The sequence below is a fragment of the Dermacentor silvarum genome, chromosome 6 (assembly GCF_013339745.2).
Source record: "Dermacentor silvarum isolate Dsil-2018 chromosome 6, BIME_Dsil_1.4, whole genome shotgun sequence".
NCBI lineage: Eukaryota > Metazoa > Arthropoda > Arachnida > Ixodida > Ixodidae > Dermacentor > Dermacentor silvarum.
Genome location: NC_051159.1, coordinates 150798935 through 150871023, shown reverse-complemented (window position 1 = coordinate 150871023; position 72089 = coordinate 150798935). Strand labels below are relative to the sequence as shown.

Genomic DNA, 72089 nt, shown 5'->3' with positions numbered 1-72089 from the left:
AATCACAGTAGTGCTAATCTTTCCGCAAGTTGGCGTAACAATCGCGGGCGTAAGCGCGCCAACGGACAACGCGAACGACAACGGCCAAGAAAGTGCGAGGGATGTGTTTCGTATCCATTTGTGCGTGTTTTACCTGGTTACATTGAGTTAACAGTTTGCAAACGAATATCAACTTCGTCCGGAAAACTATTCTACCGTTCAGATTTCCGCAGTGACTCAAGATGGATGTGACATCAATGACAACGCTGCGTGACGTTTTAACCGTCTGCCAGGACAGGCCGAACGCATTTGAAAGAGGACTGGAAGTTGCCCGAAAAGTGTACAGTGACACACCTTTCGACGAATTCTTCAAGGAACTCGTATTGTGTCTGCAGGTCATTATTCCTAACACCGACAGTGGCGAGTACGTTGAACGTCTTCTAGACTTCACTGCCCGTTTCGTCGCCTCGCCGACTGCTCCAAGAGAAGCCGATGACACTCTTGTGAAAAATGAACTTTTGGAGCCTATCCTCCGTAATGTGCTGGAGTGGAGCGGAAGCGGCAAAAAAGTTATCCGCGAGAGATGCTGCCTTTTCGTCGAGTTGTTGCTCGGCTACGTTACGGACGACAGCGTTATTGAAGACAAACTATTCGAGGAAATTGAAAGCGCGATGCTGACAAGGCTCCGCGACCGCATCGGAAGCGTTCGCAGTCGCGCTGTTGGCGCCTTGTCAAGGCTTCAGGACCCCAGTGACCACAAGTGCAAAATTGTGGAGAACTTCCTGTTCCACGTCGAAGCTGACCCCTCCTGCAGACGTCCGAATGGCTGTCGTTAGCCACATGGTTCCGTCTTCACGTACACTGGCGGCACTGGTCGAGCGGTCGAGGGACACGAGAGAAGCAGTCCGGAAGCGTGCATACGAGCGCATCGCAGAGAAGGTGCCGGTGAGGTATCTAAAGATAAAACAGAGGACGGAGCTTCTAGACAGTGGCCTCAATGATCCGTCGAATGGAGTCAGACAGGTTGTCGTAGCAAACTTAATCCCTGCTTGGCTCAAGCATTGTCAGGACAGCGTTGCGGACCTGATAAAGCTTCTCGATGTCCATGGATCAGAGAAAGTCGTCGAAGCACTTCTGAATGCATTACTCAAGACACATGGCATTGAAATGTTCATCAAGGACATCAAGCAGCGCTTACTTGGCCAGGACAAGCTCATTCCAGAGGACAAACTTAGCTGTGAAGGCACACTGTACTGGCGGATTCTTGTGCAGACTCTTCGAGCTCAGGGGTCGTCTGAATCAGAGTCACGCTTAGATGAAATCTTCCCAGACCTGACGGTGTACTGCGGGTTTGTTTCAAAGTATGTGCTGTCCTTTAGTACGGAGTGGGAAGCACTCCGTCAGCTTGACCATCAGTTTGTTTCACAGCAGCTCATACTACTGTTGAAGTCTGCTGACCTTGGTGACACTGCTGGGAGAGAGCGCCTTCTTGAGACTGTTCGGAGATTGCTGCTCTCAACGAAGGTAGGTTCACTGCAGATACCTCACTTGATGAAGCTGATCCGGTACATTCACCCAGAGCCACATGATACACTGCAAGAAGTTGAAGCGTTGCTACCTGAAATCCAGGCACCTCTAGCAGCCACTCAAGGCTTCCAAATGCAAGAAGCAACACAGAAGGAGCCTGCATTAGACATGCTGATTGCCAAGATTAAAGTGCAGTTGAACATACTGAGAGAGGACCTCTCAACTTGTATTGAAGAGGAAAACTTTGATGCGGCTAAAGAGACTAAAAAGAAGATTACCAAACTGGAGGGTGAACTCTCCAGCCACCAGTCTAAATTGGCAGAGCTGTCGGCTGAGCCAAAGGAAATTGAGTGTGAAAAGAGTGAAGCCATCATTCTAAAGTGCCTGATACTGATTGCTGAAATGATGGCAGTTACACCTCTCACATCACTGACTCCGTTCCTTCAAACGTGCCTTGAGGACATTATTCTCCCCGGGATTGTCAGGATGGACATGGCCATCCGCAAGCAGGCAGTAAGAGCACTGTCCTACTGCTGCGTGCTGAACAAAGATGTTGCAATGCGAAACCTCAAGCTTCTCTTTGAGGTTGCTCTTGTGGACCAACCACAAATTCAAAGTGTTGCCTTGGCTGGGGCTCTCGATGTTCTTCTAACCTATGGTCTAGAGACATTCGACAGCATGCTCATAAGTGTGTTTGAAGGGGAGGATGACGATGAAAGTCCAATACCATGTAAAATATCATCAAACCTACTGGTGGACTTCCTGACCAAGTGTACAGACATGGAAGAGGAAAATATCAGGGCAGTGGCAGCAGAAGGTATGGCCAAACTACAGCTCTATGGTCATATATGTTCTCCAACACTGATGTCCGCATTGATATTGCACTGGATTAATCCAGATGCCGACAAGAACAGTCGATTTCACCAAGTATTGAGTGCCTTTATGAAGACATACTCACTAGGTGGGCCAAAAAATACCCAGTGCTTTGAAGAAGCATTTATGCCCACATTAGATGCCATATTGACAGCACGCTCGCAAGACCCTCTAACTCATCTTGACCCTGCTGATGTCCTGAACTTCCTTGTTGAAGTAACTCTGCTGAGGTCACCAGAAAATCCATTTGAGTATGCCTCTGACGATGAAATAACTGAACCGACACCACATGATCGTCTTGCTGAGCTACTTTGCCGAGAAGTGCTGAAGGACCCAGACTCGCCTGATTCCTTCGTCTTTGTTAAAGCGCTGACCCTCCTGAGGCTTACCCATAGGTGTGCCATCTCAGACCTAATGTCAGCGGTGCATAAGATAGAAAAGAGAGTGACAGCAAAGCGCACTATTGTACTTGTGAAGAGGTTCAAGGAGAAGCTGCTGGCACTTTCACCTCCTGCGACATTGAGTGAAACAGATGAGATGTCATCCATGAGTGTAGTCATCGAGAGCACAACCTCAAACGAAAGTACCATGCTTTCGGCTGCGAAGAAAAAACGTGCCCTTACTAGAAGGACAATCCATCAAGGTAGTGTCCTGGCAAGCCCTCCAAATACAGAGTCATCAGTGCAGCAAATTTCTCAGGAACTCTTTTCATCTAGCATCAGCTCATAAAACAGCATTCTCATTCTTTATGTATTTACATTTTGTTTGTGTGTATCTCATATTAAGAGCACTGCAGTTTGCATGTGTGCTGAAGTTTACCATCAAGTATTTTTTAACCATCTAGGATTGCCCCTAAATATAGCTGCCCTTTTCATATGCACAAAGTTATTGTGGCCACTAAGCTGGACTAAGTGCAAAAAATACACTGTTCAGTGCACAAGACAAGGCATCATGTGCTCCATGCTTGTATTTGAAATACCTTGTTTACCTATGTGTGTTATGTTAATGCAGTGCTGTAATTTTTTTTTTTTATCGGTATCCGGTAGGTTTACTGCTTGCTTTTGAATAACTAAAGCTAGTTTCTTGCACTTTGCTTGTGCATTCACTGTTTCTAAAGCTGTACACTATAATAAACTTGAACAGACAGCCTGCTACATATGGCAGAATGTGGCATGTGTGACCAAGTTATTTCATGATGCATCTTAGGTATGCATTTGATAATACCAATTTGATTATCTGAAACTTGCCATACCCATTTCTTTATGTTCAAGATGGCTGTAAAGATGACATTTACATTTTGCCATTGAATATACTATCACTGAACATTTAATTATGAACGGCAAAATGTGTGCCCGAAGCATAAATGAAGGTACAGTGCGTGCTTTAAGTCTGTCATCATCAGACAGACGTGCACAACCGGTTTGACCGTCAAATGGGAGGATGCTCACCCAGATGCGATAGATTTGCTTCCATCTTCTTTGATTTTAATTTTCTCTGTTTTAAATAAAATAAAACGAAAACGAGCAAAACTATCGCAGTAGAGCAAACATCCTAGCATTCAGCGGCAAACTCGATGTCCGTACACTGTACCTTCATTTACGCTTCAGGCACGCGCTCCGCTGCTCACATTTAGTTTTTTGCTTATAGTACCAGCACTTCATATATGTTAAGCTGGATAAGTTGTACTTGGAATAATTGAACTTTGTCCCTTTTTTTGCATGAAATATATAGCAACATTTGCATACACTTGAGGCTGGTTCATTCCTCGAAGGCAAGGAAGTGGCCCTCTGTTGTTCAATTATAAACAAGTTGGCTCGTGGCATTATGCTAAAGAAAATCGATTCTGACTAGTCACTTATGCCCATCACAATGAAATCTTGCTCTAGAAAACTGCCGATAATAGGGCATTGTTCCCTTCCATGTTATTTACCGCTTTCTCTCAAAGCTTAGTTCAATTTAAATGAAACAGCATATTCTGGGTACAACATTAGCAAGCGTGTTCAATCAACTATACTCTGTACTCTGTTTCTTGTTAGGCAGGCGGTGCTTCAGAAGCTATGCAAGTAGTGTGGTCACAGAAGTCTCGCTCCGCACATTTTGCAGAGGAATTATTTTTGACCTGCGATGCTTTAATAGAAAATCAAAACTTCATCCATTACAACTACAACTTGTGAACATTAGGTAAATGAAATGACATATTTTTGTACCTTTGTGCTTCCAGTATGCAAGAGTTTGTCTTGGTTGTGAGCACAAGCAGTACACTGCGGCTGATGGTCGCAGAAACAGTGTCGCTCCACTCATTCGGTTGTAAAGAGAGTCGGATCTGTGATGCGTTCCATACAACAATTATGTCACATTTTTCTATGTACGAGTATGGGATTTAATGTTGGATTGAATTATGCGACACATCTATATGCGATATATAATTATTTGGTCACAAGTGCGAGCAGTGAGAGAAGTCCCTCTAAACTATGTAGCGTTGCCTGCTATGTAGGAAACGGAGTAGACTTTACTAGGGATGCTTGTGTGCAGCCTTCTGCGGCGAGTGCAGGAGCTCATTGATGAGTATATCTTTTGTTAAACAATTGTAGCCAATGAAAACACTGACGAGCTGTGCCTGGCACATTGACACCACTGTACAAAGCCAGTGCTGCTTTGGAAACGTTTGTAAACATTTAGCTACATCTGCATAATTCAGACATGCATGCAGACCTGTCCAGTTAAATTGGGGCTCTCCAACATTTTTTGTACATGGCAAGGAAATGTTCACAATCTGTAGACAATGCTGCCCATGAACATGCGAGCCAAATATTATTGCGCTGCATGTAGCAATCCCGTAATAGGTTGCTCACTCTCCCCTGTGCTCGCCCTCTTGCCACTGTCAATAATGTCACATACCTGCACAACAGCCCATATATGCCAGCCATTGGCCAACTGTTCATGGCCATGAATTTTTTTCGTGAAGCTTACCCTGCGGCATGAATCAGTGAATCACTCCAGAGCAAAAGCTCACATGCACACCCCTTCACTCTTCTTGCCGATAGGAAAGTGGTGGTTGTTAAGACATTGTGCCCGTCGTCACTCTTAGGCGCCTTTGTCAGATGCCAACCTTGAAGGGTTGTCATATGTGCACTGCGATAAAAAAAAAAAAAGCAATAGGCAGGGCATTGCTATCGGTGCTACTCCAGCCGAGAGGAAAGCCATCTGTTCAGGCAGAATGGAAAAGTAAGCATTATCTTCTTCATATGTCTGTTCTTATTCGGTCCTCAAAAATTTCTTGAATATATTCATTGAAAGACACTACACTTATTCAGGTGTGTTTGACAGGTTTGAATAAAGGCTGTTGCAAGGCTCTTCCACATTACAATGTGGAACTGGGCACCCAAAGTAGCTACAAATACAGTAGTGATAAAATAATGCAGACCCTACACACTGCAGGAATTTGTTATGCAAAGCATGTTGCAGGTAGCTGGCTATCCAGCATTGTTTGGGGTTCTGCAAAGCATTTCCAAGTGTCATCCATAGGTTTATTCAATTCAGTGAAGTTTCTCTGCACCTATTAACGGTGCACTGCACTTAGGCCTTCAATTCCCCGAGGTACAGCGCTGCACCTGCACCTCCGTGCTCGATTGCACGGGTGCAAGGCAAGGTACTGCCATGGTGCAGTATACCCTTGAACCTTGCAGTGATTGGGTGCAGCCTGGCACGCCATAACTGGCACCTGCCTGCACCTTTTCATTTGTGCCGTGCACCTTTTCTGAATCAAACAAACCTCATCTCGCACGTCATGCATATTCTCATATATATCAAGTTGACAATTACAAGCACATGTCTAGTGGCCCAAATCTCATGCCTTGTCATTCATGTCATGCATACCCTGCTATATATCCAGTTACCACGACAGCATCACTCCACGAGCACATACCTAGTGGCCCAAGCTAGTAAACAACTTGGGTTCACTGGATCGGCTTAAGAGGCTAGAAAGATAGAGTTGTGGATACGGTGAGGTCGGTCATACCTTCTTCAATTTATTCATGTGTTCTGTGGCAGGGCAAGGCGTCCGAGGAGAAATGAAGAGAAAACTGTGCCTAAGTTGCGGCCACATCGTTCAGGAGCTGGCTTGGTTCACTATGCATGGCTCGCATTCCCCACGATATTATGGTAGTGGGGCTGCCACGTCCCCCATCCAGAGTGAACTCGGAAGCAGGAGGACAAAGAATGTGCGAACAAAAAGGAAATAAAAGAATGTGGTAAAGGTGCAGGGAAGTAAATGGAGAAAGAAAAATCAACAGAAAATAAATGCTGAGCTAACAAGAGTGCCTATGTACAGAGTTTGTGCCATGTGTACAGTTATGCACTCTGACTATTTAAAGTCTATATGTACAGGCACAGAGGCACGAAACTGGCCGATGTCCATAACCAACAAGGGCTGTTATAGAGCATCTGGTTAGGAAGGCAAGGTGTCAGGCTGATACAGCAGGCTGCTTTGCAGCGATCGAAGTAGAGGTGAACTGCTGTTGTGTGTGGGCAGTCTGGTTGATGTATGGAAAGCAGATACATGACTGCAGGAACACTGTGGAGTGCATGTAGAATCGGGCGGTAGTAGTCTCGAAAAAATGGGTGTCACATGCACAACTGAAGGTTCAGGTAATTGACAATGGCTGCTCTGCTTAGGACGATGTCTTGGGTCACGTTTTGTGAAGGGCGTCCAACAAGTATTCAGTCTCAAAGGTGGTCAGGACTGACTGTCGCGTGTTGGCCTATTCACACATACTTTGAGTGAGGTCTGACAAGGCAGAGTTGGAGGGATGTCAGATCCAGGGTTTGGTGGTGGCAGTGCAGCTGTTTTGATGACACAAGAAGAGAGCCTGAATGTGTGGACACTGCATGTGATCTCCGCTCAAGGGCATGTAGCGTCGCTACCAACCACTGCAGCGATGGAAGTGTCGGCGCAGTTGATATTGCTGGCATGGACACGAGGCTAGTAGGCACTGTCGCTTTTGAGACGCTGGAGCTTACATGACCACTAGTGTCATCCAGCGTGAGGATGAAACTAGTGGTCATTCCCATGGCTGGCGCTGTGGTGGATGAAACTTTCTGGAGTCTTTATGGCACTTTACAGCAGCAAGTATGTGACGTGGCGCTGCTGGTTCTGGTAGTTTCATCACGAAAGTCCGGAGGGCAGTATAAGCCTGTGGCCCTGGAGGTGGGACATCATGGTGCAAAGCAGGAGGAAGCATAGCTACCATGATGTGACACTTGTCCTGCTGCGACGTGATGCCACGTAGGTAGAAACCCGCCTCCAGTTTGAGTAGTCGGATGGTTGGGCTTCCCGGCCAGAACTCCGGGAACCGCGATAGCTTGAGGGTGCTGCTCTCGGCTGTGCGTTCAGGCAAGGATGCCATGCTGCCAACGTCCATGGTCACAATTATGTGGAGACAGCGAGGTCGGTCATACCATCTCCAATTTATTTATGCATTCCGTGGCAGGGCATGACGCCCGAGGAGAAATGAAGAGAAGACGGTGTCTTGGCTGCGGCCACACCATTCATGGAGCTAGCTTGGTTCTCTGCACGTGGCTCGCATTCCTCATGGGCTGATAGCATGGTGGGCTGCTATGGAGTCAAAGTGCCTAAAATAGGCTAAGAATGCTTCATATTAAAAGCGATACAGAAAGAGTAGCAATAAGGAAGTCTGGCACAAGCATTTCTAACATGTTCACTGTGGCGACCCTTTTCTAGATCACAATTCCAGTGCACCATGACCCACTGGTTGGTCACATGTAATATCCCTTAGGTGCCACCAGTCAGTCATGCTCCTTTGTAAGTTTCTCGAGCTTCAGAAAGATGGTGGCAGAGTGCATCTAGTTAGAAGCAACAAGAATTTTTCCCATACATTTATGTTTCATTTCTTGCACACTGCAGGAAAACCCTGCACACGACTAATAACCATCCCGACTACTACTGTGCATTCTACGGAATTTGAAGCTGATTAATTCAAACAAACAGAACAAGAGGTTCTAGTTTCTGTCCAAGAGCACACAAATAGGTAGCATCAATAAACATGGTTGATAAGAAAAGCAAAAAAAAGAAAATGCATACATTTCCTAATGATGCTGATGTTTACGTTGACAGCCACTAATGACATTGTCAGTGTGAAAGCAACTGAGTCATGTTCATATACCTTTCTTACTTGTTTACCAGTTCAAATGCAATTGTCATATATTTTATGTCATAAATCATAATTGCTTTTGGCCACATTTTATATAACATTGCACCATTCAAATGCCCGACAGATCAAGCAAAAGCCTCTGATCTCTCTATGTCCGATTCAAGAGTAATACCATTTAATACACACCTCACATGCTAAACGTATATTACATACCAGAGATTTCTAAGGTCCATTCATGTTCCTATTAAAGAGAGCCTGCATACAAAAAGGCAAAACAAAGTATGTCATTAAGTATACAAACAAATGCACCCAATAATGTCAAACTTTTAAGTCAAACGAATTCTCTCGTAAGGTGAACAGTTTGAAGATATCTTTTGAGCTTCCCATTGATTCAGTGCACTTCTAATAAACAGTTTTACCTTGAGTGCTCCCATTCAACCAGTAGCATGTTCCCTTGTTTCATTACTATCATTATATGGTGATCCAGATAATTGAAAGCAGTTTATAATTTACAGGCTCATCAATTGTCCACATGTGTAATTGTAAATGGTATTACATGCATGTGCCACTGTATACAAACCTGATTTCTTTTTAAAGCAAATAAACTTCTTTGGCTCACTTGCCTGTTTTCATGGTAGTGGGATAATGGTCCAACTTCCATTGCCAATACAAAAAGCACCGATGCAAAGGATGTGTGCTCTTGTGCAACTGTGTTGCAGGGCGTGCTGAACGCTGCCATTATGTACATAGCTCTTCGACATGCACATGCTGTCGTGCAAGAGCTTTGCAGTACTTCATACAGACAGCCCTTCTCTTCTTCTGCCACCCCCTTTCCCTGTAGCGGCTGCGGATGAGGAGGATGGTAGTGCCTTCCATGCCGGTGCTCACACCGCTGGACACAACACTAATGACAAATCGGCTTATATGCATAGCCACCTAATACTAGAGCTACAGATGTCCTGATTAATGGCTCTGTTCCCTCTGGGATTATGCAATGAAACAACAAACCCTACCTGAAGATCCTTGCTGTAACAAATATACGCCTTCAGGTGCATCATTCACTTAATAAAGGAAACAGCTTTCCAGAAGCATTTGGCTATTCGCTGCATCATCATTGATGTTCATGTGCCATATATTACCAAACTAACTCCACGTAAACTTCATATATGACATTGCTCTAGAAAGGAGAAAATATCCTACATTCGATTCGATATTCGGTGGGAACTTTTCTAGAATATTTGTATTGAATTTGATTATGAAATTTCATTATTTGAACACCCTTAGACACAATGTTCCAGTTTAGACATTATAATGAATACAGTTCACAGAATTTCCATTTTCGATGCTACAGAGTTGTAAACTTGATCCATCAATCTTTTTTTTTTTTTCAATATTTAGCGATCTCTTGGCAATCTCTGCTGAAAACTTTGGCCCCTAAATTTAAACAATGCGATGGAACAGAAGGTGATAGGCGTAACCTTGAGAGACAGGAAGACATGCAGCAGTGTGGATTACGGAGCAAACGGGGGTGGCCAGCATTCCAGTTAAGATAATGAGGAATTGATGGAGTTGGGCAGGTCATGCTATGCATAAAGCAAATAATTGCTGGTCTATTAAAGTAACAGAATAAGTGCCAAAGGAAGGAAAACACAGCCGAGGATTAGGTGTCAGCACTGGTGGATCCAGAGGGCAGCACTTTTCAAAGCAAAGCTTTCTCTGCCTCTTCCTTCGACTTTTCCACTGCTGCTGGTGTCGGGGGGGGGGGGGTTGAGAGCTTACAGCAGGGGTGCGGGAGACGAGATAAGTGACGTCACTGACGTTTCGGTAGAGCAGGGCCACAATGCCCTCTGGACGCCGTAATTAGGCCGTGACCCCAACAAAACCTTTGCAGGAGCTGCCACACTTGCCTCCGTGCTATCGTGCAACAGCAATGACAGTCTATGAAGGAGGTAGGGAAAATGTTAGGGAGGGAGTAGAGAGAAAGGAGGTAGGGAATGGATACAGCCAGATCCCATACCGATGCAGTCAGGAAACAGGTGATAAACCTTACCTCTCTGTGCTCGTGGCAGTTCACCTAACATGACATGGGAGAAAGCAAGTGCGTCATCGGAAAGCATTGCTCATTTGGGCTCTCTTCAGTAAAGGAATGAATGAATGAATGAAATGTCTCTCTGTGTTCTGTGTACTATGTGGACAAACACACGTGGTGCAGGCAAGGTAACATTTAACAACACATCACGACTGCCATATGCCGTCAACATCACTGCCAAATACCGTCAATGAACACAAACAGCACAGAAAGCTTCGCTCACATTGATTCCCACAGTGCATGGGATCTGCATATATTTTTTTCAGTTCAATTTCATGATCATCAATAAAATGGGATGATTAGTAGATTACACAGACTTGTTAACTTCCTGTTATTTTTCTGCTATGTTCTGTGGTTTATATTGCCTTTTTCAAGGCCACCACGGCGACTGCCACGGCACTCGGCACAGTAGCACATTACCCTGCCGAGCTTAAGGTCACAAGTTCGATCCCAAACGCGGCGGCTGCATTTCGTGGTGGCGAACTGTACAGATACTCCTGTACTTAGATTTAGGTGCACGTTAAAGAACCCCAGGTGGTCCAAATTAATCAGGAGTCCCCCACTATGGTGCGACTCATAATAATGTATTGTGGTTTGGCACATAAAATCGCAGCATTTTTTTAAAGCCATCACGGCAATCAAAGTAACGCATTGTCTTTAAAGGCATTCCAAAAAGCATGTTCTCTGAGAATTTTCCTGACACTAGGCAGACCTGAAAGATGATGCTAGTCTGAAGGGTGAGCCATGAGGAGGTAGAAGAGGGCAATGAGGATACATGCACCCTGCTTGATGAAAATGGCCTACGTGGATAGTGATGAATATATCTTCCTGCTTTTTTCTCTTCTACAATATGTTTCTCAGATTTGAGAATGGACTTTTTGTGAACCATGCTTAATCAAGAACACATTCATTATGCCTTAGAAACAATGTGATTTGTTGTCTTGCTGTGTCAATGCAAGCGTTAAGGTGAACTGCTAAGGTGAAAAGATTTCCATGATTATTTATTGTTCAGTTTAAATGGTGTCAGCTGCAGTGCTTCACTATTAGTGTTGAGCGTAACAATTAGCTTCAATGTGCTCGTTAACACCAAGTTTACTACCTACATTGAACTCTTTCCAAACCGATCCAGCATTTTCCAGGCACACAAGATATAAATGTTTTAATTCCTAAACAACATTTGTGCTCAAGTGCATACTACGACTTCATAGATCCTTTTATTCTGATGGGAGAACCATAAATGCATTTTGCAAGAGTACATGGATGACATAACTGGCATAGTACATGAAAACAAAATTAGGCAAGGTATTATAATAGACTTAAGTGGAGGAGATGTGCACAGTACGATGGAAACCATAAATGAACTGCCTGCACAATACTGGTGAAGGCGTTATACCATGTGCACAAGTGAAATAAGAACAGTGCAATGAAATAAATACATTTCAAAAGTTCTTAGAGGCACGGACACCTTGAAGTAAACTGTCCTGCTAAATGTTCTTCTATCATAGAAGATGAGTAACACGAGAACAAGGTGAGAGCAGGAGCCAACGTTTCGACAAGTGGACTTGTCTTCTTCAAGGCGACATGCTCTCCTCGGCACAGTATATATAGGTAGGGTTCTTCTAAAGGGGAGAGAAGGTAAGGCGGGTGGGTGAGGTAACGAGCGAGAGTGTGTTAGCGGCGAGGGTGTAGAATTGAAAAGAAATATAATGCACCACTGATAGTCTGTGGAGGAGTTTGAGGCAGCGCCGTGTGTTAGCAGGTTGATGTGTCATGGCAGGTTCCTCTTTTCATGCAAGGGGTCTGGACAAGGGGGTCTGCTCGGCTGCAGGTCAGTGAACTATCGTGCCTGACAGGGAGAATAAAAGTAGCATATGTCGCCTTGAAGAAGACAAGTCCACTTGTTGAAACGTTGGCTCCTGCTCTCGCCTTGTTCTCGTGTTACTCATCGTCTTGAATTGCCATCTCCCACATTCCCCTTGTTTTTCCTGGACTTCTATCATAGAAGGATCTTCAAAAACATATTAAAATGCAATGAGTCTTAGAACAAAGGGGAAGAAAATACAAAAATGTGGAGCAATGCCTTTTTTCGAGGCTGCAGAACTTAACAGGTGAACTGTTGTTACTCATGACTTTTAAACAAAGGACAAAGAACAAGATCATGATGCTAACTTAACATAACTATTTGTTGTCATGATAGCAGTATTGCATTGTGCACTACTATTCCTTAATGCACACATCGCTTAACTTCGTGCCAGCATCTCACATGTTTGTGTATACAAGCAAAAACTGAGCTCAAGAAAATGGTGCGAGACATCATGGAAGAAGAAAAAAAAGTTACTGATGAATTAATATGTACATAAACATCAGTCACAATGAGACTGGGCAAAAAAACAGCCAGAGGGTGGCACATATATATATACAAAAGTAGTGAAGAGAGTGCAAACAGAAACATGTACCTACCACGCTTATATATAAAATCAACTGCCTATTTTCTTGCACAAAAGTTCTTCAAAAGACAATTAACTACAAAAAGATGTGAATAGATGCTCACTATTCGGTCAGTTACCCTAAATTAAGACACAAAAATAATGCCTCATATTTGGACAGCAATTCAGCTAGCAAATTTCAAGATTTCACAGTAAACTTCCGAGGTAAAATAAATCAGGCACTTCCAAAAAGCAAAAAACAGCAAGGATCAATTAAATTCACTGCAACCTATGAACAAAGACTAATGATAACGATGAAAGCATGTCAGGTCTAATGCAAGAATTACAATATTACACTTTTGAGGCTTCCACAATAGACACAGGTGAAAAAAACAACAAATTGCACGACAGTAAACCTCTTCGAAAAATACAGTGTGGGAAACTATTTAAAACAGTGCTACATTCACTCAAATGTGGAATCTCCCTGCACACTATCAAACATTCCCATCTTGACAAGCACAGGCATTCAAGCAATGGCAGTTTTGGTGGAGACCACTAAACAAGATGTAAAAGGAGCACTGCACTGCAGCCATTTAAGTGCAGCTCAATGCAAATCAGCAGCTGTGTCCCACTGACTTTTGTGGTTGACAGTGGCATCACAACATAGAGCCTAGAGGGCGCGGAAAACACTTTTACGTAGTGCCGAGTCCTGTGATAAACATTTTTTTTCAGCCCCCAAAACCTCTACCTAGAAAGCTGACTATGTCGTACAGAGTAACCACGTGGCGCAGCGTCACTTGGAGAGCACCAGCTGTGGACTAACTTGAACACCTATTCGAGCGAGCTGCGTAACCATTCCTATTGCAGTGTTAGCAGATGAAACCAAAGAAGCAATGCGTTAGTGAAGACTACTAAGTGCACAATTCTTTAAATACACAAACTACCAGAAGCATACTGAATCCAGATGTTTTAATTCACTTACTAGTAATAATAACCATTGCATCAGTGTTAGTGAGTCTGTCAAGGAACAGCTCAAAGTGTGCATGTGTTTGGTCACTGTTTATAGTAATTGGACTGCAATGTCTACATTTAGTATGCGCAGTTTTAGATGTTAAAGGAATTATGCTCTGCGTGGTCTTCACTTGCATGCCCCACTTCTTGTGCTTCCTCCTTAACACTGCAGCAGGGAAGGTTGCACAGATCGCTAGAATATATGCATGCAAAATAGTCTCCTCTGCCGACAGCTAGTGTCTTCCAAATGACCCTTCACCACATGGTGGCTACTTTGGGCAGCATAGCAAGTTTCGTGACCAGAATGAGTTATCAAACGACTCTGGTAACACACAGTTTTGAGACATTACCGATCACTTTTGAGATACGAGTGTCCAACGTTTGGGCATGCTTATGCTTGTGTGTTCTGATGCAGCCAAGGAATGGCCAATGTTAGGTGCGTTAAGCTCAAGAAAGTGACTAAAAGAGATGCATGTCTCTTGTCTTAAGCTAGTGGGATAGATAATGCTCCTTGAACTGCGATTAGGCAAGCATTAGCATGTGCAGAAGCTTTCTTAGCCAGAAAAGAAATGAAAATGAAGGATAGGTGATGCTATCTTGAAATTGCTACACTAGTTCTCTGTGACATCATAAGTATTAACTTTTGTTGGGTGCTAATCACTTTCTTATAATAATAATAATAATGAAAAAGGAGCACAGCGTGTTTCAAAAGTAAGCAACAACAGCCTGGCAACATATGTGAAAATTTTCTGCTTGCAGTGTGTGTAGATTAACGAAAATGGCTTGAAATTCACGACATCTTACTGACATCACTGGTCCGACATTTATGAATTCTTTACGCTAAGGAAATGGGCTAGACAAAATATAGCTTGAAATTCATGGTCCGAGTGACATCAGCTCTGGTATTTGAGCTGATGACGACTTTTTAAGTCAAAGTGCAAGTTTGGCTGCCATTTTTTCCACTGATAATCAACTATATTGCATGCACACTAAAAATGCAGCAAGAGTTTCGAAAAACTCATCCACCCGGCTAGACTTGTTTTGTTTCTCTCTTATGTACCCATTTAAGACATCATCTTATTTCCAATTTCAGCAAAGTGGTAGCTGCCAGACGCAGCGAGTATGACACTGAGACAGTGCGTCCCGAGTTGGTACAGGCCTCATGTACTAGTGCCACTGTCTGGCACAACTCGCAATATTTTAGTGATTTCTGCAATTAAGATGTACTGCAGTTACTGTGCTCCATTTACCTTTGTTTTGCCACTGCCTAGCACAACTAAATGCATGCTATCACACTGCACCAGCTCACAGTGAAGCTAAGGCATCATGTCAAAGCCCTTGGCACAGCTCAGACTGCCAGTATCCCGTGGCGTGAGGTAGCCGGCACCACTAAACACCTTCATTTTAGTTCCCCACAAGGTGAGATTTCCACAGTGCAAGACATCGTCAACAAAGTGTGCACAACACCCATACAAAGCACAGTTGGATTGGCTAGACCAGAAGCAGATTATTTCTACTTTTGACTTTGTCTTTCAGTGTTGCATATTAAGTATCACGCACACTGCGCCATAAGCCTTTGAGCCATGTAGCTGCAATCCTTCAGTATACACTCTTGTGAATGTCTACAGTCTTCATGGTGCTGCAAACCAACAAAAATCTCTTGTGTGAAGCTGCACTGATCTCCGAAATGGATGCAGAAAAAATCGGGGGCTGTGTCCTGGAACAATAATTTTGGGTGACACGAATTCACTGTGCACCAAAATCCGTTGAGACAAAGGCAGACACTGCGAAAAACATTATTCATGCCTTGCTTAGTGATGAATGTTGTTTGTCACTGCTTCATGCCAGTGCAATATTTGTCACATCGTCGCAAAGTGCACTGACAACAGATGCAGCATGGCACACTCAACCTTTTCTCTTCAAAGAGTTGAATGGCCAAGCTTATTGAAGTGTCAGAATGCACGGATGATGCTGCTAGCTAAGAAAAAGAGCACTTACAGCTAGCGCAGGCCCACCTAATGCACCAAAAGAATTTGGTGCCACTTTCAAGGCGAAAACCAAGAACTCTACATGTTCAGTTTGACCTGCCATTGATACTGAACACAATTGAGAGCTGCAAAAGAAGCATGGTGATGCCAACAGATGGACCTTTGCTGCAGTGAGTAACACTACATCCATTGTTGTATCGCTTGAAGCCCTGCACACACAAATTGTTCCAGCACACAGCCACTTAACCATTGCCTCAAAGAGTGGTAATGTAATATAAAACACAAACTACACATGGCACCTCCAATGACTGTGATGATTTGAGCCACAGCTATCTCACAGACGGCACAACTAAATTAGCAACATTCTTTTACTGAGCAGGCAAATAATATATACAAGCTATTTAAGAAATACAACACATATTTCTAACAGCCTTTGGTAGAGCTACCACCCCAATACAAGTCTGATATGTCTTAGTACTGATGGTATTTCACAGCAAATGGCATATGGCATTCTTATCACTAGGGCATAGAAAAATATGTCATAGATACCGTATAGGCCTGTGCAATAGCTGAGTTATTAGCTCAAGAAAACTTGGAAAAAAAGTAAACGTTAATATTTTACTGGGGCAAGTACTGTGCCCTAAGTTACTAGGTGAAAGGTGCAACATTCTTGTGAAGGAGGTTACAAAACCAGCTAAGCTGCACTGAGCTGTAGCCATAGTAGGTCAGTGCATGTTGTACTTGACGGTGTGATTGCCCTCAGGAGCCAAATTTTCAATTCATCACTTCCGTAAATACCTTCACATTTCCATTTCCATATTTTCATGACACCAGAGTGATAGACAGCTATCAGATAGCTTATCAGACAGGTAGCTTTAGCCAATCAGTGTTCACTGAAAATATCCTCAAATGGGATTGACTCTAAGTAGGGCCTCAGCTTTATGCCAGCCCACACTGATAGCTTCAAATTTAAGTGAAAAAAAAAAAAAAATGTATATATAGCAAATTAAAAACAATGTTTTTATCCATGTAGAGTGCAGCCCATTTATACTGATACCACACATAACAAGATATCAGTCATAGTAATAGGCCAGAGCAACAAAACCAGGTTTTGCATGACCCCTTGGCAAGAAGGAACTGCACATATCGCAGGTGCAGCAGTTTGGGCAAGTTGGTACATCTTGACTTTCCTATGTAGTGCACGAAAAAACCAGGACAAAAAAGAGAGATGGAGGTACACGCAGAGCTGACTTTCAACTGATTGTTTATTGATGAGAAACCTTGCACATATATGGAATAAGCTGTGCATGGCCACTACATTTACATTTAATTTAAAAACTTGCAAGTCCCTTTTCGATAGCATGATTGATGGTTTCGAGACACAAAATTCACCAAGCCTAGCTCTCAGTTTCAATTCAATAATATCTCTGATTAGCTGGTTGTGGCTTTTTTGTCTTTTTATCATGCCGTACGTATTGAAGTCAAGATGCACGTATCAATGAGATTTAGGTCACCTATCAGATGTTACAATCAAATTATACTTAAGAATTATACTTTATTAAGAAGAGGGGCAGACGAGGGGCTCAATTTTTGTTAGTGACAACCATATGAAGTCAACAGATAATGAAGCCAATTAAACCATAGTGCAAATTATTTGTTGTTTTTAATTGAAATGTAGAAATAAGGTAAAGGAGGCAAATGAAAGTGGATGATAAAACCATGTGCCGCTGGTGTGAGCTGAACCCACATCATCTGCATTACGTGTGCGATGCTCTACCACTGAGCTGTTTTCAGAATGAATTTGGCAAAACGTCACCTGAATTCAACTTTTGAAACAGCTGTTATTATAGTGAATTGGGCACATTTAAGAGAAAACAATAAAATGGCCCCAGGCAGAACTGCTATGTTTGCAGATAGGCATGCTTAACTAAGCACACTTCGTGATCTGGATTTAAATTTTATGCAATCAAGATGATGCCGCTAGCTTACTGTGAGGTGAACGGATGTAATATGCATTTTTATTATGTAACAGTGGCCACAGAACTAAGCAAGAATTTTGGAGCTTTAGTAAAACCTCATGCGCATTTTCTTTTTGTTGTCTAAATGATAAAATTGCAAATTTTTCACCACACATGCTGGCAATGTGTCCGCAGAGCGGATAGCTGCAGGACTCGGCCTTCGTAAGGTTGTCACTCAATAGCCAAAAGAAGATAAAGAAAATAGTATGACCCTTACAGCACAGGAGCACTAAAACTTTTGCTGGACAGTTGTTACTTAAGCGCAGTTCAACAAAAACCAGTTACCGCAGTAAAAGTTTTAGGCTCAACATCTAAATGAACTGCACTGTAATAGCCTGACCCCAACTTGTAATGCAGAAGATGCAGCTCTTGCACAAGTCTACACAGTACATGCTTGCAAGAAACACCACATACCTAAGAGAAATAACAAATCTAGTCGCAGAGTGATCTAGTATCTTAAAAAAAAAAAGTAAATGTAAGATCTCCATACTAAGAGAAGCGACATAACTGCTTTACCAAAAATTTGCAGAGAGAATATGAGCCTATGCATAGAATGCAAGAAGTTTGACTGTGGTCAGGAGGTATGTATAGTCGGTGATGACCAAAGAGTACAGCGCCAACTCTGTGAATTCGTATATATGTGCCAGTCAATTACATTATCTCATTTTGACACTGTGGCCGAGATGTACTTCTTTCAATATCAATATTCCTCAAAAAGAATGTTTTGGAACACAAGAGGCACAGCGGCCAGATGCAGCGTGGGATTGTGGGCAGAGCTTGTACTGGGCAGTCACCAAGTATAGTACAGTATGCATTTTTCCTTTTTGCCATAATACCTATGGCTGTTTGGCAACATACTGAATATACACGAATATAACATGAGCTTTTGTGCGTTAATCAGATGTTTTGCAAACACCTTGCATTATACTGGCAACCATGTCATAAATGATATTTTTCAAGCCTCATTCAGGTGCCAATTCTGAGTGAGAAAATTCTATGGACAGGAGCACAGAAAAATTTGTGTCGTAGATCTTTTCAAAAGAACCGTCTGCAATGTGAGCTACAGACAGATGACTCGCACTAAAGTCTGTTTAAATAATATATTTGTCTGTGAGCTGCTTTTTCGGTCCTCACACCTGCCAATCTCAGCTGTTCGTGCAGGTGGTATACGGCCATGGTGGGCTCATTGTTGCTCAAGTGCTTAAGCACTTTCACTTTTGGGCCAGTGCGACCGCTGCAAGAAAACCATTTATTTAAGCACAGGTTATAAAAGGCAGGCACATCAACCTGTTTGAAGAACGTCTCCTGCGCTCTCAACTTGCCTCAGACTTTCATGAGAAGCCAAACATGGATCCAAGCATGGTCATCACCTTAGACTGCGAATAGGGCCTGCCAATCTAATCCAACAATGTTGCAGTCAGTTCTTGCGTGCCCATCTTACAGTAAAAGGTGCGAGGTTTGCTTATCTCGTGACATCTTCCAGACATACTGCTCTTGTCCATGTGTTTTTGCTTAAGAGAACCTCAGTTTGCCATAAAACTCCTTGAATAGCATGAATATTCTGGCTCACAGCCCATAAGGAGGATGTTACCAGTGACACCACATAAAATAACTTGCCTTTAAGCACATACAGGCTCTCATTAAGCCTTCAGCTATGGTTGCTTTTTTCAAAACTTTCCCATGGTCGCCAACTAACATATTTGTCAACTCAAAGGACATTGAGGTGACGCATGTGCTATCACGTAGGTGTCATTCTGTTTTTGGTGAAGGGAATTCAGCAAGTTGACAATTGAGGGGAGTTTTCTCGCACCCAGCGTGCCCCAGTGATAAGTGAACCAAGCACCTAATCTAATCTAACCTAACAAGTTCAATAACTCTTTCAACAATTTTGTGCTCACAACACTCTAAATCTGCACGTCACGAGCATGCCTGAAGTGCTTGGTTGCTGGCACCACTTTGGTTTGGCTATATGGACACCTGTATCCTATCCTCCCACTCTGGTTTGCCAAGAGCATTTATGTTTCTATTGAACCTTGATGGAGTTCTCTTTATTATAGTTTGACCTTTTTGATAAGCAATAAACCTTTCATTATTATAAATTTGTCCCCCAGCAGTACCATGTTCATGTACCACATACGCGATGATGATCGGTAACAGCCACTGTGACATAACGCAATGCTATTGTCATTTTGTTGAGTCATGATCACTAAAAAAAAAAGCACAGGCTGGCCACAACTGCTGATACCAGAAGTGACTGCATATTTTTAATAAGCTATTGTGATAATTCTTGCCACTGAAGTTTTAGGTTATTTTGTGAAAACACACAAAAAAAAAACAGGATCGCTTTTCTTACCTGAAAGTGATTTCTTTTATCTTGCACATATAAGCCAAACAGCACATAACAGCCCCCTGACGGCTTCCGTTAAAAGTAAGGGGTTGCGAGACTCAACTGCAACTGCCGTGATGTAGAACTCCGTTAGAAACTCTTCGTGCTCCATTATCTCAGAGGAGCTCACAGCTGCCCATGCAACAGGGGTATTAGTTCCTCTTTACCACATTTATTATCATTTTTATTTTTTGAACTCGTGAAAAGTTGTTCCTAACATTATAGTCATGCAAACACAGTATGTTAGCCAAACAATGAGTATGCAACTTCAGCTCAATGTTTCCCGGGACGAGTGATTGCTTGCGTGAAATCATCACGACTGATGACGATTTGATCAGCAGATGGTGACTGCCAGAGTCACCAATACCCTTGCCTCGTTTTACACGAACCTGCTCATTTTCTACATGAGCATGAGCAATAGGCCAGTCTACTGGGAAGGCTGGCCTATTTAAGTGCTGTCTACCACCAGTTAAAGTAAAAATGAAAAAAGAAAGGAAAACGTTCTGTGTAAGGCAGTATATTGCAAGACTGAAGAGCATGGCCATATGATCTTTTCCATAAGAATGTGCATTGCCATGCAAACTGCCGATTGCATGTGACAAGTGAAATTCACTCAAGACGCACTAATAATATTCATTTGGCTGAAAATGCCACAGTGGGGATGATAGGCTTCACATATATAAAACGCTTGAAATTATTGAACAATCAATACGATGGTATTATACAATCCATGCTGTGTCAGAGCCTTTCAATTCACTCTGCACAACAGTTGATGAATCGTCTCGAAGCAACAGCTATTTACTACATACAACACTTATTGCCAACACGATAGCTTTTGCCACAGTAATATAATAGAACTGGTGAACTTGAATATTGTAACAGCATTCTACAAAGATACAACCCTGCTAAAGCCTACATGTTAAATAAAGATTGCATTACTTATTCTCATTATCGTAGAAAATGCGCCTTCATGACCGTGAAAATTGTTAACGCTCAAAATATACGTACAACGTGATCGGTTAACAGCGTTGAGGAAACAACAGCAACACATATATACTACAGCGCCTCTCACAGCACACACACATATCCCACAGATTGACAGTCACTTTGTCATAAATAATTAATCGGCAGTGAAGTGGAACACAACAGGCAGCTCGGATGCCTGTTCCACGAGCACCAGGGAAAGGCGTGTCAGCAAGAGTCGTGCCACGGCTGATGCACCGCGTGGTGGCAACCAGTGCACGAGTTCGCCTTTTTCCTTTCCAGCAGTCATGTAGATGGCCCTGCGATGAAAAAGGAAAACCAAGGAATTATGTGTTGTGCTGTTTGTGCTATCTATAAGACGCGAGATGTGTAGCTAGTAGCACATATAAACAATTTAGTACTGCAGTTTTAGCAGAACATTGAGACAAATGCAAAGTCCTGTGCTGGTGAGGTCACCTGGTAATGCTGAGCTGAAATCAGAATGCTCTATGTTCTATAGCATAATGTTTCCTTGCGTTGCTGCAAAACCTTTATGTCAACAGATAATATGTAGCTACAGGATACAATAGCAACAGCAAGGTCTAGTTGGCTTCACATCTTAATGGAGATAATGTTTGAAGATGTACAAACGAGAAAAGAAAAATGAACGTTCTGGCTATCAACTGAAGGGAACAAAGAAACAAACGAAAAAGGATGACAGCAACAACACTGATGTGGTTAATTATCCAAGAAAGTGATTACTCTACTGAGCAGCATAGGCCCACGCTGTTTCGTTGAGCTTTACACCATACAACGTCGCTACCAGCACTGCTGCTCTTTTTTATGTTTATATTGTAATGCGAAAGCAGCTTTTCAGAAAGGCCCACACAGCGGATGGGTGATCAGAGAACACGGAGAAAAGTGCACATTGTGACGGTGGCAATCATAGAGGCATCTCTCATCTGTGAGGCCTCGAGACGGGTGCGAGCGAACTGCCGCGCATGGTCGGCGCGTGCGATCGCGTCGCAGGCGTGCTCACGTTGGTTTCGACGGGAATTCAGGGCGCAGGCTCCTTTCCCAAGCGTATCACCCCTGAAAGAAGCCGAACGCCAGGCCGGGGTACGCTTGTACCCTTTTGAACCAGTGGGTGCCCGGCGGCGGTGGGAATCCAACCCACAGCCTCCCGCAGCCGAGGCGGGCGTTCTCGGCCGTATAGGAGATAGAATGGTGAACAGCTGGCGGTGTCGTGATGCGATGAATTACACACGTCACATATGGTAAATGAAGATCCCAGTCGTGGTGGTCAGCCGTAACGTACTTCGAAAGCATGTCGGTGATGGTCTGCTTGAGCCGCTCCGTGAGGCCGTTGGTCTGTGGGTGGTAGGACGTGCTGAATTTGTGCTTTGTCGAGCAGGAGCGGAGGATGTCCTTGACGACTGCCGAAAGAAAGTACGGCCACGGTCAGTGAATAATTGGCGTGGAGCACCGTGCACTAAAATGATGGCGTAGAGTAGAAAGTCAGCGACGTCAGTAGTGCAACTTGTCTGGAGGGCTCTTGTAATTGCGTAGCATAAACATTAGCGACGGCAACTCCTTTATTTCCGGAGCCCGAGAAAGGAAACGGCCCAAGAGGGTCTAGACCAACGCCGAAAAAGGGTTCGGGCGGGACGTTGATTGGCTGGAGACATCCAGCTGGAAGCGCGGAGGGCTTCTTCCGGCGCTGACAGAGTTCACAAGAGGCAACATAACGCTGCACGGAGCGGGCGAGACCGGCCATAAGAAGCGACGGCGTACACGGTCGTATGTACGAGAGACGCCCAAGAGCCCAGTCAAATGCATGTGTGAAGGAACGACGAGCAGAAGGTCAGGGAAGTGGTGATCAAAATTGCGGCAGTATAATGTCCCCTCCTTGAGGCGAAACATCCAGAGAGAGGCATCACCAGGCGTTGACTCCAGCTAGTCGATTAGGGCCCATAATGAAGGATCGCGACGTTGCTCGTTGCCAATTTGAAGTAACTGGGACACAGAGAAAACAGAAGTGATGGCGTCCGCATCTGCCAGTTCGTCCGCGGGGTAGCGGGAAAAACACTCTGCATCGTGGTGCAAGCGTCCCTTCTTATATACCATGGAGAAGGTATATTCTTGCAGGCGTAAAGCCCAGTGAGCGAGTCATCCCGTGGGGCCCTTGAGTGAGGATAGCCAGCAGTGAGCGCGGTGATCAGTGATGACACAGAATGGGCATCTGCACAAATACAGACGAAACTTTGCAACTGCCCAAACTAGAGCGAGGCACTCGCGCTCTGTGATTGAATAATTGAGCTCGGGGAGAATGTGGGCGAGAAAACGACGTCATCCAGATAGCTTGAACAGGTGGACGACTTGAACCTCTGAAGCAAAGAGTCCATCATTCATTTGAAGGTCGCCGGCGCGTTACAGAGACCAAAAGGCATCACCTTGAACTGATAAAGACCATCAGGGGTAACAAAAACAGTCTTCTCTTGGTCCATGTTGTTAATGGTTATCTGCCAGTAGCTGGACCGTAAGTCGATAGAAGAAAAATAGGTGGCACCATACAGGCAGTCTAGAGCGTCATCAATACGTGGCAAAGGGCAAACGTCCTTTTTTTAAATTTTGCTCAGCTGGCAATAATCTACATAAAAGCGCCACATTCCATTCTTCTTTTTCACAAGTACGATGGGAGAAGCCTAGGGACTACAGGAAGGCTCTATGCTAATCTCGCACAATAAAAGCCGGCAGGAGAGTGAACTTGGGCTACTTGGTATGCGCTGACTGCTGCCTTGCCGAGCAGACATGGGCCACTGGGTATGAGCCCGAATGGACAATTTCCTACTGGCTGCTGTCCGGCCTAGTAGACAATTCGGGTCGCTGGATACCACATTTCCCCGAATCTAACCTTTTTTTCGGAGAAAATTGGTCTGAAAATTGCCTGTGTGCTAGAATCAGATGCAAAACCAAAACTGTGTTCTCAGCATTGGCAGCAGCCTACTGTCAAAGCCGTCAGACGCAGTGTCATCGCCATCACAAAATGGCGACAGAGCACCGTTTGTGCACAATAGTTTCTTTCTCGTATTTGCCAAAGCGTTGTGCACATGCACGAGCTGATGTACACACATCTGGAGACTTTTGCAAGGTCTGGGGAATTTTCACTGGGGACTCTCGCTTCCAATCTTCTTAGGTACTAAGGAGGACGGCGCACTTTCTCCTGTTTAAGCACCGCTTAAACTTCCGTCCAAACGGGATCATAACAGCCGATACAGAGTCCGTAATGGCGAAGCGGCAGTTGTATGTTGTTACTGCTTGGCCCATGCCACTGTGGCACATGGAGGATAAGGATTGTCACTTCGCAGTGTGTCCTTGGCGCTCTGCCAGTGCCACAGTCATCATAAACAGAAGTAATACGTGCCACATGGGCACGCTCTGTGTATGCACCACCCAACCATGAACAAGAACTAAAGTGTAACCTGCAAATGAATATTTTACAATAAAAGGAATTAACAGTAGCCACATGTCATTATTCACTGGTATGCAAAAGCGGCATCTACCTAAGCCCCCACCACATTTCGTGCCAGATTGCTTTGCTCCCCTTGGGAGCAATGCTCCGTGTCAGGCCTGGTGGTGAAGCATAGGTAAAGAACAACTACAGCAGAAGCCAAAGGGAGAAATGATATAATAATGCAGATTAAAAAAAGCCCGTCCAACACGTGATTGAACTACAGACATCCTGGTCATGAGTGCAATGCCACGAAGTACGAACGAAGAGAGAGCTTATTGCCAAGTATTTATCTGATGTCACCTAGTACAGCTCGACTAGGGAAAAATGGAGAAAGTGCGTCTCCCTCAGTGGTACAGCAGTACCTAGGAAAAAGCAGATTCTGAGAAGCAAAAGTCCCCAGATGTCTCTTGCATGCACACGACGCTCAGACAAATACGAAAAGGAAGGTCTCCAGTGTTTGTGAAGGTTGCTGTTGGTTCATTTTGTGCTATTTGCTAGATGCTACAGTGGTATTTTCGGCCAATAGCTTTCAGAGATACTGTTGCTCTTGCGAGATTTTGCATGACTCGGCACCAGATGCGGCAGCATCTGGTGCCACAGCGTTTCTGGTGCCGTGCCAAGATCGCTATTAGCGCATGGTACAAGGAACACTGTTAAACGCATGCTTCAACAAGTCCGATGCAGAGACTTGCGAAAGTGATAGTAGTATCTCTTAAAAGTGACCGCTCGAGAAGACCTCTCCTGTCTGCTTGGTATCCGCCATTGAAGCACAAATGACGGCATGCCGCTTTCATTATCAAAGTTTATTAAAAGAAATATTCTTGTCTGTGAAAGTGAATACTGCACGTCTCGTTTTTTTTTTTTTCTAATTGCGAACGTGGTGGGAGGCATGACATCTTCTTCTATGAATCGGCAGCATGTTACATTCAGATGCACTTTTATTTTCTCGCTTAAAGCTTGCGAAAATTGGGTGCACGTTAGATCCGAGAAAATATGGTACTGTGTGTACCCCTGGGTATGTGCCTAAACAGACAAATTTGGCATTGCGTATGTTGGCACTTCCTATGCTGCTATTCATTGTGAGAGCCGATGTAGCAGCACAGCAGACCGAGCGAGCCGGAGCAAGCGTCAAAACGTCACAATGACCTGCTCCCACGTGACCACCTTCTGCGTCATTACATCACGACACAGTAGAAAACAAAAACGAAAATGGCAGTAGGAAAGCTACTATAAGTTATTTAGTGAGCTCTGAGGCTTGCCAGTATTCTTTCTAGGGTTTGGAGGTCTATGACTTTTATCCAATGCAAGAATTGAAGAGTCGAACACATCATGTCAGTACTCCTTTAAGAAGTGTTTTTTGCTTATACAAGCCATGTAAACTATATGCATGATCGCAATGTGACCAACCAGTCTTACCATTACCTTTAGCAGTAGGGGCACTCTTGTTTATGCGGCACTTCATGACCACAGTCTTAAAGGAGACGTCTGTTCCCTTGTGCTTAGAAGAGAAGTGGTTCACCAAGGAAGGTTTGTTGAGACAGCTGTAGGAACACTGGCTGCAGAACAACTCCGACACCACCGTGCGCTGTGGCGACTCAACCTTGGAAGTCCCTGAAGCATCTGCAAGATCAAAGTCCACACAACACACACTGAAGCATGTCGCAATTGCTGTTTGACTACCATTAACCCTTTCCGTATGGAAGATGAGCTCAGCTCATCAAGCGCATACTTGCAAAAAAGACGGACGACAAGCCCAGCTCATCCCAGTGCTGTTTTATTTCTCATGCAGCCCTTAAAACAATTTCAGCTTGTCTGTAGCTCAGTGCTTGTTGTAAACAACACCAGATGGCGCTAAGAGCCTGTTGGATAGTGAAGTTGTGAACATGCAGTTGAAACATGCAGTGAAGTCCATCTGTATGCAGCGAAGCCCACCATCATAACAGCGTAAAAAGGTTTATTAATAAAGTGTGCCTTTCCGACGGAAACATTTTGCTTGGTCTTGCTTTATATGATGACCAGAGTCAGTTTCACAGAGAAAAAGATTCCATCTCTTGTGCAAGTTTTGTTTCTTGTTTCTTTCTTGTTCATTTTTTTTACCATCCTTTAACGGGGCCCTGAACCACCGCTCGGGCGTGGTAAAATAACGTAGTCTGTGGGTATCATACGCTAGCTGTGAATATCTCAGCCAAGTTTTGCTGTCGTACGCGGTGTGTGGAGCTCGTAAGCGAAGCGCGAAGTCACCTTTCTCTCAAACGCTCCCGTTTCAACAGAAGCCATGATCCTTACTCTCTTCTGTGTGCTTTATTACGTAATAAAGCACATTCCAATATGTGGCTGCTATTAGTCGCTGCAGTCGGCTACACCGCGGCCGCTGCGGGGTGTCGCCACAAGTCCACTGGCTAAGTGCACTGCGGCTCGCTGAGGACAACCGCATGTGGATTACGTTTAGCGCGTCGTAGGCACCAAAATTGGAAGTCGTGGCGTCTCCGTTAACTCGCTCAGGACAATTGCATTTGGCTTATGTTAACATCCGAAATGAAATTTGAACTGCGCGCCACGGTGACATTTCGAAGGTGGAGCGTTGTGGCCCCGCCCCATTCCGCTGTAGCCTTCACAGTGCAAGGCATTGAGGAGGGAAGGAGAGCACAGTGGAGGCCGTGTTTGATTGCCAATAACTCCGCTTCAGCTGACCAGATTGAAGTACTTTTTGCGGCAAAGTATTTCTGAAATAGCCTATTTTTACTTCCCATGTCTTTCTTCACTTCGATAAAAAGTGGTTCAGGGCCTCTTTAAGGGTTAAAGTGAACCTTGATTTTCACAACTATATTACTTATTTGCCATTATAAATCAATGCAGCTTGCATTTCTAATTCATTTTGATGTGCTGTTCTTAAAGGGGCCCTGTAATACCTTATCTTCAAATAGGAGAAACACAGTGTAGTGCGATGCCTTGCAAGTAACATACTTCTGAAGAAAGTTTTGAAATATGAACAGCAATAGCGCAATGCATACTTCCCGCATTCCCCCTCGGCTCATTGTTTTCTCTTAGATGGGACAGTGACAATAGATGTGCCCCACTTACCATACCTCTTTCTTCTGCATTTCGTGATATGCTTATGGTAATCTTTCTGGATGGGTGTCTGACAAAGATGACAGAGAATGACAACCGAGCAGTGACAGGGTGGGTGAGGGTGTTAATGAATACGCAACCGTTTGCTCATGAGTAATTCATGGTCATAAACAATTGCCCAATGGCTGGTGTTTATGGGCATTACACTGGCTGTAATGTCATTGCTGACAAATGGTGGGAAAAGAGCAGGGGCCTCGGAAGCCACAGGACAGAGCAAGCAATCTCTTACGAAAGAATGTGGGCTTCCTGCAGCGTACGACAAAATAATATTTAGCTTACATGTTCATGGCAGCACTGTCTACAGATTGGTAGGGTTTTCTTGCTATGTTCATTAAGAGTTTAAGTGTCCATTAAAAAAAATGCACGAATGAACAAGTTATAACAGCAGCACACACATCAATATCGTCACGCAAAACTTGGCCTCAGCACCTATCTGTGTGCTCATCAGAAGTATGTTTAGTCAAGCCAAGACTGTAGCCAAGACTACAGCCAAGACTGTAGACTGCACAACCAGCAGTTGAGTGATGCACCACGATTCTCAAGCAAGGAAATTTAGACGGCCCTTATCCTTTGGAAGTTGCATGTATAGGTCATGGCAAAATTGAGTGTTTTACCTGTGGGCGTGGTCCACAAACATTTTGTCTATAACTGTATGATGCAGATCCTGGGTGGCACCTCGATTTTGTGCCATGTAGAGTTACTGTATATGCTCCCTTTGGGGAGCAGAGTTGTGCATCTGGCTGAACGCTCGCGCCCCTATTCGCCAAATCTGGTCACATGCGCAAAAAAACAACCCTTTGAGGAAAAGCCAACTTCACAGCTGTGCCTGCACCATGGAGTTTCTATGGCCTGCACTGCCGCCCGCCGCACCACCTGGCCTTCGCGGAATGAAGGAGCAAGCACACTCGGCCGCTAAGCTGCGCCGTATCCTGCATTCAACAGGAGTGGCTTTTCTGCTTAACACGGATGCGTCGGCGGGCAAGATGGCGGACCTATGCGCAACTCTGCTCCTGTAGGGAGCATATACAGTAACTCTAGTGTCATGAAGAGAATCTGAAATCATGTGGTAATCCTCTGCATGGAGCAACGCACACAGGCACACGTGCAAAAATGAAATTGTTTGAGAGTTGGCATCCATTTCTTGGCATGCAGAAACAACAGTTTATCTCTAACGCTGGTCTCCTGTGTGCACTCAAGAATGACTTTGCTCAAGGAAAGTGTCCTATGCAGAGTGCTTCGCGTCATACACCTTGTGCAATTTTAGCTAGCTGTGCCATCATAACGAAGCTAAGCCAAGCCGAAAGCATCCAATAGCTGCATTATCAGCCTACTCCATCCTATGCCTGCAAATTTTGCCAGCCATAGCATCCGTGCTTACTTGTGAAACTGCTTACTTGTATGAAAGCTCTGGTAAAGCAATGCCAATGGGTGTTTTGAGTTGGCTGTCGACTATCCATGCTTTTAATGCTACAAATTCAATTCAGTAGAACAAACTTGCTGTTTTTTTCTCTGTGCATTTCAGCCCATGCACAGCACATTTTTCATGTGTGAGTATGAGCCTAAGACATGGCCTTCAAGACAATGGGGCAACGTGCTGCTGCAATGGCAGAACTGCACAATCTTGGAAGCCATGCAAAACCTGACGCACAAGCAGAGCTTTGCTGCTGTGCCATGAAGCTAGACAGTGCCTAAAGAAATACGGGAGAATCAGGCATTTAGAGACGCAGCTTTGGATGGCCACAGAATTAACACTCATTCTATCTTTCTAGGCACTCAGCATAACATTGACACCAGCTATAACAAAGTGTTTTTTTTTTTCACATCAAAATTAATGTGACTGTGACAGGACCCCATAGTTTGAATTATAACAGCCAGTTGAAATTGTAGATTTCACTGTAACTATAAAACATCACGCTTGCCAATCTACATTAAGCAAGCTTATGCCTGGCCAGGACAACTTTCTGTTATCTTTCTCTTTACTGAGATATGTTTGTGCGAGCAGGTTGTAGACTACAGGGTCAAACACTGCCGATGACCACTTTTTCCACACTGCTAGCAGCAACCACAACTAACCTGCATCACAGTCTTCAATCCTGGTCAGGACCACCATTGGAATGGGACGCGACATCTTGTTCTCGAGAGAGTTCTCCGAGACCCAGATGTCCCATCGACTAGAGTCGTCTGCGGAACACTTGGGAGTCCAGTTGCCTGCTTCCAGCTTGTACAGCGGCGTCGTGCAGCAACCTTCAAGTTCTGCTAGACTGGCTGGGGCTACTTCAACAGATGGGCTTCTACTGTTGCTACTGGCATCGCTGTTAGCTGCCGCCGTCCTCCAGGAACCTTTTGGCCGGCCCCATAGGCTGCGCCGAAGTTTCTGGCCATTGACTTGACCTTTCTTCGGGACGTAATCATCGTCCATTTCTAACAGGAGGAAAGACCAAGGGTTACTCAAGTGCAGGTTCAACGTTTGGCGGCATGGCAGTTCTTTATTACCCACACCTCCATTCGGAATTTGCACATGCCCAGGGTCATTTGCCAAGCTTGCTAAGGAGATATTGGTTATCTAATTGGCTGATGAACTACTCACCAATGCCATGGCAAATATGGTAGGCACTTCAGATACGTGCTGTGTTAAACGTGGCGACACAAATTACATGTGCAACTGCATGGCACTGGCACAGGCCACAACCTAATCTTTTGCTGATGAGGAGATACTATAAGACTCAACTGTGAGACAGATGATATAGACCTTTGATACACAACTACTCTTGCTTGATGAAACGCTCAAAAGACAGTTGAGTGCAGTCATAATGCATGTTTGATTAACCTAGCAGGGCTTTTCGACAATAAACTGTTGCTGCTGTTGCATTCAGTTTGTCCCAATTAACCTTTTGACTTCGGAGCTCCTTTTTATTTGTGTTGGTTAGCTGACCAACAGCATCCCTCACGTAAAGCAAAGTTTGAAGGGCATCGAGTCTCAAGTGACGGCACTTAAATCAACTAGCAATAGCCGCCCCTCAGTTCTCACTTTATTGGGTACGAAATCGCATCTGCACAAAGCTATTAGACCGTGCAAGGCAATGCTGAGGCATTAACAAAACTTTGGAACTTGAATGCTTTAATGCCAAAATTATGATAATTGCTGAACAGCTAACTGACAAAACTGGTTTCTTAGCTTGTCTACTGCTCGTTCTACATAAATTTATCTATTGCCACTTATTAATTTGTTTATTCAGTTATTTACACATACTGCAGCTATATTGGGCCACTTCTTTCTGGGGTTTTACGTACCAAAACCAGTTCTGATTATGAGGCACGCCATAGTGGAGGTCTCCGGATTAATTTTGACCACCTGGGGTTCTTTAACGTGCACTACAACGCAAGCACAAGGGCGTTTTTGCATTTCGCCTCCATATAAATGCGGCCGCCGTGGCCAATATTTGGACCTGTGCAATGTCTTTCATAATACAAGCATGGAACAAAAGTATGCTAACAAGCTATGAGCCTCTAACAGCTCAGAAGCTGTGTGAAGTCCACAGCCCCTTGTGAATGCTACCAATGCAATATATTAAAAATTACCCTTCTAAGCACTAGACAAGTGTACATTGCCATACAAGCTGTACCGGTAGCCACTTCTGCTGCTGAGTAAATTTGTCAAATGTCCGTTCTTTTTTTTTTAATTTACAAGCTGCACAGTTAAAGACTGAGCTGTGTCTTTATGTATGATGTGCTGTTGCCTCATGAATTGTTAAAGTAAATAAAACTTCATGCACATCTGAAAACGGTCATTTAAAACGGCACTCATTTTGCCATTCTTTTCAAGCGGAGGTATCCCACTAGGATTTTACATGCACTTACGAAAACATTTGCATCACAGCTGTTGATCCGAGACGCCCTTGTGCAAAGATAAAAGGTAGTGTGCACCTACCATATTTCGAAGTAACTTTCTTCTTCTTCAAGTGCCAAAGAAGGCCTGGAGATGACGGCTGATTCTTTTTGGGAATGAAGTCTGTAAAGCAAAAAAGTTGCAGATATACACAACTGTGCAGACCCCATTTAGAGTATTCATCACTTAAAGCAAGCTTGCAAAAGCAGCAACAAAATGTGACAATGTTCACGCAACTGCACTGAAAGAGCATGCAATAAATATACACATTCCCTTTGAGTTGATATCGTGAAAACTTGAGGAACACTACTGAGAAGCACTGAGCAGCGCACAAGTACCGTCAACACTTGTTTATTCACTGCTCTACCTCCGCCGACGCGCCGGCTCTCCAGTGTCTCTGTGACTCCTAGTGCCATATCTTGGCCTTCTCTACAACTATCTTGAGCCCTGTGGTTGCGATCCTCATCGCCGCCACACAGTCCTTAAGACAGTTTAGACCATTACCCGCCTACACATTCGTATGGGAGCATATATATAGTACATATACATATCGCACATTTATATTGTAGCTGGAACCGCAGCAGTGGCCTCGTGGTTGAGTATCTGCATCAGCTGCGGGAGGACGTGGGTTCCAAGACACGCTGCTGCTCGTTACCAACAGGTTATCCGAATGAGCACATGCGTTCCCCAGCCAATTTGTTTTTTTTCTTTTATTTTTTCTGGGGAAGGAGCCCACACCATGCAAATCCTGTAAAACCTTCTGGGCACAGCAAAACCGGGTATTCGAACCCAATACCTCCCGCATATGAGGCGGATGCTGAACCACTAGGCCGTCACTGCAGTTAAACATCCCTTTACAAAGCTGAGTAGCTAGACTTTAAAAATACCCAGTCACCTATGACAGACAATAGTTTATTGATATTGGACACAGCTGTTAATCATGACCTGTCCAATCACCTGTAGGGGCACTGTCCACACAACACATGAGCCTCACTCCTTCTTAATGTTGCAGGTTTTGCGGAGATCGCATAGTGTCAGAAGATACTTTTTCTGGTGTGCAATGCCAAATTTCGCTTCATATGCACAATATGCTAGCCTATACAGTCAATAGTTGGCACAACGAGCCCATTGCCTCCTTGTGGCAATTAAAGTATTTGGCTGCATTCAGAAGGTGCGCAATAGTGTCGCATAGCATTGGAGCTGGTAGCAACCTCTCTTTTACACTCTGCAAACTAACCTCTGTAAAACATGTATACCCAGCTTAAATTTCATGAAGAAGCACAAAGAAAACTTTTGCTAGAAGTGTAACACCGAAATGCCAGCCACAGTACTTCAGCCAAGCCAAAATCTACTTCATCACGGAATCTAGCTAATGTGGCGGCCGAAGAATGGCAGCAGAAAAAAAAAACTGCAGCTAGCCTCTGCAAAAACATGGTTAGATTCAGCAACCTTCTCCAACACTTATAAGCATATTAGTCACATTGTTTAAACTCCACACGTGCTAGGGTTCAGCAACTGAACAGACCAGAATGTATGCACACCAAAGCAACCAGGTGACTCACCCTCATCATCATACCGTGAGATGACCAGAGAAGCCCTCGGCCGGTTCTCTCGACTTCGCAGGTTCCGGTAAACCTCACAGGCATAAGTCAGCTTGCCCTCCCGTAGGTGCCCCTTCTTAAACAAATACCGGTACATGCCCTGCACACGGTGCAGTGGCACGAAGTGGTTCTTGAGGTACTCTGACATCACTTTGTCTTTGAGCACAGCCAGTGCACGGGCTGACTTGCCCTTGCGCATCTTCTTTAGCTGTTCGCCCGAACTTGGCAACAGGTTCAGTGCATTGCAGAAGAGCGTCTTGGACTCCTCTTTTTCATCCTTTGCTGTGCTACTCTTGCATGGAGACAGCTGCCATGCTGGACTCGAAGCACTGCTGTTGGCTCCCTTCTTGATGATCAAGATGAGAGGGCTCTTGGCAGTGCCTTCCTTGGTGCCCCTTGGACTGCGGCTAGCTCCTGCTGGGGAAGCCTTTCCATCAGCTGTTTCCATTGTTGTTGTCGTTGCAGGTTTTGTGACGTCAGCTGGGAGGCTAGTGGTCTCAAGCTCTTCATATTCAGGAACTACAATGGGATACGCAACGTCTGAACTTTCTGGCGTCATTCGATTAGCCCAGAAAAGCTGCTGACCACGGCTCCCATTCAGGGCCTTGAGCTCTGCAAATGTCTTCTCCACCTCGGCCTCATCCGAGATATCTATCCACTCTGACAGGCCCTTGTTGGCAATATCATCCATAGACAGGGGCTCCAGTATACTCAGGCCAAAGTACTTGGCTAGATAGCTTAGGTCGCCTATTAACAAGTCGTCTAAGTTGATAAAGTCCACTTTGAGGCCCGATGGCACTTGGAGGCAACCCGCCTCCAATTGAAGCGGTTCATCTGTCACAGTGGGAGGTGTCGACAACCTCATCTCAGCTCGTGTGCTTATGGTTGATAAATCCTGCTTAGCTGTTGGAGAAGTTTCCGTGGGTTCCGTGAGGTCCACAATGATCATTTTCGATTTCCTGCCTTCATCTTCACCTACACGCTGTACATCAGGTCCGGGAAAACTTCGCTGGATTGACACTGGGACGACACAGTTTGGCTCTAAAACGGTCCTCTGCTCAGCAGCAGCAGCTGCAGCAGAGGCAACTTCTGTGGTGCTTAACTGTGTCACTTTCTGTGCCACGTTGGCAGTCATATTTTGAAGGGTTGTCTTTGAAAGCTGCGCATCTTTGGCTAATTCGTCAGCAGCGATGGGCTTAACAGACATGGAAGGCCGCACCTGGGGGTGAACTACTGCCATATTCTTCAGACCAGTGATCACGTCGTTTGGACTGGCATTTATGGGAACATCCACATACCTCATTCTCGAGGTCGCATCCTGAACAGGGACCACAGATGAATTCTGATGTGTACGGCTCCCATTGGCCATGAAGGAGAGGCTATGCACGGGCTTGGGCAATATTCTGCGTGGTACTGCAACAGGTGCACCCATGATGGGTGATGAGGGTGGTGCTCTCCTCTGCAAGGGGATACCAGCAACACCATGCTCTATGCTACGGGGAGGTGCTCTTGGCGGTTCAGTGTGCACTGTGCTATAAGGTGCCCTGGCTTGTTGTTCTGCATGTACCCTGATGGGCGTAGACACAGGACTGAGTGAGCGCACCGTTACTGTCCCACCCGACGTTTTCAATACGCGCACTCTCTCAGTGGGGGCTAACTCCACAGCCTTTGGCTCATTATTTCTCTGAGTTAAGTGCTGGGCAAGCAGGCTCCTTTCAGGGGCTAATGCCTGGCCCTTGCCGGATGCTGCTGGTGGTGCTCCTACTGCTGCTGCTGAGCCCATGGCACATTTGTTCAGCTGGCGTCGAAGAAGCGAGTCATCATACTGTCGAGTATGTTGTTGCAACAAGTTCCGTGCACTTGATGTGCCATCTAACGTGACAGTCACGTGACTATTCCGAGTCATCTGAGTTGGAACGGGTGTGCTCGAAAATGAAGTGCCAGAAGGCTGCAGGCGATGCTCCGTGCGACTTGGAACTTGTCTCGCTGCACAACAAGCAAGCAACACAGCAAGGTTAGTTGCACGAATAGACCTTCATGAATGGGTATGATCACACATCAAGTAGAAAAGGGATCACTGTAATCAAAACTAGCCTTAATGACAGGATGATTGACTGACATGTGGGGCTTAACACCCAAAAGTAACGTTGGGGCTGTGAGAGATGCTGGAGTGGATCGCTCCAGATTAATTTTGTTTAGCTAAGGTCCTTTAACATGCATTTAAATCTAAGTATACAAGATTTTTGTATTCCGCCCCCATTGAAATGTGGCTTCTGCAGCCAGAAATCAAAACCCGCAACACCGTGCACAGCTGCGAAATGCCATAGCCACTCACAGGATGATGATAGCAACTCTGGGTGCAGGCATTATAACTATAAATTTCAGTTCCTTTCAATTCATTACAGCAGAATTCATTGCAAGAGGCTTTTGGTTACCACAGAAACAAAACTAAACTGAAGGCTCCTGCTTCATGTAATTCCATATAATGTTATAAAAGAAGAAATGGTTGTTTGAGGGCACGTATACCTTGCAATGGGATGAATAATGGCATAAATTAGTGGTCAAATTAATGGCATGTGCATAGCAAAAGTGCAATGGAATGACAAATATGCCAAAATAAGCATTCAATTTGTTTGAACTGCCACGAAATGAAAAAGAAAAGAAAGAAGTAAGAAAAGGTGCAATTTTTCAGCTAGAGTACCTTAATTACTTCAGGTATTTACATGAATGGATCCAACAGAACAGTAAAAAGTACTTATAGTAATTGATGCTTAGCAAACAGGATTTAAACAAAACCTAGTGGAAATCACATGGCATGATATGCTTGAGGGCAACAAAGTGTAGCATGCTATCATCTTGTGCACTTCAGCTTGTTGTCCTTCAATAGTCTCACAATTTGCTGGGGCAAATATTAGTGAATTCGATAAGATAACTGCTAGATAGTGGTATGGCAGTTATTGCAAAGTTAGAACTAAAGCATTTGGTGCAGTTTGTGACGGTCAATGATAACGACAAAATTAAAAAACAAGTTTAGCCTTTACAAAGTGTCCAGATCAAAACTGTGTTTTCCTACTTGAAATCCTGTTCATCACAGGCTTTTTTTAAGTCCGCTCCAGAAAAAATGTCTCTCCTAAAAGCATCCAACTGTGCTTGTCCTACATCAACAAGATGTGAAAAATGTGAGCACCATGGCTCAAGGGGACAATAAAGAGAAATATAATTATTAAATAGATTATACTCCTGAGATACCAAAAAGGCAAGCCAGAAAAAGACACAAAACTCAAAGATGGATGATGGTGATACCACTTTGAAATTCCCGCACTACTTCCCCGTCAATACGTGGATTTCAGCAGTATCCACTCAGTACTGAACTCAGCAATGAACCAACTAGGATTGACTAGTTGTGACTGTCATAGTACCTTGTACATGGTCTTATCCAATGAGCTAACTGCCTTCTCATGAGAGTTGCCTGAAACTTGTATGGTAGTTGCTACTACCTCTGACATCCCACTGATATTCTCCATGAACACATTCATAGATATTACTTTCATCCTGTAACTAGTTCTCTTTCCCCTTTCACTGCTTCTGTAGTTATGTGACACATGAGGTCTAGGCATGTGTAGAAAAACTGTTCCATCTTTGGAGGGTGTGCTTTCAGCAAACAGGGCTCCAGCTCCAAAGTTACATGCCAACAATGACCTTAAAGCTAAAGTAAAAACCTTCCAGGTCATCACATACTTCAGCTAGCATGTATATTATACAAAACATAAGCATTGTTAAATTTCTTTTTACTCTTCCCCTTGTACAGGCTACACCAAAAAATTTCATGATCAAGATTAAGAAAAAATGTGTGGCCCTGAGGTGAGAATGTGTCTGAGTTTTGAAACAGGCAAGATTTGCATAGCTTTAACGTGATGGATAATTGAGAAAATCCAGTCAAGAAGTTGCTGCTATGGTGCCACAAAATTTGGACTGCCTGGCACAAAACATTTGGACTAGGATTGCTTTGCGAAATTTACATAACGGAAGGAAATTCTTTTCTCTGAGGATTGCTCCAGTGTGACAAAGCTGTGGGCCTGGGACATGGAACAAAGTATACAACCAGCCAGTGTTATCACTTAATGTCATGACCCCACAAGTGGCGCTGCTAACATGCCTGGAAAGTGCATGTCTCACAGTGTTACAGTGTTTACACTTTAGTGTTTACAACACTAAAGTGATTCACAACAAACCTCTCACGTTTGCAAAGAAAAATAACTCACAAGACACATTGTTGAGGGCTGCCTTTGCAAGCATTTCTCGATTAATCATTTTCCTTGCCTGCAAGAGAAAAGCAAGAGCATGAACAAATGAACATGCAACATAGAATGGACCAACTATAGACACACAACAAGAACACACATGACCTGCCTACATTTAATATCAGTAGTATTTTACACCAGTACCCCAGACAAAACCATGAAACTCAGTATTGTCAGAAGTCATAAGCGGATTGCGAGGCAGCATTACACTGAATCCTGTTCGCACTATATGACATTTCTAGGGACAATCACTTCACAAACAGGGAGAAGTTATCCTGCACTGTTGCCCACATCCAACACCACTAATGAGATAACAGTAGAAAACTAAGACGTACCCACTGTTCAACATGAACATGTGAGAGTATTCAATTTCTATTTTTAAGAAAGCAAACCATAATCAATGTGGTAATGTACGGCCATTGTCAGACTTAACCGAAACACACGAGTGCGTTGGCTTGTGACGCTACCAGTGTCCAAGAGTGTTGGCCACTGGGTCCAAGTCAATCATAACGACCTTACATGCAGCACCAATGGCCATGTGTCAATGGCCATGTGTCAATGGCCATTGCAATGGCCATGTGTCACCTTTTTACAATGGCCATGTGTCAACCTTGAGTGCCGTTTCCGCGACCAATGCTCTGCGGCACTGGCTGCTCCGTTGCGCTGGTTGCTCTGTAAGTCACGTGCTCATAGTAAGTCCGACCATGGCAGTACAGTGGTCTCACAGATAAAAATGGATAAATTATATTCTGAGGTTTCACGAGCCAAAACCACGATTTGATTACGAAGCACGCCGTAGTGAGGAACTGTGGATTAATTTTGACCACTTGGGGTTCTTTAATGTGCACATAATGCACGGTACAGGTTTTTGGATTTCACCCCCATCTAAATGCAGGCACAGCGGCAAGGTAGCTGTGATTAGAGAAATAAAAAGGTTCAAAGCATGCATAAGAACACCCAAAATTTAGCTTCAGCAAAAGGCACGGGTTTAGGATAAATGGCTTCAAGAAAGCTAAGGGAAGGAGTAATATATTTTTGTACTCTGTGCTACCATTCAGCAGTACATCTTAAGCCAATTAAATGATTGTTTCTTACTCGCATATTTCAGAGCTAGTTGTTATTTTGTTAGTTCTATAGACCTTTTCATCGGGCAAGGAGGAAAGGGTGCGCGACGAGCCTTTCCTCCTCTCTGGCTTGTGCGAGCCGGCACGGTGCGGCTTGAATGTGTTGCCGGTTGCACGCTGCGGAACGATTCGGAGGTGTTTTAGCTAGTTCCGAGTGCAATTTACGGGATGTCAGTTCTTACGAGGTCGTCGAACAACCACTGTGTAGCCTTCGGGTGCAGCAGCAGCTACAGTATCTGGAAATTTCTCTTGCATGTGCAAAAATGCGACGCGCATCATCACCTGCGGTGTGTGTATGTGTTGTGAACTGTTGGATGTATCAGTTTTCACTCGACAAAGAGTTGTAAAACATTTGCATCAGCCACCGGCATCGTTCTCACGCATTTTAAGTCTAGTAGACTTCAAATCACTATGTCTACGTTAGCCTCGTGCAAGAGGCCGAAGGCTTTGCTCAATACAGCGAGCCCTGTGGTTGGCAAGCCAACATGATACACACAATTGCTTCGTGCTTAGATCAGCATTGCCTTTTTTGCCCTGTAAGGCACAATATACAAAGGGGATCGCGTAAAGAGAACCCAACGGCTATTTGTAAGTACACAATTTCCATAACGTGGGTGAATGCGTCGTAAATGACTGAACTTAGGAGACTGAAAAAAAAAAAAAAAAAGAGTTCCTATGTCCTCCTTTTGCGGCAAAATAAAACAGAACACGGGATAACGACGCAATAAGACTCCGCATGTTCGTGCCGTATGCTTGGACCACTTGGACCATACGCTATATAGAACAAACAGATCTATAACACAGCATTTAGTACTGCCTCGGGTGCTCGCACAGACTGCAGCTGGGCGTTCGACCACTAGAAAAGTGTGATTCACACTGTACGGTATGCGGTTATTATTAACCAAACTATTTTATTTGTAGGCAAAAACCTTGCCCAGCAAGTAGGGCAGTCGCCCAGTGTATCTACACATAACAACTTGAACGCTTGTCAAAGTAAACAGTACGACTTATTCTCCAGCAGAACGGTACCCATGCTGTTAGGATTGTCAAATGTTTCGTAACTATACTCGTCGCAGCTAAACCAGAGCTTAGAATTACAGTGCTGAGAATGCTGCAGTAAGGTAACATTCGTGAAACGAATTTTCAGAAATACCGAACTGATATCCGAGGCTGATTGTAAGCTCAAACAAACGCGCGAACCTCGCGCTGGGTGCTCCGTCTGCCCTAACACCAGCAGTTACTCCAGCCGCTTAATTACTTCAGGCTTAAATTCCTTCACTACGCCTCACAGAACCATTCCCCACGTAGAAGACACCATTTCATGCTAAATAGACCGCGCGAGTGCGAAAAAATCCACCAGAAACTGGCGCCGAACGTACACCACGGCATACAACACGGGCGTTCGCCCAAGCCAGCATGCCAACTGCCCATAGATGGCGCCACTGCCTACACAATGACGGCGCCAATGAAAAAACGTCTATATTTCAGGATAGTTTCTCCCAAGTTTTTTTCCCTCCAAGTAGGCATAGTCACATATGTGGACAAGAAAACTGCGGAGAACTTACAACGAAGCATTAAACAGTTGAGTACACAAGCTAAATTGTGGAAGATAATGTGTATTAAGCTTTTCAGCAAAGAGTGATTTTTAGCTGCATCTTCTTTCTAGGGTTTTACGTGCCAAAATCAGTTCTCATTATGAGGCACGCCGTAGTGGAGGGCTCCGGATTAATTTTTAACACCTGGGGTTCTTTAATGTGCACTACAACGCAAGCACACGGGCGTTTTTGCATTTCACCTCCATCGAAATGCAACCGCCGCGGCCAGATTCGATCCCGCAATCTCGTGTTCAGCAGCCCAACACCGCGGCGGGTGATCTTTAGCTGCAGAACCAGCAACACTGGGACTTGCCCGCTCATATACTGCAATCCTGTCCCTTTGCTTTTGTGCCCTTTCGAGTCTTCCACAATAAACAACCAACTATTCATTGCAAATCGTGGTTCTGCGCAATTTACTTTGTAAAAGGAGATAAATACTGCTAATTCCATGCACGGTTCTGCTGATAAAGGTTTTTTGGTAGAATTACAATATTTAGTGGCATGAAAGGGAGAAATTGTCATCGTCGTGGGTGTAGCAAGAAGCTACAAAGGAAACCCATACTGGTTTCTCAGAAAGAAAGCTTTGCAATTGAAGAAAAAGTCCGCTCCGGTCCCGGGATCGAACCCGGCAACTAACAACTTTCGGGGGCGGTCATTCTAGCATTTTAGCAAACCGATGACTTGAAGCACGGGACTAGATTAGTGGCATATCATTTAATAAATGGCACCACCATGTGTTGTATGTATTAGCAAGTATCGATGTAGGTTAGACGGGCCTTGAACGCCATGGTGTAGCTTCACTTACTTTAAAATTTAAAGTTCACATTGTGAGACTTAATGTCCTGAAGCTGCACCGTAGGCTATAAAGAACACCATAATGGAGAGCTCCAGATTAATTTTAACTACCTAGGATTCTTTGAACATGTACACAAAGCACAGTGCATGAGCGTTTTTGCATCCCGCCCCGTCAGAATACGACTGCTGGGGCCTGGAATCAAACACCCGATCTTGTGCCGAGTAGTAGAACGCACCAGTCACTGAGTCACCATGGCAAGTCACTTACATTGGACAAACCAAGCCATTATCGCCAAAACGTTTCTAGCTAATAATGATGATAATGATGATAGAACAAAAGTACGGTGAACAAACAAACATTGCTAGACCTGCGTTAGACGCAGCTGATGTGATGCAGGAGTAGACACACAGATGCACCACCAGCACAGGCAGCAGAGCCACAAGCAAAGAGGACAATTACAGTGGCATGAGATCAGCTACCAGGCAGGACAATAAAAATGGTTGTGCCCATTACTACGACAGCTCTAAAATTAACAGTGCTGCCATCGCCCACATGGCAATTCCCACCACATTTTGTGACCTGGACAAACAACACTTTCCTCCTGATGGCTTGGTGATGGCGGTGTGACCCTTGTGTAGTGCATCCCGGTGTTTGATGCCTCATGTATACGTTTCAGTTGTCCATGACAGCGTCTCATTGCCTGTGTGACTGCCTCAAATGTAATGCTAATATAGCCACATACTTTTACCGAGTAGCAATGGCCTATACATGCCCAACGGTGCTTCTCTGTAGTGCGACTTTTGTAATGTCCTGCCTTGAGTGCTATGTTTGCAAGAGGATGAGAGAAGCCAATCCAGAAAGTGCACTTGTGCACTAAGACATATTCTCTGTGTGCCTCACCTAAGGATTGCCTCCTTCTGGCAGGCGAGACGGCACCTCCCAGTCAGGAATAAGCCCTGAAATGAGAATAGTCATCATGTGCCAGAAATCTTGTCTTATGGACTTTTAAGAAACTGTGAGAAAGCAGCTGAATTGCTACTGAGAAAGGCACTGCTCGCATTTAAGTTGAGAGCTTCAGCATACAAAGAAGGCAGAATGAGGATACTCCAGTCTACATTTAATGACAGGCCAAGAATGCAGTGGAAAATGACCCTCGAAGTACTCATGTACAAAAACACCACGGAATTACCCCATCTGGATTTTCCTTTTCCTTCCCATTCTCAAGTACACCATTTCTTGCTCAGATGCTGTCATACTGCAAGTCGTGGAAGCAAGTAGTTATGGTGTGCATGAGATACGAAAAATACACCTGTCTGTAAAAGGATTAGTTACATGTTCCGTGGTGTACCTTCTCAGCTGTAGGCAATGAGGTTCTCTGAATGCAAGGCAAGGTCAGACAGGCCCCTTTTCAATCCCTTTTCAGTGTACTCTAAATATTGTGCATGTGTTTAGGCTGTGGGCTGTACTTTCATCCTGGTACTTGCTCATCTTGGCTGCTCATGCCTGGACATCGCGTGTTCTTTGTTACTGGCAACTGTAGCATAAAACCTTTGTGCCTGTGACCTGTAAGGGAACTATCTTCTGAGAGTGGTAAGGCACAGAGGTCAGTTGCAGCACAACAGTGATGAGTCACTTAATTTCAGTGAAAGGAGCTCTTCCCGCATTCCTGACCTGCCAATGCCTACAGTGGCACTGCCCAAGTAGTTCAATCCAGACACTGCCATTTGCACAACCCTAGATAAATCGACCTTATGATCAGGTTAAGGTGGACATAATATCGAATGATAGTAACGTAACTCATCCTACAATTTGCAAGTGTAACTTAGTACGTTATCCTTTTCTCTGCCTGTATGTGTGAAATAGCGACTTTTGTGACATGAAAACACTATGGCCACTATGGCCATTTAGATGCATGCATCTAAACCGTCAGAAACCATAACAAAAATTCAGACTCTGAACAATGCAGTTTAGAGGTGTGAAAATGCCAAGCCATGTCATCAGCAACACAATGATGCATATAATTTACCATGCAGTTTCGAAGAAATAAGATGGGTTACCTCTAACTTCCAAGGATAGCAGATGTAGTCATTGTGTCACCTTCCTGGACCTTTCATTTTTTGAGGCGACACGTAGCGGCAGCACGCGGGCACATTCATCTGAAACCACCAGGTGACACGTTACGACGGCTACATACCGTTGACAAGAGCAATGTGCTGAAATGTTATCCTTGCTCAACAAGCCGTTGGACAGCCAGCAACCGAACAAGCAATGCTACAGCATGTAGTTTGTGTGCAGTCCGAAGTATTCCCCGGACGTCCTACACTGCGTAAACGTTCGCGGCGTGCGCAGATTTACTAGACATCTGCAGCAAACTTTGCACGAACCCTACTGGCGAGGAAGTATCGCAAAACACTATCAACACGAAATCGTCACTGCGCCCGAGTTTTGGCACGTTCAGAGCGCGGCAGATTGCCAAGGTCCCGTTGCCCGTTGTTGCGCACCGCACAAGCGCCTACGTAACCTTCCTAACAAGTTTTACTCGAGAACCACACATAAGAGCACCGCCGTGTAGCGAAGACTTGTCGCACTGCTTCCCGCCGCAGTCAGTCACCAAGAGTTTTGCCCGGAAAAACCTTGCGATGCGGTTCAAGGCTTCCAAAGAAAGAGTCGCACGTACGTCATCGCTTGGGCAGCATCCATCGTTGTTCCCGATTTCTTTAATATCTCATCTGCTTTCTGAATAAATACTAAGGAGCGGCCGCTTAACGTACCAGTTGGTGACCAGTAAATGAGCAAAATTCTGGGAGGCATACATGGCTTCTTCGTTGATTTACATTTTGTCATGTTTTTCACGGTGGTCATCTACCTTTTCTTCTTCCTCTGTGAGCACCGCGAATCAAAGCCCTGAAAGATATCGCTTCACTTTGGTGACTACCCACCACTCATTAAGACGCCCGAGGGCTACTTCATGGGCTATCCAATATTGACGGCGCTACATCAATATAGGGCAACGACCACCGACACACAAGGAAAGGCCTAATCGGCTGTAGGAAAGCGGTAAATCGACAAATAAACTTGTAGATTCGGTCTTACACTTTTGGTGATCTCGCTAGTCACAGATAATCTCAACTACGACGTAAACAAGAGAATAAGCAATCAACTTACATGCCAAACAAGGTCACTACCAATCGTAGGCTACCCTGGTCGGTGCCGCTGGTACTCGCCAAATTGCTAATTCGCTTCGTCTGCAGGATAACAGAGGGCGCCACGTGTACCGTTGACGCCGTTGGCGCTTTATGCCTCGTGGTAAAAGCAACCTTAGTGCAATTTTACAATTTTATAAGCTCAGTCCCAGTTTTTGTCATCTCTGGTTCTGTCTATTTTCGTGCGTCCTGCATTTAAGCCCCAGCGCGTTATGATTTTGTTTTGAAGAATTCGCAGCACTTTTCGTTCTTGTTCAGAAATTACATTATCGGCTTTTAAATGCGAAGCATTTCTTGGCGAATATTTGCCACTTTGACAGTATCTATCTATCTGTATTTATTAGGTTGTTGACTGCTTATTCTCTTGTTGGGCCTAATAAAGAAACGGCAAAACATGAAAATGTCAAAGTCGAGAGATCAGATAGAATTCGCTGAACTGTCGAAACTGATCAACAAGAATAAAGTAAGGGATATCTGAAATTATAACATGGAAAAGATTGAGGAGGCAGTAAAATATGGACGCAGCATGAAATCAGTGAGAAGAAAACTAGGCATAGGACAAGGCAAAATGTATGCACTGAAAGATAAGCAGGGTATTATCATCAGCAATTTCGATGACATAGTAAAAGCAGCGGAAGAATTCTATACTGAGCTGTACAGTACCCAGAGCAGCCAAGCTACTTTCATTCGAAGTAGTGATGAACAGGATAGAGAGGCCCTTTCTATAACTAGCGATGAAGTTAGAAGGGCCTTGAAAGACACGACCAGGGGAATAGCTGCTGAATAAGATGGAATGACAGTCGATTTGTTGAAAGATGGAGGAGATATGATACTTGAAAAGCTTGCGGCCCTTTATAGGCAATGCCTCACGACTTCAAGTGTACCAGAAAGCTGGAAGAACGCCAATATTATACTCATCCATAAGAAGGGAGACGTTAAAGAATTGAAGAATTATAGACCCATTAGCTTGCTTTCAGTATTGTATAAAATATACGATCACCAAGGTAATTTCAAATAGAATCAGGGCAACACTTGACTTCAGCCAACCAAAAGAACAGGCTGGTTTCAGGAAGGGATATTCTACGATGGATCATATCCATGTCATCAACCAGGTAATAGAGAAATCTGCGGAGTACAATCAACCTCTCTATATTGCTTTCATAGATTATGAAAAAGCATTTGATTCAGTAGAGATACCAGCAGTCATAGAGGTATTACGCAACCAAGGAGTACAGGATGCATACGTGATATATATATATATATATATATATATATATATATATATATATATATATATATATATATTGGCAAATATCTACAAGGATTGCACAGCAACCTTGGTTCTCCACAAGAAAAGTAGAAATTTACCTATCAAGAAAGGGGTCAGGCAAGGAGACACAATCTCTCCACTGCTATTCACTGCATGCTTAGAAGAAGTACTCAAGCTCTTAGACTGGGAAGGCTTAAGAGTGAGAATCAACGGCGAATATCTCAGCAACTTTCGGTTTGCAGATGACATCGTCCTATTCAGCAACAATGGAGACGAATTACAGCAAATGATTGAGGACCTTAAACGAGAAAGTGTAAGAGTGGGGTTGAAGATTAATATGCAGAAGACAAAGATAAGGTTCAATAGCCTGGCTAGGGAACAGGAATTCAGGATCGCCAGTCAGCCTCTAGAGTCTGTAAGGAGTACATTTATCTAGGTCAATTACTCACCGGGGACCCAGATCATAAGAAAGAAATTTATAGAAGAATAAAATTGGGCTGGAGTGCATACGCCAGGCATTACCAAATCCTGACTGGGAGATTACCAGTGTCGTTGAAAAGAAAAGTGTAAAATCATTGCATTCTACCGGTGCTAACATATGGGGCAGAAACTTGGAGTTTAACAAAGAAGCTCGAGAACAAGGGCCGTACAAAGAGCGATGGAACGAAAACTGTTAGGCCTAACGATAAGAGACAGGAAAAGAGTGGTGTGGATCAGAGAACAAACGGAGATAGCCGATATTCTAAATGACATTAAGTGGATAAAGTGGAGCTGGGCAGGCCATGTAATACGTAGGAATGGATAACCGGTGGACCATTAGGGTTACATAATGGATACCAAGAGAAGGGAAGCACAGTCGAGGGCGGCAGAAAACTACGTGGAGTGATGAAGTTATTAAATTCGCAGGCGCAAGTTGGAATCAGCTAGCGCAAGACAGGGGTAATTGGAGATCGCAGTGAGAGACCTTCATCCTTCAGTGTACATAAATATCGGCTGATGATGATGATGATGATCTATCTATCTATCTATCTATCTATCTATCTATCTATCTATCTATCTATCTATCTATCTATCTATCTATCTATCTAGCAGCTACGCCTCGGTGCTCTCATGGTCGTTTCGTTAATTTGGTAGGTACCCAAATTGGCATAGTATGACAAGAGTATATGACGAACATAAATAATAGGCCTGACATGAATATCACATGTGTGTCATGTAGGTCATGAAACAGCCGCCTTCGTCTTGGTGCTCTCATCGTCGTTTCGTTAACTTGGTATGTAACTGGAATTGGTTCGGACATGGGTACTAAGTGAAGGAAACACTAAAGGATGGTGGAAGAAGTCATAGTCATGAGCATGACTGAGCAAAATGACAATGACTTAGCGAAAAATGATTAACACTCAGAAACCACTCAAATGAGTTCGTACATGGGTACAAAGTGTAGGAAACACTAAAGGATGATAGTAGAAGTCACAGTCATAAGCATGGCTCAGCAAAAGTGACAATGACTCAGCGAAAAGAGATTAACACACAAAAGTCACTGAAATGGGTTCGGATATAAATGATAGGTGATGACATGAATGTCGTGACAAGTATATCATGTAGTTCATGAACAGCCGCCTACGTCTTGGTGCTCTAATGGTCGTTCCGTTAACTTGGTCGCACACCCCGCACGCTGCTTCGTATAAAATAGCAATTATATGGGCACTTCAAGCGGATTTCTGCCGTCGTCGCCGTCGCCGTGAGGTTCCGTATAAAGTCCAGGGGCGATAAAGTCGTCGCCGCGCGTCGTATGCGCGAGTGAAAGCGCGCGGGGAACGTGCGCTATCACGGAGAGCGAACGCACGGCGGAAAGCAAACGCGACTTCCGTCACGCGAAGGGCCGTGGGGGTATTGGAGGGAGGGAGGCGGGGCGACGCTGTGCTGCGGCACCAAATGCGTATCTTGCAACCGGGCGCAAGGGGAACTGGCCGCTCAATCTCCCACGCGAAAGGGGGAAAGCGGGAAGCGGCGGGGGAGGGAGGGGGGCAGCTTCTCTGCCAAAAACTGTGCTTGTACTTTGCCCGGCTGTGGCGGTCCCCCGCACCGTCTCTTAAAAGCGATCTCCACACGGCTCTGAGCCTCTGACCTTTGTATGCGCTGTGCATTCGCCGCTGAGTTTCCGTTGAAGTGATAGACCGTACGAACCTTCGCTCGTTGCGGCGGCTGCGCTTGCTGCCAGCGTTTTGACAGTGGTTGTCTGCGGTCATTGTGATCTATTCATGTTTGCTTGTGCGCGCTGACACCACGCTTGTTAATGCAGTTAGTCAGCGAATGTGTCCAAGTTTATGCAGCCGATAAAACTACTATCCATACTCCGAATAGCTCTCTTAATTTGCTATCGCAATTGATGCTTCGTCTTTCGGGCGAAACTGCGACATTTTTTTTTACAGCGACGCTGTGAAGGGTTCACTCTTCGATGGTCGCGTCCGGCAATAGGGGAAAAAAAAGTTGTCGCAGTTTCACCTGAAAGGCGAAGCATCAATTGCGATAGCATATTTGTAGAGAGCTATACGGAGTAATTATAGCAGCTTTATCAACTGTATAAACTTGGACATGCAGCAGCACCGGCAACACGCAGAACTGTTGTCGACGCCGTCGGCGTTTTTCCCCGCATTCGCTCAAAATGCGTGCGGCGTTGGTGACTGTTGCCGGAGCCTCTGATATAAATAGGCACTTGGTGCCGCAGCTAAACGTCGCCTCCCTTCCATCCCCCCTCCCCCCCTCCCCCACGGCCTTTCGCGCGTCGGAAGAAGGCACGTTTGCTCTACATATATGGTGATTGTAAAGGAGGAAAGAGACGCCTACTTCTGCAGCCCTTAAGGGAGCACAGCGCAGAACGCGCGTTTATTCTCCGCCGTGCGTTCACTCCCCGTGAAAGCGCGCGCCCCTCGCGCCCTTTCACTCACACATACAGCGTTCGGCGCGCGGCGACGATTTCCTCTCCATTGACGTCATACAGAACCTCACGGCGACGGCGACGCCGACGGCAGAAATCTGCTTTTGAGTGTCCATATAATTGCTATCGCAATAAAACTCTCATTGGCCGTATGCTGTATGTGCGAGTGAAAGCACGCGAGGGCGAGGGACGCGCGCTTTCACGGGGAGCGAACGCACGCCGGAGAGCAAGCGCCACTTCCCAGTGGAAGGGGAGCTGTGGGCGAGGAGGGCATCGAGGCACCCTAAACTGCGTGTGCGTGACCGCTCTCCCACTGCGACGCATGCGTGTAGTTCTGCCGGCCTCGCCTGCCTCTCCCAACAGTGTCGACAACGGCGTTTACACATTCCGTCACGTAGCCAGCGTTTTGACAGCGGTTGTGTTCGGTCACACAAGCAACGCGCACAATTATTGTCGACCGCGGCGGCGTTTTGCCCGCGTTCGTACCGAACGCGCGCGGCGTTGGCAACGTGTTTATGAAGAACGTGCCAATCTTTGCTCTCGCCGAGAGGCAAATCACCCCTGCTTCCTAAAGAATAACCTGTAGCAGCATCCCTGTTCCAGTAATTAAGCATTTAAACCGGCATTGCTTCGTTACTATTAAATGTTTGAAATAATGTTGGGTGCTTCTTATGAAATATAGTCTAACGGCTTCATATGACCCAGAAATGTTCGTTATTGGGATGAGTATTCTTAGAAAAGCTATAGAAGAACCTTGTGATACTGTTCTTGCTGAAACAAAACAGCCCCACATTGGAGTACTTCAATAATTGGCTCCATCGCCGTGGAAATGTGCACACTCCGTATTATATACATTCAACGGCATTTGATATAATGTGACAATGGACTCTGACATTTCGTTAAAACGTGCCGTGTGTACAATGCAGTACTTTGTATACATGTTATCGCTCTGGTGTGATTGTGCCGTCATTGTTACAAAGTGTTCGTATCATCTTTTAAGCGAAGCTTCCGTCGTCGTCGCCGTCGCCGTCAGGTTCCCTATAGATAAAATCTTCGCCGCGCGCCGTATGCCCGAGCGGAAGCGTGCGGGGACGCGCGCTATCACGGAGAGCGAACGCACTCGATCTCCCACGCGCAAGCAAGGAAGCGGGAAGCCAGCGCCGGAGGGAGCTGGGGGAGGGGGGGGGGCGCATTTCTACTCTGCCAACAACCGCGCTCGTCGCTCGCTCACACCGTCGCTTATCTCCACACGGCTCTGACCTTTATGCGCCGTGCATTCGCCGTTCAGTTTCCGTTGAAGCGATAGACCGCACGTACCTTCGCCCGCTGCTTGCTGCCAGCGTTTTGACAGTCGATGTCTGCAGTCATTCAGTGTGATCTATTCATGTTTGTTTGTGCGCGCTCACACCACGCTTGTTCATTCAGTTAGTAATAGTCGGGCCACATTTTCCAACGCACGCTACACATGCAATGCTGCCCGGATCGGCAGTGCAGCGCTACAGGTGTGTCCCTTCGCACGCGCTGCCCACGGGAAGCGCTTCTCATGAACACCACCGTTTCACAGGCGCCTTCTCGTGGTCATCGAGTCTCTCTTCATGTCGGTCTACTTACGGCGCAGCACACCTGCTTACTTAATCAGCTCATGTTTACTACAATTCATATTGCTACCAAAGCCGCTCACCTTACTTCGTATGGCATTGCTGTGTTGCTATCGCATTCATTGCTTCGCCCTTAGGGCGAAACTGTGACATTTTTAGGCTCAAAGGTATCCGCGGTGTGGTGGTGGTGGTGTTGGTTTTGTCACGTTGAAAAGTGGGCCGGTGATAGTGCAAAAGGGTCCAAGCTCAATGGCACATACCCCTGTCATGTGGGCCGATCCTGGTGATAGTGCAGAAAGAGTCCAAGCTCAATGGGACAAACCCCTGTGGCCTCGAGGAACCTGTAACGTGCCCTTGAACTACCCTTGTCACACGTGGGACCTAAAGAGACAAAATCACCAGCCCTTCACCTGTCGAGAAAATGGAGGTAAGCGAAGCTTGTCGTCAGATTATAGCGTGAGGGCTTCCGAAGCCCAGGCGAAACGTCAGCGAAGAGCCGCGGACCCCGAGTTGCGGGAGCGCGTGATTGATGCCAAACGTCAACGAAAAGCCAAACGTCAACGAAATGCCAAACGTCAACGAAACAGAACGCCTGGGACAGTGTCGTCTTGCTACAAGTTTCGCTTACCCCCCATTTTCTCGACAGGGGAAGGGCTCTGATTTAAAAAAAAAAGCTATACAGCGAAGCTGTATACGTCTACCAGCCAAGGAAATTTTCGTGTCGTTGGCGTAATCAAAAAACGCCAGGCTAAAAATTGAATAGAAAGAGAAAATGAGAGCGAGAGAGAAAGAGAAACAAATTGTAGCAGTACCAACTAACAACGCGCAGAGGTGCTGCCTACGCCAACTGCGCTTCTCCGTTTCCCCGCATTAGCGCCGAACGCACTCGGTGTCCGTGACTGCAGCAGGCGCCTCTGGCGGCGGCTCGGCCGAGCTCCCACAAGCTGCGCGCTACTGCGCATGCGCCATGACGTCATCCCAGTGTTTCATCTGCTGCGCACCGCCCGTACACTATGCATAGCTTTTGCCCCACTTCCCCTACGTGTGCTCAGCTGACTGCAAGTGCTTCGCGAGGCGTTCCCCGATGCCATGGACCACGAGGAAATGCTCGTATACGTACAATTCGTATAGCCATGACCAGCTAGGAACCGATCAGCTCCGCTGTGTCTTTAGCCTTGCGCCACTAGTGCAAGCATATCTCCTTTGAAATCAGGCATACAGCGTAGAGCTCAGCACTCGTTTCAAAAAAAAAAAAAAAAAAAAAAAAACCCATAAAACAAGCATCAAAACCACATGATGGATGATAAGGCGCGTGTGAACAATGTGAACACCCTTCGACGCATTCCGGTAAAGATTAGGTTTGCAGCTGCTTCGAAAGGGGTTGACGTCAGTCAGAACTCTCGTGTGAAGTGCAAGTCGTATAATGTATGCTAATGACGTCTGCAAATAATGCGAAGCACGTTCCTTCTTCCGCGTGTGTTTACCAGTAAAGATTGCGGTTGCGTAAGCTACTCCGAGTGGATAAGTACCCAACAGCATAGAAATCACGTAGTGACGTCACCACGGTCTAGCAACTCATTCAGTTCATTCCAGGCTACCATGGGTAGACCACGGAAAGTCAAGACGCCAGCAGAACAGCGTGAATATGATGTCGTTGGGAAGTAATAAAGGGTATGGTTAAGTACATTTCACTTGTCTGTGGTTTCACTCTTTGTAGAGCCACGTGTGTTAACTCAAGTGACGTCCCAATGGGTAATCGTTGTAGGTGTCGTTTACAGCTTCGCTGTCTAACCACCTTCACAGCGTGGATTGGAGCCTCAATTTTTTTCTAAACACACGTACGTACCTGTACTCATTTAACATCATTTTAAATAATGGGAGAATTGGTTTACGTGTAACTGAGAGTTTCTGTTGGTTTAAGTGGTTATACGTTAGTGAGGCCATGTGGACTCGGGCAACCGCATCACCGCATTGATGCATTTAAATACAGTTTTCTTGTCCACACAATGGAAGTGTGGAATTCATTACCCGCAAATGTTCGATCTTCATCACCTGCTGAATTTCTCTTGTATGTTATTAAACCACTGATATTTATTATATCTTATTTTCTTTTGTGTTTATTTCTTTCACTTCTTTGTGATCTCTGTGTTTTCTACCTCCCACTCCTGCGATAGCTCTTTGGGGCTGCAGTATGTTGAAATAAATAAATAAATAAATAAATAAATAAATAAATAAATAAATAAATAAATAAATAAATAAATAAATAAATAAATAAATGTCACAGTTTCGCCCTAAGGGCGAAGCAATGAATGCGATAGCAACACAGCAATGTCATACGAAGTAAGGTGAGCGGCTTTGGTAGCAATATGAATTGTAGTAAACATGAGCTGATTAAGTAAGCAGGTGTGCTGCGGCGTAAGTAGACCGACATGAAGAGAGACTGGATGACCACGAGAAGGCGCGTGTGAAACGGTGGTGTTGATGAGAAGCGCTTCCCGTGGGCAGCGCGTGCGAAGGGACACACCTGTAGCTCTGCACTGCCGATCCGGGCAGCATTGCATGTGTAGCGTGCGTTGGAAAATGTGGCCCGACTATTACTAACTGAATGAACAAGCGTGGTGTGAGCGCGCACAAACAAACGTGAATAGATCACACTGAATGACTGCAGACAACGACTGTCAAAACGCTGGCAGCAAGCGCATATATACGCCGCAGCGGCGAAGGTACGTGCGGTCTATCGCTTCAACGGAAACTGAGCGGCGAATGCACGGCGCATAAAGGTCAGAGCCGTGGGGAGATAAGAGACCGTGCGGGCGAGACGAGCGCGGTTGTTGGCAGAGTAGAAGTGCCCCTCCCCCCCCCCCTCCCCGCTCCCTCCGGCGCTGGCTTCCCGCTTCCTTGCTTGCGCGTGGGAGATTGAGTGCGTTCGCTCTCCGTGATAGCGCGCGTCCCCGCACGCTTCCGCTCGGGCATACGGCGCGCGGTGAAGAATTTATCTATGGGGAACCTCACGGCGACGCCGACGGCAGAAATCCGGTTGAATTAAGTGTCCATATAATTGCTATCGCAATAATAAATAAATTTATTTGAAAACGTGCTGTGTATACAATGCTCAATACATTGTATATGTTATCGTCCTGGTGGTATATTGTGCCGTTATTGTGACTCAAGATGTTCTTATCGTCTTTTGTTGGAATAAACGTTTACTAAATACAACAGCTACAAAGCCTTGGCCCAGATTAGATATTACAAAATAAAAGGACAAGCTTTCAAAGTGAACGCATAATAGTTAACGGGTTGTGAACGTTCATTGTGCATTTCTGCTGTAGTGATGACTTGCCAGGTTTGAGGAGTGGTACCCGACGGCTTGTCTTACATTCTTGAGGAACATTTCTATCCCGCTGGGATCCATTGAATATACCCAGCAACCCATTTCGTGCTCACTCACCCAGGTGGCGCAAGATGCGCTACTATAGGCTATCTAGTCCAAGCGACTACCACCGATAACACAAAGCAAGAGCCGCATCGAGCTCTTCGGTGGTGAAAGGCAGGTCCATGCGTGAATTCAGTGAAGGCGGCATGATGCTAACCAAGGGAGCCTGTGTACGTTGACTGACCTGCAATCTTCCTGCAGAAATATTCCGCTTCCTCGATGTCCTCCCGACGTTGGAAGAGCGCCAGGGCTTTGAATGACATGCGTTGTTCGGGAAATACACGTAGGCCTCGTATATGAGACGTATATATGAGACGTGCACTTATATGAGACGTATACATGTATATATGAGGCCTCCATATATGAGACAGTGGTTATCGGTGGTCTAGGGTTTCCCAAAATTTCGCCCACCGTTGAGACTCCAGTTTGTCTATTCGGCGCTATATCTTGTTTTGCGTTCGTCTGGCTATCACTAGATTATGGATGGACTTTGTGCGTCGGTATCTTCGCTCGGCACGCCGACGAATCACACGGAGTCGCTCCAACTTCACGTCGGATTCTGAGAACATTGGAGAGCATGTCAGCATGCACATTGCAGTCTGCGTTGCTTCCTTGATCGCTTTCTGAAGGCCAGAAGGGAGACCTTTGCGACAAGCTTCTTCCATGATGGTTTCGAATGCAGACCAAACAATACGCCGTGTGTTTGGCGAATGACAGATGGCCAAACGTTTGACCTTAAGGTAACTGGGCTAATGATCACTCCCATGTGTCTCAATGTCTAAAAGAAAAAAAAAACTACTTAACACGAGTAGCGAAGCGACGTGACACAAGCGCCAAGCCCAACCAGCTGCTGTGCGATGAGCCTCGTCGAAAGTTAGGCCTCCCATCATTAAGCAATTACACTCCATGATCAGATACAAATAAAACCAGTTGCCGGTATGTAGCGTTAATTTTGGAGTTTCTCCAACAAGGGTGGGGTGCGTTAAAGTCTGCAATGATAATCCATGGACCAGGGTTTGCTGTCAAGATGTCTTCTAGTCTCTTGCTATCAAACCGGATAAGGATACAAGGCTAATTAGATGCCCACTAGTGTAAAGGCTGGCTTTTTCTTTTTAACAGTCATACAAACATACTGGTTATCATCATGAGGCGGCACAGGCTGTACGACGTAGGTAAGCTCTCGACAAATAAACACAACGGCCTTACTATTTTTGGTGTATATAGGTTGAAGTTATGATTGATTCATAGCCGGATAACCGGATTGGGCTTGATAAATTTGGTTCACAGATTACGATGATTGGAAACAGTTGGAGTACACATACTGACGAAAATCAGGCGTCCGAGATCTAAGTCCTCTGACATTCCCCTGGATGATCAATGTTTCTCTGACCTCTTCGCGGAACGATTGGTGATTGTCAGCCATGGCTCTGCTGGAGGGTTGCTAGGACTGGGATCAGTGCGTCCAGCACTTGCAGGCCACCCCGGGCGGTTGCAGTTGCTATACTTGTCAGTAGTCCTTTCATGGCATTCACTGGGGACCGCAGCATCATAATGATCTGCCAGTCAACACTTGGTACTTCATCAACCGAAGTATGCGTAGAAGTAGACATCAGGCGGGGAGGCTCCTTGGCAGGCTGTGTGCGCGGAAGCGCAGGCCAGTCACTCGCGGCGTTAAGACTTCTCCGTCACATTCCACTTCGCGCTTGTATGTTTACTTGTGCTTGAAGGGGATGAGTTAGGTACAGTCTGCGTATGAGCAGCAGCCCGTCTTGTACGCTTGCGTCGACGATTGCGCCAGCATCGGACAGTTTCAGCAGCTTCTCTGTGGAATGAGCGGTGTCTATAGCCATTTGGTTAAGGATGGCAATTTCTCTCTTGATTTGTGGGCAGTATTTGGATGAGGCACCATGGGAGACACCACAGTTAGCGCGCTTTATATTTGTTGCGCGGCAAACGTCTGCGGTGTGCGACTCAGCGTAGCGAGGATAAGTCATACTCTTTGTGCAGGCGCCCGCGACAAGGCCAATCTTCAAGCAGTTATGGCACTGAAGTGGTCTGGGGACGAATGGCCGAACAGTATGTCAAAAGTGACCAACCTTGACATAAGAAGGAATGGAATCGCCTTTGAATATAAACTTTAGGCAGCGGGCGTTGCTAAGGCGAAGCGCATGTGTGATGACAGCTCCTTCAGTCGCAGGTTTGGTGAGAATTGGCAGGTCCGAGTTTGTTCTGGCCAAATCAATGTCGTAAATGACGCCTGCCATGCAGGCCAATGGTACAATGGTACAATCGCTCGGACTTTAATTCCTCCCAAATCTCTTATTTTTCGAAGCTTGTCCAACACGCTACCATTTGTCGCGTCCGCAGCAAGGATGTTCTTTCGTGTGTTTATTGGAACTTCTTTAATTTAATTCGGCACTATCCTTTCGAGGAACACAGACAGGTTGTCTGTTAAGTGCTCGAAGGCTGATGGAGGAGTCCTCGGGCACGAAGAGGATGGTGTGCGGCCAGGGCTTACGCCTTGATGATCCTTCTTTTGGCCTTCCTGCTCATTTCAGGCTGAAAGCTGTCATCTGACGAGTTGTCACCTATGACAGAGTACAGTTCGGTGTCCTCGCTAGTGCTGGACCAGGTACCTCGTTTCCTCTACGTGCTCACCGTAGCTGACCTCTTGCTGGGTGGTGCAGCAGAAGACTCCGCGTCCATAGCCACAGTTAATTAAGCAGTGAGCTTCGCTGATGACCCCGCTGGTGGTGTACCAGGTGGTGTGTTGATTCACCGGGGAGCTTGCTATAGTAGCACTCAGGCTGGGCGGGCATGTGGAAGGCCCCGCGTCCGTCGCCACGAGGCAGGAAGCAGTGTCACTGGCAAACGTGGAAAATTTGATGAAAATGCAAGGAACAGGGACAGAAGGCGTTCTACCAAAGAGGCACTTCGTCGTCGTCCCAAGTTTGCAAATTTCTTCACAACACCTATAGTCCTCTCTCGTCCTCCACAGCGTATCCCTTCCATTGTCATCCATTCGATGACAATATATTAGACACCCGATTATTTGCAATAAAACTTACACCCCACTTCTAATCTTAATGTCAACTTGATTATCAGTTATTCCCGTTTGCTCTCTTACCTGCACATCTGTTCTCCTGTCTCTTGAAGCTTATCATTTTTCAATCCATCACTCGTTGAGTGGCCCTCAGCTTCTCAAGTTTCTCTGTTAACCTCCAATTAATATCTGCACTCGGAGGCACCGAAAGTCTCCTATACGTCTTTTTACGCCTACAAATGTTTCTTAAACTTGGCATGTCGAACACCGGATAACCAGAAATAGATTCTATAGAGGAAAGGGAGAGGAAGAGAGGGGCCCACTAACACTTAATTCGGGTAGCGACGACTTCTTGAATGTTCCGCACAAGCTCGCTGAGACGTCAAAAATTTTGACGCCCCCTCCCGCCTTGGGCCCAGTTAAATGCCTATCGGCACACACCGGCTACATCACATACTTGACGACCAAAAAATTATGCGTGGCTCTGCTATCGCAAACGCCAGAGACCAGCAGAGCTGGGGAAAGTCTAGTGAAGTAGTGACAAACCACATACTTAGTTTCCGGGCACTCAGGATTTCTTCGCGCTGTTCTGCGTAGTATCGCGATGAATTCAACCGGCCACGTTCACGAGCCTCCGGATCTTCTTTTCTTCGCCTACGCGAACCCTCGGCTTCCCTCAATCTAAACTTGGGATGTTCTCTTCTGCGTCGCTTCAGTCTTTCGGAAGCGGCAAGTTTCCAGTTCTTTGATCGAAACCTGCCGAGCCGCCGTCAGAGGCATCGGCTGCAGTCACGGACACCGGGCGCGTTCAGCTCGAACGCGGGGAAACGCGAGTCGGCTGCAGCTCTACGCGTCCCACTACCACCTGCCTCACTCCCCCTCTCCACCTCGTAACCGCTATGCTGCGCGATGCTATTTTTATACTCTGCTTTCACTCTCTCCCAGCTCTCTCTCCCCCACCTCGGCGAACCTGCGGACGACGGAAGGATTATAGGGAGGTTAATTATGAAGCTCAATTAATGAAGCTAAAAACAAATACTTTACCTGTACTCTTCCCAATCTGATGATTACCGACCCTGCAAAAATTTTTGGCGAGTAGTAAACCCGAAAGAAAAGCAATCCAGTGTACAACTCAAACGTGAAAATGGTGACCTGGTGTCGACAGAAGAATCTGCCGAAAATTTTAATCAGCATTTTGCTTCAGTTTTCTCAGAAGAGCTGCCGCTACAAACTACGATGCTTCAAGTGCGAGCAATTTCGCACGAGTTTGCAACTATCTCGATAACAGAAACAGGCGTAGCACGTGCAATAGAGAGGCTACCATGCAAAGCGTGTCCTGGACCGGATGGTATCAGCGCAACACTTTTGAAGCTAACATCAGATAATTCATCTTACATTTTATCACTAATATTCCAGCAGTCACTGGACACTGGGTGTCTTCCTGATGAGTGGAAGATTGCGCATGTCATTCCTTGCTTTAAATCTGGAGACAAGCACTTGGCTAACAATTACCGTCCTATTTCTCTTACGTCTATTTGCTGCAAACTTCTTGAACATATCATTTACAGTCACATAATGTCTGACATTGAATCTACTAAATTACGTTTTGAAAACCAACACAGCTTTCAGAAAAACAGATCCTGTAACACCCAGTTGTTTGAGCTAGTAACCGATTTACACAACTCCATCAATGGTTCGTTTTTCATCTATGCAATTTTTATTGACTTCTCTAAAGCATTCGATCGCGTCCCTCACCAACGTCTATCACAAAACTACGTAGCCTACAGCTAGATGACCAAACCTTTATGTGGATTAAGGGTTTTCTTAGTGACAGACTTCAGAGTGTTAAAATTGATGAGTACGTATCTAACCACACGCATGTCAAGTCGGGAGTCCCACAAGGATCAGTTTTGGGACCACTATTATTTTTAATCTACATAAATGATATATCGACCAATATGCAGTGTTCCATACGTCTTTTTGCAGACGACTGCGTAATATATAAAGAAATAACAAACCAGAACGACACATTGACCCTGCAATCCGACTTAAATTAACACTGAGAAAACTAAACACGTTAAATTTGGTCCCAGTCTCAATTTATTGCCTAACGAATACCTAATTAACAATTCTGCAGTTGAATAAATTTCATCGATTAAATACTTAGGAGTCCTGTTCAATTACGATCTAAAATGGGATGATCATGTAGAATTAATCACTAGCAAAGCATTTAGAAAGCTTGGCGTTCTAAAACATCGCCTAAGCCTTGCTAATTCAGGCACTAAACTTCAGGCATTTAATTCACTAATTAAACCATCATTAGAGTACGCGTCCAACATATGGCATCCCCATCAAGCTTACCTTACCGACCTGCTGGAATCCATTCAAAGTAAATCCGCTAGATTCATCTCGTCCTCGTATTCTAGTTATCACAGTGTGTCATCCATAAAAAGAACACTTGGCATTTTACCGCTTGTGATACGGAGAAAGTATTCGAGATTATCCTTTTTTCATAGTATTTATTACAGTGACCGTGCCTTTTCACGCAAATTCATTCATCCAGCAGCCTACATCTCCGCGCGTATTGACCACCACCTCAAGGTCTACCCACCGTTTTCTCGGACTAAAAAAACATTTACACTCACCTCTAGCTTTATCAATAAATGAGCGGAACGCCCTTCCGCAATCCATTGCCAACATTAAGGAATTATCTTCTTTTCAATCGGCTTTACTAACCTACCTTAATGAGAAAACCTGGAACACCAGCTGATAATTTCTACACAACCATATTATCCTGCTTGTACGCCTTACTACCTTTGAACGCTGTCCTACATTTGCTGTATTATTCTAAAAGTGTTGTAACTCTGTCTTGTATCATTGCATTATTTAACAATTACTTCATGCCACTACTAGATTCACTGTATCTCCTTAATGTTGTGATCATTTGTGTTCTTTATTAGCGTTTTGTTCTTCATGCTTAAAACCCAGTTTTGAAGTTTCTTGTTGTTACCCCCCCCCCTATGTAATGCCCGATTCTGGGCCCTTAGGGTAAATAAATGAAATGAAATGAAGGTTCTAACAGCTACGCTGTAAAAGTCAGTCTAGCAGGTTTCGAAGGCTTTTCCTGCGCCAAACTGGCCCAAATACGAGAAACTATTTTTGATTCCGTGCGTCGCACTCCCGTGCCGGCGTTGAGTTTTCGGCGCGAAATTCAAGGAAGAGAAGGTTGGCCTTTATTTTCTTCAGTGCCCACCACAGTGCCTCAGTGGCTATGGTGTTCTGGTGCTGTGCAGAAGGTGGCGAGTTTGATTCACAGCTGCCGCAGCCGCATTCTGATGGCGGCGGAATGCAAGAACACCGGTGTACTCAGACTTATTAGCACGTTAAGGAACTCGAGGTGGTCGAAGCTAATCTAGAGCTCTGCACTACGGCATAAAAATTGCGAACAATTATTCATTAACTCCAGAAATATTTTATTTCTCAAAGATTGAATGAGCTTGCATTGCACAAGACGACAATAGGATATTTTTCATCACTTTCTTTTCGTTGCTTGTTTATCGTTTTCCTGCATAGTAGTTATTTTGTAAATTTTAATATTTGCGTTATGTTCGCTTTGTGTGAAAGAAGGATTGTCTTTGTTTCACGTCGTTTAAGAATTCTTGTTGACACTTACATGCATATTGAATTCATTTGATGTAGTTTGCATAAACTTCCATGTATTTAATTTTCTTCTTCTTTCTCTCTATTTCTTTAATACTGCTGCTACTGCAAAATGTGCACGAACATGGGCCTACACTAGCTTCGACTACTGGCCAAACATTTTTTTTTGCGCACTGTCTATGATGCTTTCAAGAAAAGAAATGAAATGAAGTGAAATGGTATCATAGCCAGCTTGTTGTAAACTCTATAATTTGAAATTTTTATTTTCTCCATCAAAAATCGAACTTATTTCACCGAGTGCGTGAAAACAGTGTTTTGAGAGACTACTAAACCTGTTTAATTTATCTAAGGTGATGTTCAAGTTTGTCTTACGCATGTCACGTCTAACACGCATTGTCTTCCTTACGCTAGGCCATCTGGTGAGTAAAGCTTAGCATAAGGATCTAACAAGTACAATTTAGCTCTATTGTGATTTCAATTTTGCAAGGCATAACTCGGATATTGTTATTTTGTAGGGATCCAATAGGTGCCCTTGCAAGTCTGTGCGTAACTCGTTTCGAAACGTTCGTAAAAGTTGGCTTCTCCACAATAAGAAGGTATGTGCAGAGAAGCCCGCTTTACCGCGCCGTCTTCATTTTGTACAAGCAATGTTTATTTTTTATTAAATGTATGTAAGGAGAGGTTGGTGCCTATATGTGGGGCCGGATACTCCTCCTCTCTTACATGATAGTTGTCGTCGGAAAGTTGTCAACAATTACAAATTTGGACTAATAAACACATGGACGAATATTCACGTACTAAGTCTTAGTACTGCAATATAAATAAATGTTCGCGCAACAGAAGAGTTCACATAGCATAAATACTCACAAAACCAAAGTGTTCACACGGAACACAAGAGTTCACACAGCATAAATGTTCACAAAACCAAGATGCTCACACAGAAGATGTTGGACACTTGCGAATTATGTCCATCTTGAATGCCGTACTCTAAATACACCAGTCTTGTACGCAGACACAAATGCTACATGAACACGAAGACACAAATACATGTCATCAGGAGTGTCTGTTAATAATAACAATTCGAGAAATAACTGTTATCTGGCTTAGTATTTTTGTGATATTTTTAATTCCTAAAAAAATTGTACTAAGGCGCGCGCAGCGATGTTTTGAAGTTTTTCTGTTGGTCACGGACCCAAAATTTTTCCTAGGGGTAGTGGCCGTCTATGCAAGCCATGTAGTTTTTTCGAGAGCTTCTTACGGGGAGCATCATGTTTTTTACGGTGTAGAAGAAGGTGTTCTATGTCTTCTTCAGCCTTTTCACATGAACATGTAGCAATGTTAGTTTTTCTTATCCTATACAGGAAGCTTTTAGTATAGGCAGTGTCTAGCCGAAGCCTATGAACTGTTGTTTAAACAGATAAGCTAATTTTAAACGGAATATTGAATTCTATGCCAGGATCAATATTATATAATTGACAGTTTTGGGCATCATTTATGAATCAAGTTTCCTTGGACAACCTACCGCATACTTTGTTCAATAAACATGGCGCATCACTCGTCGCTTGAGGAAGTCGTGATAATTCATTCTCTGGATGAGCTGCACGTGCCATGTGATCAGCTGTTACATTTCCTATGATTTCACAGTGACTTGGAATCCACTGGAAAGTTATGTCGTGTTGTAGATCTTTTGCTATGGCGTACGTCTTCTGTGTTTCGTATGTCAATGTGAGGTTTTTTTTTTTTTCACCTGATTTCATTTTGAGCACAGCAACGAGGCTTGCGAGTCACTCAGAACTGCCCAGCGAAGAGGTCCTGACTGCTGACATATATAGCGTAAAGCAGAAAGTATTGCGTAAAGTTCTGCCACTGTGGACATTGTAAAATTTCAGAGCTTATAGGCTCTTATTAGCTCTGGTATGTAGGTATATAAAACGCTGATGTGGAGCTCTGTTTCCAGCATGATCCATCGGTATATACGTGAATACGATCTACGTACTTAGTATAAAGATCTGATAAAGTTAACTGCTTCATCGCAACTACCGGCATACACATTTACGACCTACTCCAGGACGTGACTATTTCTGGAACTTCAAGTGACCATGGGGGATGAGTTGCGCATGCAGGCCAGTGTTCGTAAGCAGGCAATAAGTTTTTGCACCGCCGTATATCTTCATATTTGCGTGCCGCGGTTCTATCCTGAAGTTCTTGGCGTAGTGGATAATTAGCGTGTTGTGTTGACAAACGAAAAAAGTGACAAGTTTCCGTAAATATTAGTGCATGAAAAGTTGGTTGGCGGGACTCAGCAATTACCAAAGCACTGGCAGATGCATGGGGAATGCCAATACATATGCGAAGGCTTCTGGCCATTAATCTTTGAATTGTTTCCTCTAGATTACGGGATATTCCATGTAGCAGAGGAGCAGAGTATTCTATTCTTTGACTAATGATCGCCGAGTGAATGCGTATTAAAGAAGAGGTTGAACTACCCCATTTCACTCCAACAAATCGACGAAGATTGTTGATTAGGGAGTTGACTTTCCCCTCTAATGCTTTCATTTGGGGCGCCCATGATAGCCGTCTGCCCATAATAATACCCAAGAACTTGTGTTGTCGCACAAGTTGCAAACGCTGAGAGTCTAGCACGAGCTGGAATCTCTTAAGGCATTTCTTTGCAAAAGAAAGTACAGCAGTTTTCTCATGTGAAATAATCACACCTGCACTTTTCAAAAAATCATTATTGTTAGGCCAGATTGTGGCTTTTACTGCACGGCTTGAGTACTCGAGTCAGATGCCCATATGCACGAGTAGTCTGCATATAGTGAATAATTCAAGGTAGCAGGCAAGATATGGGGTAATTGAGCCATAACACAGTTAAATAGAGAGGAACTGAGTATACTACCTTGTGGAACGCCTTAACTTTATGCTCTGTGCTTTTGCCGTCAGCAGTTTCCATATAGACTTCCCTGTCTCTTAAGAATTTCGCAATCCATCTCAGTGTTCGGCCAACTATGCCCAACTGAATTAACCATGTGGTACGTGAGTATGGCTGGCTGTGTCAAATGCACGCTTTACGTCTAGAAACACTGCAATGGTGATTCTTCCACAGCTCCGCTCATGATCTACATATGTAACAAGATCTAAAATAGCATCCATTGTACGCCGGCGCCTGCCACGCCGGCGCCTGCTACGCACTGCCCGCCATATTTTCGGGCAGTGCGTTGGTGCATTCTGTCCACCACTGAAGCATATATAGCATCAATAATCTTTTTCATAAGTTTACAAAGGCAACTTGTCAGGCTGACAGGGTGGAAATAATATAACGATAAAGGAGTTTTACCCGGTTTTAGTATCGGAACCACTCGTGCAATTTTCTAGGAAGGAGGAAGACATTCTGATATACATACATCATTTAGTAATTTTAATGAAGTATTTGTGGCCACAGGACCCAGATTTTTCAGGGCAGCATATGTGACTCCGTCAGGTACAGCTGCTATCCTCTGGCGGCGTGATACAAGTGCGTTCTTTAATTCATCTAGTGAAAACGGCCGGTCTAGATCATGATGATCGCTACTGATAGAAAAATTGATCGATGCTTTGACTTATTCGACACAGTTACTGTATTCAGGTGTGTTTACTGTTGCACTTGGGCGTGTAACAAGCTGATAAAACTCGTTTGCAACATTTGTTTCCGGTACTATCTGGACAAAAACTATAGCTCTGAACGGTTGTTGGTGCGTTACTGGTCCACTTAAAGAGCGCATACCATTCCATAATTTTGATTCAGGTGTAAAGGAAGTAAGTGAAGGGTAGAATTCCTGCCAGCGCTTTGTACCTAGTCGCTCCAGCTGCCGACCCATACGATAATACATCTTTTGGCATTCTCGGTAATCTTCAAGAAGGCCTGTGCGTCGGTACTTTCTCTCAACTCTGCGGCGTATGGCTCTGAGCCTCTCGTATTCAGAGTCTACACCAGCGTAACGATCAGGAATCTTAACAAATTTTGAACAAAGGTTTAATTTGTCTTTTATAAGGGATATTTATTTATTTATTTATTTATTTATTTATTTATTTATTTATTTATTTATTTATTTATTTATTTATTTATTTATTTATTTATTTATTTATTTATATCATAGCATATTTAGGATGTGCCATCCTAAATATGCTTACAGCGCAAGGATATATAAACTCAGACAAAGACAAAAAAGAAGGAACAACACGGCCGAGTTGTCTACTTTTTAGCCTTGCGCTTTCAGTATACATAAGCCCCAATTAAATATAGCGACCTTTGTTAATTTCCAACATAAAATTTTGAAGTCATCTCCCTTCGTTTTTAATAGTATGAATCGATTCATTAAGTGACAGTGTTTGAGAGAGAGAGCGAAAGAGAGAAAGGGAAAGACAGCAAGATAAGCCAGGTAGCACTCGGTTTGCTACTCCGCAATGAGGGATGGAGAAGCGGGAAATAAAAGGGATAGCAACTTCGTAAGGTAATAGTTTGGGCTATAGTTAGGATAGGATAGGCTAGTTTATTTTGCCAGAAGAAAAAAGGTACAATATAGCATACAATGCATGTTCACTGTAATCAGCTAAAACATTTCTGCCAAGTAATCAAGTTGATGTGCCACCCTGAATATGCTTACAGCGCAAGGATAAACGTAGACAAAGACAAGAAAAGAAACAACACGGCTGAGTTGCTTCTTGCGTTTGTCTACTTTTTAGCCTTGCGGTTTTAGTATACTTAAGACAACTAATGCGCGCGCACTCATAATAGCGTACGTGTAGGACTCCGGATCAATTTTGACACATGGGGTTCTTTGATGTGCGCGGAAATCCCAATGTAAGAGCGTCTTTGCATTCCATTTCCGTTGAAATGCGGCCACCGGCTACGACGACTTCTACTACTTCTACTACTACTACTACTACTACTACTACTACTACTACTACTACTACTACTACTACTTCTACTACTACTACTACTACTACTACTACTACTACTACTACTGCTACTACTACTACTGCTGCTACTGCTACTACTACTACTAGTACTACTAGTACTACTAGTACTACTACTACTACTACTACTACTACTACTACTACTACTACTACTACTACTACTACTACTACTACTACTACTACTACTACTGCTGCTGCTGCTACTACTGCTGCTGCTACTGCTGCTGCTGCTACTACTACTACTACTACTACTGCTGCTGCTGCTGCTACTACTACTACTACTACTACTACTACTACTACTACTACCACTACTACTACTACTGCTACTGCTACTGCTACTGCTACTACTACTACTACTACTACTACTACTACTACTACTACTACTTCTACTACTACTGCTACTACTTCTACTACTACTACTACTACTACTACTAACTTATCATAATAATAATAATTATCATAATACAAATCCTAAGCTCTCAATACTTCTCATAGACAAAAATATTTCCTTGAACAAAGTGGTGACATGGGCGAGTTAGTGCGGATTCATGCTTAGGGAAGTGCGAAAGCACAGAGATGACTGAAGCACTCGTCCTGTGTTCCTGAGTCGTCTCTGTTCCTAAGCATAAAGTATTTCCTCATTGGCTGATGTTCAAGCATGCACCTTCTACTCATTATTTCGACCGTCGTGAAAATACTACTATCATCGCGACGTTGCCCGTTGGCAGGAAAATTATGTGGGAAAAGTTTTGCGAATATGAGCTACATACCTTACTGAAATCGTAAAAGTCATGAAGGAGGTAGTGGCCGAATACTGGCACCAGGAAGGCCAATTTCGGTTTTGGTGAGGGAGTGTTTTTGTTGAAGCTTAGTGGGCCTTCCTAATTTGGTTGCACCTGGACTAGCATAGACCCACAGACTCTCGGCAAGTTTTTTAAATGCGAAGCATTTCTTGGCGAACGTTTGCTACTTTGCCCGTATCTATCTAGCCGCCTACGACTTTGTGCTCTCATGGTCGTTTCGTTAACTTGATATGTACCAAAATTGACATACTATGACAAGAGTATAGGACCAACATAAATGATATGTCATGACATGAATGCCATGAACGTCCCGGATTAGCTCCGTCTCTGCGCAGCCGCGGCAACTACTCCGCACGGCGCGGTGACGTCATGGCTCGGCAGAGCTAAGGTGAAGCGATGTGGCGCGTGTGATGACGTCACGGCTCACGCAGCTGTTGCGAGGCTCAGCGCGGTCGGCGCAGCTGCGGCGAAGCGTTGTTAGGCGATGCATAGTGACGTCATCGCCAGGCGAAGGTTTTGCGGCGTACACTCGACGGACCATCCTCGAGCTTAAACACCTTCGCTAGTTCACAGGGGTATGTGCCATTGCGCTTGGACCCTTTCTTCACTGCCACCAGGATCGGCCCACATTTCGGCGTTACACCTGACGGCAAACGCCCAGGTTAAACAGCTTCGCTGTTAAAAACATACAATATAAATAGCCCTGTGTGCTCCATGTGATTAGAAGACAAAAAATGTCGCAGTTTCACCCGAAAGGCGAGGCATCACTTGCGATAGCAAATTAGTAGGAGAGCTATACGGAGTAAGGATAGTAGTTTTATCAGCTGTATAAATTTGGACATGCAGCAGCACCAACAATGCGCGGAACTGTTGTCGACGCCGTCGGCGTTTTGCCCGCGTTCTCACCGAACGCGCGCGGCGTTGGTGACTGTTGCCGGTGCCTCTGTGGGCGACTCTGAGGTTTTCGACGAGATCAGAACGGGACACTCGTCGAGCAGCGTTGGAAGTCTTTACCACATTCTCGCCTCGCAACGTTTTTATATAAATACGCATTTGGTGCCGCAGCTAAACGTCGCCTCCCTTCCCTCCCTCCAGTCCCACCGCGGCCTTTCGCACGACGGAAGAAGTCGCGTTTGCTCTCCGCCGTGCGTTTGCTCCCCGTGAAAGCGCGCGTCCCTCGCGCGCTTTGACTCGCACATACAGCATACGGCGACGATTTCATCACCGTTTGACGTCATACGGAACATCACGGCGATGGCAGAAATCCGCTTTGAGTGTCCATATAATTGCTATCACAATAAAATGTTTGAAGTATAAAAAAAAAACGCCTGGTATTTTTTTGTAATTCCCCATTGAATTGAGTACCGCTTTCATGGTCTTCTCTCCCTCTCTTCGGGCGTGTCATCTATTCCAATGCAGAAAGAGTAAGCGTTTGTGATTTACGCCGCCAGCGAGATGTTGTGGGGTGACATAGCTGAACTCGACAAAACGATAATTGGCGTGACTAACTATCGAATACAATAATAAAACTGTAAAACTTGGCAGAGCCCGCTTTATTTAGGTGAGTCCCCTCCCCTTTATTGCCATGTCAAACACAAATGCAGAGTCTGTCATGGTATCAGTTACAGCGAAACAATCTTTTTCCCGCACGCTGCGCAAGATACGTACACTATATATAACAACAAAATACAGTACTATTTGCAAAAATAACTCGGAAGTGGGCTTAATTCCGGCTCGTCTGAGTCATTCGTTGGACAAGAATACGTCTTTGATGTACTAAGAGCAGACAGAGCAAAGACTTGCCCTGTGCTCAGTTTTGAAACGAATATCAGAATATTAAAAAAAAATGGTTTTGTTTGGTTCCTTGTATACAGGCATTTCCCAAGAGCTAAGGTGAAGGTCGAAAGAGCGAAACTTATTGGCACCATGAATAAATGTGAGTGCCTCGTCTGAGCGAGACATGAATGCGCAAGTTTTTAATAAATCTAGTCGGATGACGCTAGCCAGCACAGAATCGGCATTCGCTGTCCGTTTTATTGACAAACTAGAAACTGTGTACTGGGAGCAGCCTTTTGCCCGCATTTTTTTGTTAAATTGAATTTGGTGAATCTGCTTTTGGTCGCGTATACTCGATGGATGTCTATAACGTGATAGCGTTAGAGGTTTCGATGCGATGGTTTGCGGCGTCTTCTCTTCTCCGACACTTTGTATATATTGTAAATACATATATTTTCTCCCCGTAACAATATGTATAAAAGCAGCGTGATAGTTGAATATGTACTTGAAGGTGGAGATTTGAAAGACGAGTATACTGCGACCGAAATGTTGGCACTAGTCTGAGGCGTCCCTCTCTCTTGTTCATACTTATGTGGACCAACTGCACGGAATGACGAATCCAACGGTGTGGTGTGTCAATGTTTCTGCATTCGTCCCTGTGGTTTGTGTCGTTTCGGCGCTTATTTCTCCGTAGTTTCCTTCTATGCTTCATGTCCGCAGTGCTCCCCGTCGTGCCCTTAGGTGTTTCGATTTAAGCCAAGTATTGGTGGGACCTGCTTGTTTATAAAATCGAGAGCTGTACAATGAAATATCTGTTTTCTGACATTGACCTTTCGACCGCACTGACACTCCGTATCCTCGCTTCGCGTTTGCAATCAATTTATAACCCGTGCAGAATACGATGTTGACGTTGTACTGTGGTCATAGTATTACACAATTGGTTTGCAATAACGAATACATACAATTACCTACGTGCATATGTAGTGTAGCTCGTGCTCTGATGGGCCGCGTTCTTGCACCTTAAGCCGTAAATCTCACCATATGTGTCTTCTAGCCGAAAACTTGCAGGAGCTTTACCTCACGCAAGAGGCAAGTATTCGTTAAAACGAAGATTCGTTTAAGTGAAGCGTAAACGCACGGCCTTCCTATCGGTGTGAGGATACTGTACTTCGTTCGAGTGGTTTTCGATGCGATGGAGTTTCAGGACAACTGCCATCGGAGGTTGTGACTGTTAACACACACGTTCGTAGCCCGACATCTGGTTTGCTTCACTGCATGTTGTAGCGACGGCAGGTGCAGCCCTTCCAGCAAAGTAAAGGGGCACATCGCAACCCCCGCCAGCTCTCCCCCGCCCATGCATTTAACGACGGTGGCAACGTTGCTTCTCGTGAGCTGCGTTGTGCTGACCACCACTGGAATGATCCAGAAACAGTTTCATAAGACAGCTGCTTCTTCCGCGCCATATCTCCGTGTCGGGTACATCTTTCCGTGGCGCGCACTAACCAACTCGGGAACGGAGTCGCTGCTGAGAGGCGGTGGAGGAGTTCGACCGAGAAGTTTCTTGGCGACGACGACGTGCTCTGCGGCGGCGACGGAATAGGGGGGTGGTGGCGGGGGAGGCAGCGGTGGCGACGGCGGCGCGATCAAGTTTTAGGGGCGCCCGGCGAGAGACGGAAAGGCGGGGCGACCTGATAGGTGCGGCCGCCTTATCCAATGGAGGCCGCTCGGCGCCGACCAATGGCGCGGCCGCCGCGAGAGCCCGCTCCATTGATTAGATCACTCCTCGGCTGTCAACTCGGCAAGCAAGCGCGCCACGCCGGGGTCCCCCCTTTCAAGTTTTTTGCGCTCATCGGCCGGCGAAAAAGTGTTTCTCCTGCCCCGCAGCAGCCCGCCAGCGAAAAAAACACAAAAAACACTCCCCAAAACAGTGGGTCCGTGGTGACGACGACCGGCTTTCCCGAGTTCCCAGTATCGACTGGCTCTGACCGCGCCGCAGCCGTTCGAGAGCGCCGACTTTGTTATTTTTATTTTTACCCCCCTTTTCGTTCTTGAGAAACAAACAGACTGTCTTCTTACTTGGCGTTGGGCGGAGAGAGACCGACAAGTGCACGGCGGCAACGAAGGAGCGTGTGGCATGCATGATGATGCGTCCGCGTGGGCGGCGGCTGCACGGCGCCGTGTGGAATCCTCCTGTCACATCTGGTGAGCAGTGTGTGCGACGCGGACAGTGGACTGTCACGGCACTATGAAAGCATGGCCGATCAAGGAGGACACAGGTGCACGCGCAGAAAGCAAGCCAATCCTCGGAGGAAAAACGGTACGTGAGATATTTTCACCCAAAAACGGACAGAGAAGACGAGCAGTACAGAAAAAAGGAAAAAAAAAAAAAGAGTCCTTCACGTTCTTTTCTCTCTTTAGTTCATACCTTTTCTTCGCGACATAAAGGGTTGCCGAATACACGCGCGTGCATCGCTTGTATAGGCAGTGTAGCAAAGAAAAACTCGCGCCTGGCATGACTGTCACTCCGCGAAAGCTCCGCTTTACGCCCTCAGTTTACGAGACGTGCTGCGAGTCCTGTCATACCTCGTCACCGCGGCGTGCGTGGTAATTTCGCAAACGCGCACACGCTTGTCCGTCATCGGGTCGCATGGTGGGGAGCCAAGCACAGCTGATGTCGCACGTTCGATGGGCGAGGCACACGACTCACACAACACACCCCCGCTTGACATCCATGCCGTTGTGCGGACACCGTCGGCTGAGCCCGTTTCGCAGTCGCAGCGACCGACGACGACTCGCACAGCTCGTCCCCAACTCTGTTTCCGCGCGCGCGCGTCGTCCGTGCGGGACGGTTCCAACATTTCCTCCGGACGGCACTAAACTTCGTCAGGCTTAGCGCCAACTCGGGTTCGGCCGCCCGGTTCAGGGGGAGCGATATCCCTCTCCCACTCCCCCCCCCCCCTCCCCGCCTTCCTCCTCTTCACTTAACTCACTCTCCTTTTCAAGCCGCGGTTCTGTGAAATCCCGCGGCGTGGAGCCACCGGCGTCATTCTGCCCCGGGTCGATTCTCTATTCGGTCGCTGTTCGTTGCACTGGTTGCCTGCTTCTTAGCTCTGCTTTCGCTTCGTAGGTGCAACTTCTGCGAATTGCTGGTGAGACTTCAAACCGGGGCGTGTTTAACGCGCTGGTGCGGCACGAGCTTGCTTCACTCAAACAAAATTGCGTACAGCTCAGCGTGCAGGTGTATGCCAAGCTTTCCTTTTCCTCCTCCTCCTAGGGCTAAGTGTTTCGAAAGTTTCTTCTCGTCTCGAACATGGCGGCCGCAGGAGGAGAAGGGGCGAGAAAGTGGGGGAATGACGCACCCCTGATGTGCTCTCCTGTTCACCGATCGTCCCGTTGTGAGAACAGCGCGCTGGGCAGCGGGTTTTCGGTCGGGCGCGCACACACCGATATATATGTACTGCGCTGCGCGACTCATCCGGCGTTTCTGGGAAGCCCGGGGCTCTTGTTCGCTCGCGTCGGGCCAGACACTGTTTGGGTGCACCAAATACGTGTATACATAAACGGGGTGAAGAACAGAAAGTCGATAATGAAAGCGGGCTGGTTCACATGCAGGAATTGGCATGATGAGTCGAAGGCAAGAGTCAGTTGGCTCTAGATAACTATAAATTATAGTTAGTTGGCTCTAGATAACTATATAATTATAAACAAGAAAAGAGGGGGGGGGGGGGACCGGGTCTTCCACCAAAGTTTCAGGCCCCCTTCGCCTACAAAAATTAGTCGTTTCTCGAGGAATAAAGGAACTTATGGAAATAACGACCCTGTACTGCCAACTACGTGTTAATTGACTAATAATTCGAATCATCTTATTTGTTATTCCTCTCAATAACGGGAAGAATGGATGCATGCCACACCTTCAGGAATAAATACTGCGCATGTGTCTGAATGCATTCAGGTTATATATATTCAAGAGTACTTCTCCAACATTTTATCAATGATAGACAAGGGTGTAGTTTCGTATAAAGAAGCACGCCAT

At 45.1% G+C, this 72089-nt stretch overlaps 2 protein-coding genes across 6 annotated transcripts in view; one reads left to right on the top strand and one right to left on the bottom strand.

Annotated features, from left to right (window-relative positions):
• Nucleotides 1-7397, top strand: part of LOC119456228 (condensin complex subunit 3-like) — a 7492-nt gene extending 95 nt beyond the window's left edge. The window contains 2 exon segments of the mRNA XM_037717876.2: nucleotides 1-788; nucleotides 790-7397. The exon segment at nucleotides 1-788 is cut by the window's left edge and continues 95 nt beyond it. Coding sequence (XP_037573804.1) covers nucleotides 222-788; nucleotides 790-3108 — 2886 coding nt within the window. The 5' untranslated portion in view covers nucleotides 1-221 and the 3' untranslated portion in view covers nucleotides 3109-7397.
• A 4225-nt stretch (nucleotides 7398-11622) lies between these two features.
• Nucleotides 11623-44654, bottom strand: LOC119456227 (uncharacterized). Of its 5 annotated transcripts, none has more exons than XM_049669608.1 (9): nucleotides 44542-44654; nucleotides 43403-43532; nucleotides 42277-42332; nucleotides 37823-37880; nucleotides 33522-35546; nucleotides 32002-32082; nucleotides 30147-30494; nucleotides 26361-26564; nucleotides 11623-21750 (listed from the first exon to the last, which is right to left on the bottom strand). In XM_049669608.1, the coding sequence occupies exons 4-9, from the start codon at nucleotides 37869-37871 to the stop codon at nucleotides 21737-21739; spliced, it is 2721 nt and encodes a 906-aa protein (XP_049525565.1). In that variant the 5' UTR covers nucleotides 37872-37880; nucleotides 42277-42332; nucleotides 43403-43532; nucleotides 44542-44654; the 3' UTR covers nucleotides 11623-21736. The 5 variants fall into 5 exon arrangements, with proteins under 5 accessions (XP_049525565.1, XP_037573801.1, XP_037573803.1 ...); XM_037717873.2 differs by having other exon boundaries at nucleotides 43434-43532; XM_037717875.2 differs by having other exon boundaries at nucleotides 26367-26564; nucleotides 43434-43532.
• Nucleotides 44655-72089: the final 27435 nt, after the last annotated feature.

What these genes read in the sequence shown, in the direction of transcription:
- LOC119456227 (XM_049669608.1), bottom strand. Translation starts at nt 37,871, where the DNA reads ATGATTAATCGAGAAATGCTTGCAAAGGCAGCCCTCAACAATGTGTCT. An exon ending in AGCCCTCAACAATGTGTCTT is followed by an intron (nt 35,547 to 37,822) that starts GTGAGTTATTTT and finishes CTTGTTGTGCAG; the next exon opens with CGAGACAAGTTCCAAGTCGC. An exon ending in CTCACGGTATGATGATGAGG is followed by an intron (nt 32,083 to 33,521) that starts GTGAGTCACCTG and finishes TTTGCTTTACAG; the next exon opens with ACTTCATTCCCAAAAAGAAT.